The sequence below is a fragment of the Pelophylax lessonae genome (assembly GCF_965119305.1).
Source record: "Pelophylax lessonae genome assembly, chromosome: 2".
In the NCBI taxonomy this organism is placed as follows: domain Eukaryota; kingdom Metazoa; phylum Chordata; class Amphibia; order Anura; family Ranidae; genus Pelophylax; species Pelophylax lessonae.
Window position 1 is genome coordinate 320504264 of NC_138769.1, and position 72089 is coordinate 320576352.

General features: G+C 44.9%; 1 protein-coding gene across 1 annotated transcript; it reads right to left on the reverse strand.

The window, feature by feature from the left end:
* Positions 1 to 3996: 3996 nt before the first annotated feature.
* TENT5B (terminal nucleotidyltransferase 5B) lies at positions 3997 to 30083 on the reverse strand. Its single transcript, XM_082247805.1, has 2 exons — positions 29872 to 30083; positions 3997 to 5417 (listed from the first exon to the last, which is right to left on the reverse strand). Exons 1-2 carry the CDS (start codon positions 30061 to 30063, stop codon positions 4389 to 4391), a joined length of 1221 nt encoding a protein of 406 aa, XP_082103931.1. The 5' UTR covers positions 30064 to 30083; the 3' UTR covers positions 3997 to 4388.
* Positions 30084 to 72089: the final 42006 nt, after the last annotated feature.

Consider the following 72089-nt stretch of genomic DNA (forward strand, 5'->3'; position numbering starts at 1 on the left):
CCGCCTGTCAGTTTTTTAGGCGGATCTGATCGGATCCTCCATGCAGCTCTATGGGGCAGCGGGTGTCAGCGGAGACACCTCCGTTGACACCCGCTGCTATCCGTATTCGATCCTGTCTGAAATCTGGACGGATGGAAACCCTATTTTTCCATCCGTTCAGTAATCGGATCGGATCTGATGAGAGCGGACAGGCGGTCCGCTCTCATCCGATTCCCCATAGAGAGCAGCGGGGGCTGAGACACCTCCCTCTCCGCAAGCGGAGACGGAGCTGTCATCCACCGGCTCAGCGGGGATCGTGGATCGATCCCCGCTGAGCAACACGGATCCGCCTACAGAGGCAGACCATGTGAAAGAGGCCTAAGGCTGGCCATACATGATACAATTTTCTGTACCATTTTCATTAGATTTACCTTCAACTATGTAGCACAAATACCTGCCTAATAGGGAACAAGGATATAAGTGAAAGGGTAGTTTTGACCTCATATTATATGGTTTTTGGCAAAATCTAACAGAAAATTGTACAAGAAAATTCAACATGTATGGCAAGCTTATGCCTTTTTCTGACACTTGTTGCTTACAAGTTAGAAGTCAGTATTTGTTGCTAGAAAATTACTTAGAATCCAAATAATCATTGCATCTTTTATGTTACACTGTATCCGTGCAGAACACACACACACACACACACACACACACACTTTATTCAGCATTGTGCAGCTCTACCCAACAAGACAGACAGGACAGAGGTTGCCAACTAGAAGTTTTAGTCAGGCTTCTGAAGGGACCTAAATGACCCCTAGGTAAGAGTCAAAGTGGTACAGATATTTAAAATCTACTGGGGTCCCTTGACTGCATAGGTTATTTTCTGGAAATAAAAGCCAACTTAGCCTTTAACAATGTAAGTATTTAAAAAGTGTCCATAGTCTAGCCACAGTTCTACTAAAAACTGGAATAGTAACTCATGGAGAAGAATATACCAATACTGGAGCAAACAAACTAGAGCAGGAGTGTATGGCAGTCAAGGAGTGTAACCTTTTCAAAGCTTAAAGTGGTTGTAAACCCTTCCATATTCCCAGTGATGTTAAGGACAAAGCTCAGTTACTCTGCAGAGCTCAGTGAGGAGAGCTCTGAGGGGGGAGGGAAGGGACACAGGAAGAGAACTGAGGCTGTCAAACACAGGCTGTGTGTTTGAGCTCTGTCACATTCTCCTGGTGTCAGAAAAACTTGTCAGAAGTGTTATGCTGCTAGCAGAGGAACAAAGCAGCAGACATGGCAGTGCTCTTAACTGACAAGTACACAACTATAGAGGGATAACCTTTGTTCATATTTAAAGGGTTACTAAACCCAGGACCCTTCATTCACTATATGGCAATGCAATCTTAGTAAATATAAACTGCTAAATACCTTTGCTCAGCAGTTAAGAGTAGTGTAACATCAGTTTCTGGTTAAAGATTGGAGTTTATCTTCCCAGGGATTGTCCCATTAAGGCTGCAGGTCCCCAAAGGTTTTTGATCTGAATGTACAATTGACCAAGGCCAATATGGCACATACAGGTGCCTTCTAATCAATATAAGAAATTGGAATTTCTTTAATATCTGGGGTTTTTAAAACTATATAGAAAGGACATTTTGGTACCTGCTACAGTAAATCTACTGGAATGCATAGCAGAGTTTCACAGGTACAGGTGCAAGGTACCCACGTTAAATGGGCTGCCTGCAGAAGCTCGGTGGTATTAAAGTAAAATGGCTCTGGCTGCTGCATGGCAGTGAGCACCCATGCAAGCCCTTGGGCCAGAGTTGTCACAAGCCTGAAACTTCTAGCCATATTTCAAGTGAAGGCCCCTTGCACAAGGTGTAGTACCAATCTTTACAATGTCCCATAGACAACAATGCATTTCATTTCAAATGAGAAAAAAACCCTCAGCATTTTACTTCCATGTGCAACAGGCCTAAGAGTTGACAATTATCTCAATTTTTTTCCTTAAAGTTGGAGGGAAAAAAAAAAAAAATAATACTTCACATTTTTTAAAAAGGATGGATCCTGGAACCAAACAGGACTGCTTAGTGGCCTAGAAGAATGATTCTATGGCTGGCTAGCAGTAGTGTTTTAGAGTGTCAACGAACTGGCAACGGACAGCTAGAGTGTGCCCGATTAGGGATAGCATTTTCCAACTTTCTTTAAACCCTCTACAGAGATTTCTGAAAGGGAGTTTAGCATCCCAAGGCCAACAGCAATGGGGAAATTCAACGCTACTGCATTATTGTATTCTGACAGGAGTCCTTCACTGTTAGAATTCACTGATTGGTACTGAAGCCTATTAGCTGCATGCACTGATCCAGCAAGAATTTACAAGCTGGTTTATGAGAAGTTGATTGATTTCTCTTGAACAGGAACTACCTCATACATTGAGCAAAATTCTGCCGTTTCTGCTGAACCAGAAAAGTTTGATCCATGAATGACCTAGCTAAAGAAAGCAAACAGACTACATGTGTACCATGTTCTCTTGCTGGGAAGTTGGCATGCGTCTCGATACCAGGTCTGCACCATCTATGGTCACCTTATCACATGTAGTCCTTCTCCCACCATAGCAAATACCCTTCCATTTTTATAGAAGGAAAGTTTGCCTAATAGAACTCTAGGCAGCAAAAATAAAAACGCAATCCTAACTAAAAAGTGTAGATAAACTACAACAATGTAAACCCTCTTGGATGGACATCCAGAAACATCCACTATTAAAACTACTAAAGTGTATTAACCAAGACTAACAATGTACCACACAGAGGGAAACCGCAAGACTGAATGATAAAGTACATTTTTCTGAAAAGAAATAATCTGCATAGTACCTCAACAGCCCTGGACTTGTGCAAAATCAGGTTTACAATAGCACAGTAACTTTTTACAGGAAAAAAAAAAAAAAAAAAAAAAAAAAAAAAAGACAACATTCACAATGTTAAACGTGTTTGTGAACCCACACTGCTATAATCCTGTTTCCCAATGATAGCTGCTCCTGTTTTTTTTTTTTTTTAATATATAAAGCTGGCTTTACCAGATTTCAGAACACCGCTCGGCTGTCACGTGACCCACTGCCTCCTCTCCCCACCTGACAGCTGCAGCAGGCAGAGATTTCCCCTGCTGACGTCAGTCAGGAGGAGCAGAGAGACAGCGGGTTACCGGCTGAGTGGGGCTCAAAATTGGGTAAAGCCAGCATTTTTTTTTTTTTGGAAAACAGTGACAGGAACAGCTGGCATTGGGAAACAGGATTATACAAGATAAGGTTTACACTTTATACTGTTTTGCCGTAATCTTTTATATGAATAGATGATTCGTTCCACAACCATGCAAGTTTCCATTATTTATGAGGAAATTCGATGTGCTATCAGAGCCCTTTGGCCTTCAAGCATGCTTCTGGAACAAATTATGCTCGCAAACCAAGATATTACTGTATATCTGATAAATAAAATCAGTTGCGAGACCGGTGTTATAACAGTTCAACTTAATTACCTTTGTTTCCTATTCATTGTAAGCCAATAAGTTTCAGTATGTGAACCTTAAAAATAGGTGTTCTAAAAGCTTAAGCTATAGATCTGTGCATCAGGTTTCAACTATTACATTTGAGAAAAAAGAAAAACGCCTCCAATATTTCTAGATTAATACATTTAGGGAGGGAAGGTAAGAAATCTTGGCTTACAAGGGGCGGGTGAAACCACACAACACACTTGTGTGGCCATTATAGAAGACTTTTAGAGAGGATTTGAATGGACATGATCTACATTTAATGAAACAAAGCAGTGACGGAAACTGGAGTGGCCCCTTAGCACCAAACAGAATATTGAAGTCTTTTTTTAAAATGAAATAGAGACTATCCAATACGAGACTGGAATGCCAAGTGTATAAAGAGAGATGGCACTTAACACTACAAACTGACAAGTGTGGGTCACCAACAGCTACTTTACCCTACAAGTCAGTGATGTAATGACTGAGCTGGTAGATGTTCAAAAGTGTTAAGCAATATGAACACTGAAAGTAGGCAGAAAGGATCTCTGGAAGCTAGGAGTTAAACCAATCAGGCACTTGAGTTCTAACTCCTATTCTTTGGTCCAAACACCCAGTATTTACATTTCTAAAGCCTGCAGCAGTACATAGAAGTTGTAGGGGGGGGGGGGGGGGGGGGGGGAGGAAAAAAAAAAAAAAATTGAATACTAATGGTAGTCCTTCAAGCAAGTCCTGTTTGATGGAAAGCGTATATGCCAAAAATGAACGCTTTTATGATCTCCAGCTAACAGGAGGAAAAAAGCCATCACTTTAATTAGAACACAAAATGTAGGTTTCCCTGTTAAGTGTAGGAGACCAGCAGGCAAAGCATATACCCCAGTCACTGCTCAGTCTGCATGTCAGTTACAGCATGGGAGCCAAGTCTGGTATGAGGAGTGACTGCAGGACACAAGAGGCTGTAGAGGAGTGAAATAGTAGCTGTTGTAGTTCCCATCACTCATGAATGGTGCTGGCTGGTAGTAGCAGGTGAAATTTGGGATAGCTGGGACAGTGTTCTGCTCAGATAGTACCTGAAGTGCTAAAGAGGAAATTAGTGTCAATGTCTGGCGCCTCTCATGTCCCATTAAACATACTGTGCTTTCATTCACCACATGGTGAAGGGTCATCAGGCAATCATAACGCTTGTCTTCCATGCCCACAAAGTGGTCCTGCAGATAACACTTTAGCTTTCTTAACTGTTCTCTTATATCTGGGAAATCTATGAAATATCGAGAGCACATGTACCGCTGCATTGTTTTCATGTCCACTTCTGATTTTGGTTTAAATCCACGAACCAGCAAGTTGCAGTATTTAAGAAGTCCGCCTCCCCTGATTTCTTCTGGGTTACGTGTAGCAATGATCTTGTTACGCAAGTGGTCCATGGCTTCCTCAAAGTTTCCATACATGCTCTCGCCAGTCACAGTGGGGTGGAAGCTTTGAGTCATCAGTGTGTCTGAACACTGGTTAAAAAGAAGCATTGAATCTAGTATGATCTGGAACGAGTCAACACTAAACTCAAACTGACGTCTTAGAGTGTCCACAAACTTTAATTCCATGTTTTTCCCATTGTTATTCGACAAGGATATAAGACTCCATCGATCACTTTCAGTACAAACCTTAACCAGCTTCTGTACATAAGCTTCCTTTAAAGTCATTGGTGTGATCTTTTCCTTGTTAACGCCAGGTGGCAGGAAGTCCAAGAGGCAATCGAGCACTGCATGCTTAACCACCTGAAATGCATCAGGCCCTTTCAAGTCAACCATAAATATAAGGTCCAAATCCTTATATCCAAGGCCACTGTCTTCGTGTAGCACATGACTTGCAGCAGAACCATTTAGTCGCACATTGTGAACGACAATACCCTTTTGCTGTAGGCGACTTCGCACCACCTGCAAGAAAAAAAAAAAACACAAGTTATGAATATTAGCAAGATGCAGTTTCCCATAAATTGAACAAGCTATATGACCATTTCCCCACCCCTCCACTGTAGCAGACTCAAAGTTGAGTTGATACCACTGTTTCCAAAGCAAATATGTTTACATTGGAGTAGGATTTTAACTCTTAGCCTCGGTTTCCACTAGTGCGGCTATGAAGTCGTGCTACTTCTAGCACGACTTCGTAGCAAAAGTAAACCGCGGCTTCAGTTAGACTTGTCCCTCATATATAGAGGGAAGTCGCGCTCAAAAGTAGTACATGATTTACTTTTGAGGTCGCGGCAACTGAAGCCGAGGCAGTGGAAATGTGCCCCATTGAAAACAATGGGTTTTGACTTGCTGTGCGACTTGACATGTGTCAAGTCGCACTAGTGGAAACCGAGCCTTAAGATTCAAAGCATCATGTGTAGCCTGTGGTGTCCTCTGCATAATGTTTGGAGTGCATTTCTAAATTACCATCAGCCAGTTTGGATTATGCTTCGTACAATTGTTAGCAATAGTTCCACAGAATTTTACTGTACAAGTACAGAATTATAGTAGTAAATCTAGCATTTGAAATCTTGACAAATGGTAAGCTGGCTTTGCATAGTGGATTATAATACTAAATTTTAGGGGTTACAACCCCTTTGATGCCAATACTACATTAAAGTCAGGTTTGTCCTCTAATACATTCTATGCATCAATATAAAAAGCCTGTGTGCAGCAGCCCCCCTCCTACTTACCTGAGCCCTCTATCCAAGCGCCTCAGTCATCTGGGACAAAGCAGTGGTGCTATTGGCTGCTGTCAAACTCAGTTAGCCAATCAGCAACAGCAAAGTGGAGCGGGGCTGAATGGCAGCTCTATGTCTGCATAGAGCTGCGGCTTGGATGGGGTGCCCTCATAGAAAGCTACTTGCTGTGGGGTCACTCAGGAGGGAGGGGCAGGAGTTCCAACCAGAGGGACCTGAGAAGAGGATCTGGGCTTCTGTGTAAAACACTGCACAGAGGTGGCAAGTATAAGTGTCGGTTCACACTATTCCGACCCGACGTCACCCCGACTTTGGGCGACTAATGAAGTCGCCCGTGCAGCGCGGCTTGCAACGACTTCACATATGGAAGTCAATGCAAGTCGTTCCGACTTTGCAGAAAAAAGATGCAGGAACCTTTTTCTAAGTCAGAGCGACTTGAGTCGCTCCTATTAGAATGGTTCCATTGCACAGCATGGACCGGTCGCCTGACACGTCAGAACAGTGTAAACCGGCACTAACAGCTTTGTTATTGTAACAAAAAAAAAAAAAAAAAGTCAAACACTATTATAGGACCGACAGATATATGACAGGCTTGAAGTAAATTTAGCAGCTACTTCATACTGTGGAGAAATGCACCCAAGTTGAAGGTTTGCATATGCAAGGACCAGTATCACTAGTTTTTCTCTTCTACAACAGAAGTTGGCAGGATTCCAGACATGTTGACAGTAAAAAGGGCTGGTGTATAAAACATGCAGGACGACACCACATTCCTAGCCATCAGCACAAATCCTTTACTGTGATAGGTCTACAACACAGGGCCATCCTTTGTGACTCACCAACTGCATTCCTTCCATCATACGTGGCTGTTTGCAAGAAGCTCTGGCAGGGGACCACAAAAGCAGATTTGGGCTGCTCAGTAAAAAACATTGAGTAGAGCAGGCAAGTATACCCCTAAGCAAATCAAGGTTTCACAATCACTTCACATTAAAGGGTTTGAACCCTAAGCCCATTGCCTTGCTTTTGGGGAGGATCAGCCAGTTTTTTTTACAGTTTCCAGAGGGGCAGGTTAGACAGCACAAGCACGGTCTTCACATATGGCAGTGTGAAATGCCTGCAAGTCGGGAACGATGTGGGAACCCACAGTGGATTCACAGGGCTCCCGCAGCGCACCAATGTAAACAGAGCCTAAGTCGGCTGAAAATAATGGGCTGTTTTACGCAATGCATTTGAGCACCCCCATATATTTGGTCTGATGTGGAGCATTCGGGTCCATGCAAAGTGTAGTGACTATTCTCTCCCCCCCCCCCCCCCCCCAGGTCAAATTGAACACCACTGTGCCTTAATCTGTTTGCATTTTTACACAGCACACTGGATGGCGTCACATCCCACACTACAGTGAAATTTGAAGGTATAATTTAAAGTGAGAAAAATCCCCAAAATAATGAGCCAGGCATTACACAAAAGGGGGTTTCACATTTAGGCACTATAAACTAAAATAAGTTACTTCAGTATATTGGAGGCTCTAGCATTTCTGCATGTATTCAGTGCACAGGCAAACACTTTCCAGACTCACAGGATTCTATCACAGCCATAACCCACCTACTACTCCTGATTACATTGGTGTTATCAGGGGGCCTAGTCTAGGAAGGGAAGAGTCAACTGGTGATGCTACACCTCTAATACAATGGCTGTCTCAGTTGTGACATTAGAGAACAGTAGAAGTCCACTGAGTGCTAAATAAAATTCACAACTGGATGGTCCTGCACTTGACAGATAAGGCATACCAACTGGATGTGTAATAAAGTCTCACTAGCAAACACTTCAGGATGTACATCCCAAGTATCAGGGAGAGAGAAAATAAAAACCCGAACACATGCAAGATCTGCACATTCAGCAGTTCTCCACGCTCAAACACGTTCTCTGGAGACAATTCTCCCCTCAGCGTCTGTCAGGCTTCCAAGCTTTGATCAGACAGGTGTGTGTATTTTAATGCAGACACTCCCATGTTATTTAACTTTCTATGCTGCTAAACTGCATCATACGATCAGAATAAAATTTGCAGGTAGAAAATCCAAAAAGCTTAACCATTTTGCAGCTAAATATTACAAATACTTTGTGCATACATAGCACAGCAAGAGCCGGTTCACACTGGGGCGACTCAAAGTCGCCCCGTGCAGCGCGACCTCATCACGGCCTGCAAACGACTTCTCTAATATAAATCAATGCAAGCTGCTCCGAAGTCGCCCCCAAGTAGTGCAGGAACCTTTTTCTAAGTTGGAGCGACTTGAGTCGCTCTAATAAGAACAGTTCCATTGCACAAAATGGAGCGCGACTTGTCAGGCGAAGTCATGGCAGTATGAACCGGGACAAAAAAGAAACAGAGTTATGTTATACTTACCTGCTCTGAAGTTGTTTTGCAGAGCAGCCCAGATACTCTTCTTGGACCCCTCCCTCCTGTTGATTGCCCCCACAGCAAGCAGCTTGCTATGGGGCACCCAAACCAAGTTGCAGCTCCTGGTGTCCATTCAGACATGAAGCCATGGCCTGGTCCTCTCTCCTCATTGGCTGACTGAAAGACAGCAGCTGGAGACAATGAGGATCTAGATGGATCTCAGGTAAGTATTAGAAGGGGCTGCTGCACACAGGATTATCTTCTGCATTACGGGTGGGGTGGAGAACCTGCCTTTACAACCACTTCCAAGTATACAGGGACAGAGTCTAGTTAATGACCTGTATAATAAATCCACAGACCCCAATTTTTACACTTTAGGAATTTCAATATCCAAAAGTCAACTGACCCCGAGAAGCCAGGATAGTAAGTGATCTGGCAATATGTCAGAACTGCCTTGATTAGATGGAAGACAGACATGCAGAGGGGTTATTCTTCAGAGAGTACAGAATTAGCATCTTCCAAAAAGAAGAAGACCTGAACAGAGAGGAGAAATCCCTTTGCATCTCAGGTACATCGTATTGTCTGAAAACATAAAACGTAGGGAAATTTGGGTTTAGTGTTCCCCCCCCCCTCCATATATGAAGAAGCTTTCCCAATTTGTCATTGGTTTAGCAAAAAGTAAACCCAGTGGTGATCAATACCACCAGAAGAAAAAACTACCCAAATTAAAAAATTAAATTTTGTATGACCATTTAATAGTGAAGTGCAATAGCACTGAAAGCTGTAAAATGGCTGGGGCAGGAAGGGGGGGGGGCAAAAGTGAGGGCGCAAGGAGAGATAAGAGCAAGTCATCCGTAAGCTCACTGGGGTGATAAACAGATTGCAAAAAGTCTGTTTTACATGTTAAAGCAAATACTGAAACCATTAAAGCCAGCTAAACAGTAAATATTCTACTAGCCAACTAGCATTTGTACAGAAATCCACATCTAGGGACCCAGGATGCAGCACTGAGCCAAATTGGGGCTCTACAGCTTAGCACAGCAACCTCAATACCCATCAGCTGTTAACTAGCATGTAGATCTCCCAAACCTCTTCACAGGAAGCAATATAAACAAGACAGGTGTCCCTCTCCAGTAGGGACACCTAAAAAAGGTTAAAAACCCCAGTAAGGGCTCTTTCACACGGGCGGTCCGATCAGATCCACCTGTCAGTTTTTTAGGCGGATCTGATCGGATCCTCCATGCAGCTCTATGGGGCAGCGGGTGTCAGCGGAGTTCACCTCCGCTGACACCCGCTGCCATCCGCATCCGATCCTGTGCTGAAATCTGGACGGATGGAAACCCTATTTTTCCATCCGTTCAGTAATCGGAGTGGAGCGGATCTGATGAGAGCGGACAAGCGGTCCGCTCTCCTCCGATCCCCCATAGAGGGCAGCGGGTGCTGAGACACCTCCCTCTCCGCTCTGCAAGCGGAGACGGAGCTGTCATCCGCCTGCGGAGGCGGACCGTGTGAAAGAAGCCTAAGGCTAATGCCTAAAGAAGTTCTTAAGTACTAGTGACAGTAAGCATACCAGTGTAGCTTTGAAGTTTTAGGAAGCTAATCTGCCAAAATAGGTGTATAAACCTTGTGGCAGTGTGAGAAGCCAAAACAGTGGACTGATAAGCAGCATAATAAAGTATATTGTTTGGGTGGAAAACTGCACCACACCCCTTACTTGTAGACCTGTCAGGAGCAGCTGTATAATACTCTCAGGACTGTAATTATCTATGTGGCATAGTAAGAACCTGTTAATAGCTTTACACTTTAGAGGCCAATAAGCTCATTGACACCTTAGTTTAAAGTCTCAAAGCTTTTTTTATTTGCCATCTAGACCAGCTCTATGCTGCTGCCCATTTCCAATAACCTGCTGTGTTTAAGGCCACAGAAATAAAGGATTTTCACATCAGAATGCACACAAGATTTAAGACATTGCATTTTGTAAGCATTATATTATTGAATGAACTTTATTAAAAACTCCAAGATGTGAACAAAAAAAAAAAAAAAAAAACAAAAAAAGAGATTGAGTACCAGGGCTTTTTGCAAAATCTACTTTCCACTTGAAAGTTAACTTAGAAAATACCCCAAATTCCCTCTGGCTGATCAATGTACAAGGATTTTTAAATACAAGGGCCCTTTCACACCAATGGGTTTTTACCTTGCAAGAAAAAAGGTTTCCCTTAAATCCTATGGGACTGCACACCAATGTTACAGGTGCGGTCATGTCCATTTTTCACCGGTGCAAGAAACCCAAAAAAAAAAAAAAAAAAAAAAAAAAAAGCATATGAAACAGCAAAATAGTAAAAACTTGTTTTTACTGCGATTTAGCTAAAGCAGTGTAAAAAAGGTCCCAATGCACAAATTCCTACCTGAGAAAGCCATTTGACCATGCCCTGTGCAGACTGATGCTGAATGGGAGGGTCTGGTTCGTTATCAAGAACAGTAAGTGCACCAGTTAGTGTCTGCATACTTGAATTAACCCTTGGAGAGCCTTACCAAAAAAGAAATTGGTCTGTCTGTAAAGTGCCACTTGCAGTATGGTACAGGGTAGGTATAGTATTCCTAGACACTGGTTATAGGCTCTTCCTTCAGGTGATTGAACACTGGCAAGCTTATGATACACCAAACTGTAGACTTCCACAGATCTGGTGGAATGGGCATGTAAAAGCACAGGAGAAGATTTATCCTCAGTGCAAGTTCTAGCAATCAAGATTTATCCATCCTGCAATTGTGGACTTGGAAGCAGGTTGTACTTTGAGGTTCTGAGGACTGGACAAACAGAGCAGTGAGCAAAGCCATAGGTTTGAGGCAGACCAATGGCTTTGGCCAGGCATATGCACTGCTCTAAATCTCTTCATGGCCTTACGATAGGACTAGATCTGAGATGGAAGATGATACCACCTTGGGAAGAAAGGATGGTCTTGGGTGAAGACAAACTCTTTGTGGGGAGGGAAAGATCGCTGCATTTCCCTGCATCGCTTTTCTATCTTAGTGTCCAATCTATCTGCTGTGGGTGTCAATGTTAGATAAACCAGTGGTTGTACCAGGATGAGTGTCAGCTTTCTTGTAATAGCAACCACAGCGGCCAACTAGCCACTTGGTTGCTATTACAAGCAGCAGGACAACTGCTTTCAAGTGCAAAGTAGGGATTTGGGGGAAGGCAGCAAACAGCAATTGTCTGGGACATCGCTGTGAACATTTGATCCTGGCCAGTAATTCTAGCACTAGACCTCTGTAGATAAAATGGTTGCCAAAAGGGAGAGGGAGATCCATTCTGCCCCTGTACAAATTATTAAGACATCTGGAATATGCAGTTCAGTTTTGGGCACCAGTTCTTTAAAAGGATATTGGGGAACTGGAGAAAGTGCAGAGAAGGGCAACCAAACTGAAAAGAGGCATGGAGGAGCTCAGCTATGAGAAACGATTATGAACTGAATTTACACTCTTAAGGAGATTAACTTCCCTAGCGGTATTCCCAAGCCACACTCGGGGTCCTGCTAGGAAGATCACTGGATCCTGGTAGAGGGGTTACTTACCTTGTCCCCGGGATCCAGCGATGTATCCCGGCGGTGTGTGGCAGCGGATCTTCCTCCCGATGCTCTGTGTGCCCCGGCTTTGTCTCCGGCGACGTGATGTTTGCAGAGGGGTGGAACTGGCGGCAAATTCAAAAGTAAAACACATTTGATACAATGAAAAATAAATTCACATTAGTTTGCCCCCCCCCAGTGCCCTTTCCTGCAATACATACATATATACTTTAACTATATTATAATTTATGATTCTGTGTTTCAAACTTCATCATACCCGAGATGTTATAAAGAAGAACGCACAGAAAAAAAAAAAAAAAAACACCATATGCAAATAGTTGGTTTGGGCTGCTCATTCTTAATACATGAAAAATAATGGTACCGCTTTCAGCACCTAAAATCCAAAAGAGTCATACCGCCAAGGAGGTTAAGGGGGACATGATCAACATGTATAAATACATACAGGGTCCATATAGTGAACTTGGTGGAGTTATTCACTTTAAGGTCAACACAGATGACAAGGGGGCACTCCAAGTCTAGAGGAAAACAGATTTAATCTCCAAATACGGAAAGGTTTCTTCACAATAAGAGCTGTGAAAAATGTGGAATAGACTCCCTCCAGAGGCGGTTCTGGCTAGCTCACTAAAATTTCTTTAAAAAAGTCTGGATTCTTTCCTGGGTGTACTTAATATAAGTGGGTACTAATTTTTGGTAAAGTTGATCCAGGGAATATCCGATTGCCTCTAGATAAAGGTTTTTTTTTTTTTTTTTTTTTATCTCCTGCTATAGCAAATTGGATCATGCTTTGCTGGGGTTTTCTCACCTTCCTCTGGATCAACTTTGGGTATAGGATTGTATAGTTGACTTGTGTCTTTTTTCAACCAGACTAGACTATGTAAAACAGATTGCATGCAGTTCAATTCAGGTGCAGAGAAGGGGGAGGGAAGACACCACACACAAGTCGAGATCCCAAGAAGCACAGGGTGATTGCAGTAAGGCGGCATTGCAAGAGGATAGTACTGCTGTACATGCTCCGTTGTGTGTATTGCTAGGGGTGGGAGGGTGCATGTGATCAGCACACTGAGCACTGTCCAGACAGAGGGTCAGGGGTCATGCAGCCTCAGTAAAATGTAAACTCTTACAAGCTTTAGACACTGATGGAAGTCCCTAGACTTCTATACAGCAGATAGTAAATATACAGTGGGTACGAAAGTATTCAGACCCCCCTTAAATTTTTCACTCTTTGTTATATTGCAGCCATTTGCTAAAATCATTTAAGTTCATTCTTCCTCATGAATGTACACATAGCACCCCATACTGACAGAAAAACACAGAATTGTTGACATTGTTGCAGATTTATTAAAAAAGAAAAACTGAAATATCACATGGTCCTAAGTATTCAGACCCTTTGCTCAGTATTTAGTAGAAGCCCCCTTTTGATCTAATACAGCCAGGAGCCTTTTTGGGAAAGATGCAACAAGTCTTTCACACCTGGATTTGGGGATCCTCTCCAGTTCTGTCAGGTTGGATGGTAAACGTTGGTGGACAGCCATTTTTAGGTCTCTCCAGAGATGCTCAATTGGGTTTAAGTCAGGGCTCTGGCTGGGCCATTCAAGAACAGTCACGGAGTTGTTGTGAAGCCACTCCCATTATTTTAGCTGTGTGCTTAGGGTCATTGTCTTGTTGGAAGGTAAACCTTCGGCCCAGAGCACTCTGGAGAAGGTTTTTGTCCAGGATATCCCTGTACTTGGCCGCATTCATCTTTCCCTCGATTGCAACCAGTCGTCCTGTCCCTGCAGCTGAAAAACACCCCCACAGCATGATGCTGCCACCACCATGCTTCACTGTTGGGACTGTATTGGACAGGTGATGAGCAGTGCCTGGTTTTCTCCACACATACCGCTTAGAATTAAGGCCAAAAAGTTCTTTTTTGGTCTCATCAGACCAGAGAATCTTATTTCTCACCATCTTGGAGTCCTTCAGGTGTTTTTTAGCAAACTCCATGCGGGCTTTCATGTGTCTTACACTGAGGAGAGGCTTCCGTCGGGCCACTCTGCCATAAAGCCCCGACTGGTGGAGGGCTGCAGTGATGGTTGACTCTACAACTTTCTCCCATCTCCTGACTGCATCTCTGGAGCTCAGCCACAGTGATCTTTGGGTTCTTCTTTACCTCTCTCACCAAGGCTCTTCTCCCCCGATAGCTGTTTGGCCGGACGGCCAGCTCTAGGAAGGGTTCTGGTCGTCCCAAACGTCTTCCATTTGAGGATTATGGAGGCCACTGTGCTCTTAGGAACCTTAAGTGCAGCAGAAATCTTTTTGTAACCTTGGCCAGATCTGTGCCTTGCCACAATTCTGTCTGAGCTCTTCAGGCAGTTCCTTTGACCTCATGATTCTCATTTGCTCTGACATGCATTGTGATCTGGAAGGTCTTATATAGACAGGTGTGTGGCTTTCCTAATCAAGTCCAATCAGTATAATCAAACACAGCTGGACTCAAATGAAGGTGTAGAACCATCTCAAGGATGATCAGAAGAAATGGAAAGCACCTGAGTTAAATATATGAGTGTCACAGCAAAGGGTCTGAATACTTAGGACCATGTGATATTTCAGTTTTTCTTTTTTTAAAAATCTGCAACAATGTCAACAATTCTGTGTTTTTCTGTCAGTATGGGGTGCTGTGTGTACATTCATGAGGAAGAAGAATGAACTTAAATGATTTTAGCAAATGGCTGCAATATAACAAAGAGTGAAAAATTTAAGGGGGTCTGAATACTTTCCGTACCCACTGTAAGCTGCTAAATAACCTAAAATTGTTTTTCCATATTCTGCGGGAGACCAGCTTTAGTGAATGCAGGGTCCTGGATTTAGAAACACATTAAGGCCAAGTTCTGGTCAAGATCTGATTGTAGAAAGGCCAAAGTTTGTGACATTGAGTAATCTCTGGGATTGAAGCATTTGTGCTCACACCAGGCAAAAAGGATTTCCAAGTGCAATAGTCAATCTTCCTGGAAGTGGCTTTTGCCTTAGGCTCCATTTACATATAGGCATTTCAGATCGCAGGCAGAATTGCTGCGATCCTGCCTGCAATCCCAAACCATTGCAAGTCGCAGGACGCCTGTGCGATTCCCGTGACTTGCAAAGGCACCCCAAACGCAGTGCGATTTTGCCACGATTCGTCGTGTGACTATTGCGCAGCATGTGGGGTTCTTGGTGGTAAAGCCAGAGCATTGCGCAACCACATTCCAATAGAAGGCAAGTCCGAAGTTGCCCAACCATCTGCCTTGAGCTCCAGGATGTTGATGGGAAGCATAGTTTCCAGAAGGTAAACATGCTCCCTGACCATGGGGGATTTCACACTTCAGTGGATCTGTTAACACTGCATTGTGTTAAGTGTCCCTGTTAAGGCTTGAAATCCACCAAAATCAAGGAGTCCATTCTTGCCAGGACAGAAGCATGGGTAGGTTAAGAGAAGGAGAAAAATTGTTGCAGGACAACAGGATGCTTTGTTGGAGATCTCATGAATTAAATTGGACAAATAGTATAGCACTTTGAGGCTACCATGAAGCCTAGAATGCCATGGGGAACCTCACTGTAGGAGGCCTGATCAATTCAGAAGTGTGAGCTCTACGTATACAAAAGGTCTGAAGCATCCAAATGGTTGTGTATGTTTGCTGAAAGCTGGTGCTAGGACATTACACTGCGGGCACAGGAGGATAGGTCAAAGGGTGGTGTGACAGGCTGAAAGGGATTGTCTGCCACCAAAGTAGCACAGAAAGCACTGAGGTAGAATAGTGGAACATGCAGATAAACATCTTGGATGTATAGGGATGTCATGTATTCCCCGCATCTCAGGAGGAGGTCATTACTGATCTTATGGATACAAGTACATTTTTTCAGCATTTAAAAAGTTTGTTGGGGATTAAGTCAGGGCCAATCATTCATTAGGCTTTGGTTATGAACCAGTTTAAAAAGAATCCTTTGAACATGTCTTGTAAAAGCACTGGCACAACTATTCCTTGGGACAAGAAACTTCAGGGCATATTGCAAAATCTTTCACTGTCCTTGGGCAGTTTGATTGGATGAAAGAGTGAGGGGGTGGAATTTTGAACCCCTTTTTAAAGCCAACTGAACCCACAAATCTGGCCCAGAGACAAACTGTAACCAACATCTAATTTTTAGGAGCGAGTGCACCCCTTTATAGGGAAGAGGGCTTTGGGGGGGAAGAACTTTACATTACCAAGCACATTACAAGAAACTCTTCACTAAAAACTCTTTGCAGCCTTCCACAATACTGCCTCTGTCCTCGTCATGGCCTCCTGTGCCTGCCTCTTCTAGGGCAGGCTTATCAGGATCTGACTGGCAGAGAACCAAGAGAAGTATTGTGTTTGAGAAGTATTGTGTTTGAGCCCTGGACAAAGATGGCCATATTAAAGCAATGGGTCCAAATAATTAATAGATGCAGAAAACTCTGCATATATGTCAAATATGCTGCTTATTGTGTGCCTGAAAGAGCTAGCATCAGATGCAGATTTTACAGTGCTGGCTCCTACTCTTCTGAGTGACAATAAGCCCCTTGCACCAATGTTGTGCAGGCCTTCAGTGCAAGTGTTCACTTGCGGTTTTGCAATGGCTCCCTTCCCCCTGGTCTGTTACATGTGAGGGTATTCCCTTGTCAAGTACTCACGAAGTAGGGTTCACAATTATAGGGTAAGCATGTCCAGAGGAAGAATGCAGCAACCTGTGTTTAGACCATCTTGTCGCAAATCCTTGTGGTGCAAAGGTGGGATAAGAGCCCTTTAAGGGCTCTGATGCCACACCTGGTAATCCACCCCAGATTAAATGAAGTGGTTGAGTTAGTGCCAATTCGGAAAATGTTTACACTAGTGAATACAATTTAAATATCACCATTTAACCACAATTGTCAGATACAGGGTGACCATGTTCACTGTACACAAGTTCAGGCTTCACTTGTCAGTAAGCATGCCACCCCACCCAAAGGAGTCTTCAGTGACTGGATTCCATAGAGATGGACCTGTATATCACTGGCAGCTGACTACACTTGTTCCACTAAAAACCAAGATAACTACCCATGCAGGAATTTGGTTCTTGAACATTGCAGGTGTACCCAAAAGTGGTGTCTGGGTACAGTTCAAGGGTCACAGAGGTTGTGCCAATTCAGATGCACTGCTTCCACTTGTGGCATCAGAAGGAAGTGAAGCATTGAATCGGGGGGAGAGAAGGGGGCAAGCACCCTCCCTGAGCCCCACTGCACTCATTTTTCATGGGTGATCAGTTTCACTTTCCACACAGCCTGATGCCAAGATCCTTGAAAAACTGCACTGTTATACTTTCCCCTAGGACACCAAGATGGATCAGTGATTCTGATTGGGTCAGTGCAATCACTTACTGGCGCTGCCATTCAGAACAGTTCAGATTTGTCTCAGCATCCCTAGGCAAGGAGGAGGGTTTTCAAAAAACCCAGGATTGTTGCATCAGGCTGAAGAGCAGGTGCAAGAAAAGGTTTGAATATCAAAAAAAGGTTAGTAATTAAATTCAAAGTAAACAGTGATACATTTCAAGCATTTCTTTAATTTGGATTATGGTTTACAGCAAGTGAAAACCCAAAAAGCAGTATCTCAGAAAATTAGAATGTGAAAAAGTTCACTATTGTAGACTCATGGTGTTGCCCTAGTCAGCAAATTAATTCAAAAACAAAGGTTTCCTGAGCCCTTAAAATGTTCTCAGTCTGGTTCAGTAGGTTACACAGTCATAGGGAAGACTGAAGACTTGACAATTGTCCAGAAGACAAGTCACCGACACCCTGCACAAGGAGGGTAAGCCACAAAAGGTCATTGCCCAAGAAGCTAGCCGTTTACAGAGTCCTGTGTCCAAGCATATTAAATGGAAAGTTGAGCGGAAGGAAAGAGTGGTAGAAAGGTGCACAAGCAACAGGGATAGCCGCAGCCTTGAGAGGATTGTGAAGCAAAGGCCATTTGAGAATTTGGGGGAGATTCACAAGGAGTGGACTGCAGCTAATCTCAGTCAGCCACCACACAGACATATCCAAGACATGGGCTACTGCATTCCTTGTGTCAAGCCACTCCTGAACCAAAACACTTTTAGAAGTGTCTTACCTGGACTGAGGGGGAAAAAAACAACTGTTGCTCAGTGGTCCAAAGACCCATTTTGGATGAAAAGTACATTTTTCATTTGGAAAATCAAAAGGTCCTAGATGTGGAAGAAGAGTGGAGAGGCACAGAATCCTAGTTACATTGGGTGCAGTTTGAAGTTTCCAGTCAGTGATGATTTGGGGAGCCATGTCATCTGCTGTGTTTTATCAAGTTCAAAGTCAGCCCAGCCCTTTACTAGGAAATTCTAGTTTAGCCATCCTTCCCTCTGCTGAAAAGCTTTATGTAGCGGATTTCATTTTTTTCAGCAGGACTTTGCACCTGCCCACACAGCCAAAAGTACCAATACCTGGTTTTGTGATCATAGTATCACTGATTGTCCAGTAAACCCTCAGAATCTGGGGTATTGTCGAGAGGAAGGAGACACTAGACCCAACAATGCAGACAAGTTTAAGGGCACTATTAAAGCAACCTGGGCTTCCATAGCACCTCTGCAGTGCCACAGGCTGATTTGCACGAATTACTGCATCAATGTGGCGTGGCTTGAAGGCAAAGGAGCCCCGACCAAATATTGAGTACATGGATATATTCCAGTAAGCCAACATATGCCTGTATTTATTGGTCGTATGCAATTCTAATTTTCTTGAGGTACTAAATTTTGGGGTTTCACTAGCTGTATGCTTGAAATATATCAGTGCATTTTTATATAATGAGTTTCCCTTTTTGAATTGAATTCCTGAAATAAAATGAACTGATTCTAATTTGTTGAGATGCACCTGTATGGTGAAACCCCCACAAAAGGAGTGTAACAGGGATAGCAGGTGGTGTGTGTAAGTTTACTTTCTTCTTAGATGAAATTGTTGCAGAGGATGCCTAAAGTTTGACCATGAGCCAATCACACAAAGGGAGAAATGACATTTTGGGAGGAGTTTTGAACACTTCCAAGTTGCCACATTGCATAGAACTGAGTTTTAGAGATAAAAGCCCTGCATATTTTAACATTGAAGCCATATTGCTATCTTACAGTTAAAAAGATGCTACGTTTTTTATGAAATGGGTATTTCCCCCCCCCCCATTGCGTTGGCATCTTTACTTAATGTGGTAACATCAAATAAAGATGCCAAGTTGAAATCAGTTCAGTATGAAGGCCCCCAGGACATGGTAATGTAGCGTTGTACAGGTCTCCATGTTCCATGATGATCCTGCCCCCAGCTCTCCTCTGCTACTCTTCTTCCCATGTGCCACCAACATGACCAGAGAGGAAGGGAGTAGAAGTATGATGCTGGTATGATGTCAGTGCACCCAAATCTGCTAGTTCATCCAACACTCCTCACCAAGACTGACCATGCTGCTGTCCAAAGGTGCCCTGTGCTCCTTCATCCAGAGTGGGGGCATAAATACAGGTGGTGTGTTGCTGACCAGATCACCAGGTAAAAACCTATAAAAACAAATGCCTCACAAAGGATTGGTTAACTGCAGTATTACATGTTTGGTTCCAATACGGTTTAAGTTCAGCTAGACTCGTCTTCAGATAAATTGCATATCCCCCACAGTACTTTATGACTTAAAAACTTTTGTATGACAATGTACTAATACACACTAAATATTAGCACATTATGACAGACTTGTACAAGGAAGCCCTCTAGAGCAGCGCTGTCACAGCTCTCCATCGCTTCCATCTTCTTGTCTTCCTTCTGGGTTTGCAGGCTCTGGCTATGAAAGGCCAGGGCCTTGACGTCACTTCCATGCATGCAGACAGGAGCCCTGGGCATGGAGCTCTGAAGGTATGCCGTCCCTTCAGAGAGCATGCACCAATGATGTCACCAGCTGCATCCCATGTAAAAGTTTAGGAGATTCATTGTACCTACAGGTAATCAGCACAAATTAAAAAGTGGACTTACCTCCAAGTTAATGAAAACCTTTGACAGACATGTGACTTATGTTACATGTGTCAAAAGTCTAGATTTTATTGAAGAAACTCATTCCTACATGAATGTAGCCATCTGCCTAAGTATGATGACCAAAACTTGCAGTGCAAGAATTTGGTCGCCACTTGCTGATAGCTGTGTGGGTGTTGAGATCGACATTAGTCACCAGGTTGTACTTTATATTCCTATACAATTATATTACTACTCATCTCTGGAATCCTAGCTTCGCATGCCATCCCTGCAGTCAACTTTCAGGAATTCAATTAAAAACTTTTGGGTTTTTGTTGCAGCAAATGTTGGTTATTGTGAATAGCTGGCAGGACATATGTACTGTAAAAATTCACATTTGAGTTCTGCAACCAGAAGAGTCGACATCCTAGTTGTCACTGAGAAAAAAAAAAAAAAAAAAAAAAAGTGTAGCAGCTTCTCCTTCAACTCCTGGGGACAAATTTATTCTCATATTTCCCCCTTCTCAAAGATAACCATACACAACCACATCTCGAAGTCTAGCTCTGAAGCCCTCCTAATCCAGACATTTCAGTTCCTCCCATTGCCTCCTGCAAAAATACCCTTTCAAGAGTGTTAGCTACAACCAATCCTTACCCCCATACACCAACATGACGGTCATTTTTTTTCATCTAAGACAAATTGATGGCCAGACTATGTATGAAGTTTCATAACACCAGGGTGCTGGGGTTGTTACCCAGCAGAAAATGAGTAGCTCCCGTGTACACACCCGGAAGGCAAGACTTTGGAAAGAAACTGCATGCCAGCATTAGTTGTAAACTTTAGACTATTCAAAACGTTGAAGGCCTCATGCACACTGACTGGGAGTTAGCCCAGATGTGACAAATCCCCAGCATTTTCTAGCACAAGAGGCACAGGTGTTGCATCCAGCTCTGCCACCAGCCAATCAAAATCTATGAAAGGCTGAAATATGGTTTTGATGCAGTGCCAAGCCAGTACTAACCTTTAGGGTCATATGCGCCAAGTTAAAATTGCGCAAGAACATGATGACCCTAAAAATAAACAACTTGTTACGATGTCCAGACACTGCTCATTAAAGCCTGTCAAATTCTGCATTAACAGCACTTTTGCTTGCTGCACCCCATTCTTAAGATTAATTTATGGGCATTCCTTTGAGAGAAGCCATAGTAAACACCGAGCAGCACCCAGAAAAAAAAAAAAAAAAAAAAAAAAAAATCAGCACTGGCTGCATTACAAGCTGCCACAGTGATTTTTGCAACCCCAACAGGCCTCCAGGTGAGTATGAAAAATGTGATGTAAAACAAAAATCCTGGAGTATAGCTTTAAAAATGCTACTTTCCAGTCTTCACCTATATAAGCATAAAAAAAAAAAAAAAAAAAAAAAAAAAAAAGTGTAATGTCAATGGAAACAAGTTCTTCAGAACCTTCTAGAAGTGCAAATATCAGTAATAAGCGTTTGTATGATGTCAAGCTGGGACTACTTACATTTAGTAAATTTGGCATGAAGCCAAAGCCATTTATCTTGGTTCAGCATAGCACAATCTAATCTTTACTAGTCCTCTGAATAACCCACAAAGTTAATGCAGTTTGTAGTCAGTTTTTATGCATTCTTGGGGTTAACTGATTGGATTGATCAGTTGGAAGGCTAAATAGGCTATGTAGAAATAAGTCTGCAACTCAGCAGTCTAATCTGCAAAATTACACATAGGGATTGAGCTTTAATTTGTTACAATCTAGACAATGTTGAGTAACCTTACACTATGCACAAGTCAAACATTAATACCTTTATCCTGCACTCAGGTTGAAGTGCAGAAAGTAAATGCTAAGAGCTTAATTTAAATTTTGCAGTTAAGATAGTGTCCCCAAATGATCTTACTGCCTAAGGCAGCAAGAAGAATTACAAACGAATTGTTTTATCTGACCAGCTCTGCACATTAACTCAACTAATGAGCTCTGCAGCGTCATGTTTTTAGAAGGGAGTTGTTGGATTTGTGCAAAAAAAAAAAAAAAAAAACACATTTTCAGGTTGGCCTGTATAGTGGGAAGCAGAGCATTAACTATTCAGTCATTACAGATAGTGCACCATAATGGCTCAATGCACTACTGTGTGAAGACAGATAAACCAAGTAACCCTTCCAAGTTTCTTGGGGGGGCGCACGCTACAGTTGTGTGAAGACGAGTAAACCAAGTAACCCCCCCCAAGTTTCTTGGGGGGGGGGTTGGGTCACGCTACAGTTGTGTGAAGATACATGTCTGGTTACCCAGCTTTTACCTTGCATATTTGTGTCTGAAAAAGCTTTACTGAATGTCTCTGCAGTACCCAGCTGCAATACAGTTCTAAAAACCGCTTGATGGTGGGAACAGTGAATATTAGGGTGTGCCAATATACAAGTTTCAACACTTCCCTGCACTGTCACAGAGCCAGACATCACTTTCAATGCATCCCTATAGGCTGGTAAGGCTGTCTTCATAATGTCAAGTTGAAGTGGGCCCATCGCCAACATGGCAGGCTGCTATGTGCCTACTGAGCACCTGAGAATCTGGGGGTGTGTGAAATGGGTATATGTAGACACATCTAGATGCCTGCATTTAAACTGCTGCAGCCAAAAGATTTAGCTGAGATCCTTTAACTCTAGAACACTTAGGCTACTTTCACATGTGGGCATAGCGGATCACGGGCAGAATCACCACGATTCTGCCCGTGATGCGGAACCATTGCAAATCGCAGGACGCCTGTGCGATGCCCGTGATTTGCAATGGCACCCTAAAGCTGTGCGATGTTGCCGCGATTTCCGCCTGCCGAATCGTAGTAACATAGCGCAAACAGAATCGTGGGACGCACGACGCCCAAAAAGGTACAGGAGCTTCTTTTGTGCGTCATGCGTCCCACGTTTGCGCAATGCTACCGCGATTAGGCAGGCGGAAATCACGGCAACATCGCACAGCGTTTGGGGTGCCATTGCAAATCACAGGCATCGCCCAGGCGTCCCGCGAATTGCAATGATTCCAGATAGAGGGCAGAATCGGTGATTCTGCCCGTGATCCGCTACGCCCACATGTGAACGTAGCCTTAGCAAATACTAAAGTGGTGTTGACAGATCCTTTAAAAAAATAGCAAAATTTACCTGACATTAAAGCCCAAAAAAAAAAAAAAAAACACCAACACTTTTGAAACTCACAAAATCCACTGTTATCCCAATACCCAGCTCAGCCTCTTCTGGTAGTTTGCCCAAAGATTCCCCAAGTTATGTCCTATCCTTTTAAATACACACCAAGAAGACTTCATGACCCTGTAGGGAACACTCCTGACTCATTGCTGCCGTCGCCCCCCCAAAGCCAATTGGCAGCATCTATCACTAGAACATGGGCACTGCAGTATGGACTCCTAGGCTTAGAGGCCAGAAAACTAGAGGTGCTCTTGACGGTTGGGTTTTTTCCTGCCTAGGTTAGCTTTACCAATAGGCTTTGCAGACTGAGTTTATAGAGGACTTAAATTTAGTTAAAGCCTTAACTTAGTACACATGATGAGATCAGACGAACCATTGTCCTTTTGCATGCATAGTCTCCATATCGAAACAGAATAGGTTACTAAAGAACAAAAATTCTTGTAAAACAGAATTTAGAAGGGATGCAATGTATTTGTATTGCATTTTCTGACAAACTGTACAAATAAATTAGGTTCATCCCTTTGTACACAGCTTTCATGCACAATTCTCCAATCAGATCGTACAATTGCTTCAAAAGCAATATTTTTGCACAATATTCTGATTGAGTGTGTATGCAGCTTTACTGTAATTATAGGCCACACAGAAAATCAGTGACCAGTCACTGTCAAAAGTTTAGCCTTCCATCACTACTACTTCTCAGTGTGAAACCTAGTGCTCAGCATAAGCAAGTACACCCTGACTGGTGTCAGAAAACCTTCACTTTCAGAATCAACATTTTCTATGGGACACTACTACAATACTCCCATTAATTAAGGCCATTGAGGGAAACCAAGATTTGTGGTTAAAGTGGTTGTAAACACATTTTAGACTTTTACCTATAGGTAAGCCTACATTAAGGCTTACCTATTAGGTGCTATAAATATCTTCTAAACTTTTTAGGAGACATTTACAGTGCATGCAGCCGATGTCATCAGCCCATGCGCTCTGAAGAAACAGCCGTCCGTGCCGTTTCTTCATAGCCCTGTGCCGTCTCTGGCGGCTCCAGCGTGCATGCACGGGAGTGACGCTACGTGGCTCTGGCCAGTAATACTGCCGGAGTCCGCAGACCCAGAAGAAGACGGGTGAACATGGATATATAGTGGTTTCTGTTGTGGGATATATTCCATTTTTGCATCAACTAATTTGATTAAAACTGAAGATTTTATAAGTCTTGTTATTTTATTTGCTTTACTTTATGTAACGAGCTAAAAAAAAAAAAAAAAAAATATTCAACTCCCTTGTGAAAATGTTGGGGATTATTCTTGTGGTCACTTGATATTGAAAACTTACTTTAAAAAGGGTGTATACTGATGTAAAGCCAATAAATCCTTAAACTTTGTCATAAGTCATTTTAAATCTGTATCAGGGTTGACTTCTAGCAAGCTGCAAAGATTCTTGTGAACTCCCTTTTTCTATGCCAACATTGCTCGATCCCCATCTCCAAACTGTTCTGCTGCATTTTAGTGCCCTTACTTGTGCCTCTGGTGGATACAATATGTGGCCATACCAACACATGCAGGCATAGTCCACTGTGGTTACCATTAGGAACCCAGTCAGTGGCCCCGCCCAAAAAAAAAAAAGTTACTCCTACCGGTAACATCTTTTCCAGTAGCCTTTTAGGACAGCCACCAGAGACCCTGGCTCCTCCCTTCTCAGGAAACACCACCCCATACATACAGGTTTAAGCCCCCCTGTTAGCCAACACCCTTCAGTTCTCCAAAAGTACCACCGGCCAGCTGGAAAGACAGACATACCAACCTCCATCTTCTGATCGTCTTATGTCCAGACCTTCTTCGGGTGGATAACAGTGCTGTCCTGAAAGAATACTGGAAAATGCATAACCGGTAAGAGTAACCATTTTATCCCCTATAGTGACTCAGGACAGCCACCTTTGAGAGGATAAGCGAGTACTAACCCCTAGGGTGGGACCACCACTTTGAAGGACTTGTGCCCAAAAGCTTCATCTTTAGCAGACAACAGGTCCAGCCGTAGCTTGGTAAAAGTTGCAAAAATCTGGACCAGGTTGCAGCCTGACAGATCTGCTCCAGGGTAGCACCTGCTCTTTCTGCCCAAGTTGCCATAGCTCTAGTGGAATGTGCCCTGATAGCTACTGGGACCTTCTTCCCACTTGAAGCATAGGCCTGGCTAATAGCCAATTGAAGCCATCTGGCTAAAGGCTTTAAAACCTCTACTAGATCTCTGTATGGTCAGAAAAGAATCGGAAATCGCGGGATATCGCAAACCCTCTGGGACCCATAAGGTTGCAGCTTTTGCCGACGGCCTGATCTCTCACCAACCCCCACATGTCACTCCCAGCCTTGATCCAGGCCATTTGTCGCTACAGAGACCTTTTCTTTCTTATCAACTTCACCAAATCCTATGTCCTGCCCATTGCCGTCCTGGTAGTTGGAGGGCTTGCGTCTCGTTGGATCTTTTAGCTGGGCCACGGGCTCTATCAGGTACCTTGGTGTCAACATCACACCTGACCCTGTAAGCTCTCTATGAGGCCAATTTTACTCCTCTCCTTGTTCAAATTAAAGCCGAATTGGCACTCTCACCCTCACTTGCTTTGGCAGATGTAGTGCCCTGAAAATGACCACTCTACCCCGAATCCTCTACCTGCTGCAAGCCCTTCCAGGGTGACTCCCTGCTGGCTTCTGCCGTCTATTGGACGCTCCGTTTTACGGGAATTTGTTTGGTCCCACCGTCGGCCCCGCCTCAAACTCCAGCTCCTATATCTTCCTAAGACTTGTGGTGGGCTTGCCAAACATTAAGGCTCATTTTAGGGCGGCTCACCTAACCAGATTGATTGGCATTGCCACAAGAAACTAGCCACATCTCGCCTGTGGGCCAAAGTCTGAAGACCACTGCCATAAAGGCTGGTTCGTATAGGACTTAGAATGGAGGTAGGAGCAGTTTAAAGTGGTTGTATAGTTAGGCAGGCTTTTTTTTACCTTTCTGCATTTGGTGGGACACCTGTCCTGTGTAGCATGTACAGTACTTGTATGAAAAACACCCTGTTCCCTTTGTGTAAAATCCCAGGTGTTCCTGCCAGTTAATGCGAAGGCCCAGGTCAATTTTTAGCTTTCAGCGCTGTCAGACTTTGAACAATTGCATGGTCATACAACACTACCCAAAAAATTTTGGATCATTTGTTTTCACACAAAGTGATCTTAGTGGTATTTTCTAAAGCAAATGTTTTCCTTCATGGATGAGGCGGCACAGATGGACAGCACTGACTGGCATCACTGCATTGATAACCGGTACAGGTCTCCTGTGAGGAGATGCTGCTGATTGGCTCTCACATTGAGGCGAGGAGAACCAATTACCAGCACTTTGGTTTTTTACATGAGATCAGCTGTGATTAGACAGATCACATGAGTAACGAGCCGCATCTGCTCCTTACCAAGATCACGGGTTGCGCCGTGTGCCCGAGATCGCCACACTGCATGCACCCACAAGAGCAGTGAGACTGGGGTAATGCCAGAAGGGGGGGGGGGGGGGGGATCTTCCCTCGATGTACCTCTATGCAACACAAAACAAAAAATTTGGAAATGCAATCTCAATACAGTAAAACCTTGGATTGAGTAACTTCGTTTGAGAGAGAGTTTTTGCAAGACAAAACAATTTTTAAAATAAATTTTGATTTGATTAACAAACGATGTCTTGATATACACACAGCATCATATCACAATAAGTATAAAAGAAAGGGAGTCTAAGTGTAGCAATATGGTTACATTTAATGAAGGTACAATATTTAGCAACTCACATAGATGTGCCAGTTTTAATCAACTAAGTATGCAGGCATCGGGCGTAAAGCTGCCCACATAGACTGACCCCCGACCTGCCATCGATGTCATTCATTCCACGAGTGCTTCAAGCCTCACTTTCAGATTGCTCTACTGCAGGGTAGTCTTCCTGGTCACAACTAAGACAGAGCCTGCGGTGCAGAAAATGGTCTCTGGACAGCTTACCCCAGATGCCTGCAATATTAGATGTGCCTCTTAACCACTTTACCACTAGAGGATTTTGCTGTTTTACGTCTGGGCCACTTTTAGCGATTCAACACTGTGCGACTTTAACTGACAATTGCGTGGTCGTGCGACGCCATACCCAAACGAAATTTACATCCTTTTTCCCCCACAAACAGAGCTTTCTTTTGGTGGTATTTGATCACCTGTGCGATTTTTACTTTTTGCGCTATAAACAAAAAAAGAGCCTGAATTTTGGAACAATATTTTTCACATTTTTTTTATATGAAATTCCCCCCCCCCCCAAAAAAAAGTGTAAAAATCAAATTTTTACATTTATGGCCAATTTGTTTTCTGCTACCCATGTTTGGTAAGAAAAAAAAAAAAACAAAAATCACAATAAGCGTATTTTGATTGGTTTGCGCAAAAGTTATTGCGTTAACTAAGGGAAAGATTTGTCATTTTTGGTGTTTTTTTTTTTAATGAGTAATGGCGGCGATCCGCGATTTTTTTTTGCGGGACTGCAACATTGCGGCGGACAGATCGGACCCTTGACTGACATTTTTGGGGGTACCAGTGAGATATATATATATATATGCAGTTACTGTAAAAATGACACTGGCAGGGAAGGAGTTAATTTTATTGGAGGGGGAGGGGTTAATGTATGCCTGGGGCTTACTAACGTGTGTGGGGAGGTGACTGTGTGACACAGGGTCAGATCGCAGGTTCAGCTATGCTGAACCCTGCAATCTGACCCTGCCTGTCACTTAGGAGACCGTTTACACAAGCGGGCGGATCTCCACACTTGATTCCCCGACAATCGGGGAAGAACACAGCGTGAGCGAGCCTCCGGCGGCGCACGCGCCGCCGAGAAAGGGTAGTGTCTGGCGACATAGGTTTACGTCGCCAGACAATAACCAACCACTTTGCCGCAGTAGAGCTTGAGTGAGCAGACAGCAAGTGGTTACATAAACCATGCGAGTTACTAAATGTTGAACCTTCATGAAATTTAACCATGTTGGTACACTTAGAGGCGCCCCTCTTCCCTTTTATACACTGTAGCTTCTGCTGGATTTTGCTTCTAATCCCATTGTGGAAGCTGCCATTTGTTGGACATTTTATGGTTACACAACCTACCTATCGCTCAAAAAAGAGCGGCACTCACAGGTCTTGAAAAGTTCTCACGCATCTTGAAAGGGTCAAACCAGGGATATAAAAAATGGGCCCAGGTGAACAGCAGAGACTGCAGTGCATATAACCAAGTGTCCCTCACGGGTCTTGAAAGGTTAACACAATGACTGTCTTAATCAACATTTTGACAAGCTGGTCTTCGAGGAAGACTAGCTTGTGCCTTGTCAAAACGTTGATTAAGACCGTCATTGTGAGTTAACCTTTCAAGACCCGTGAGTGACACTTGTGGCGCTTTTCCACTGCATGGAACCGAACGGTTCGGCTCGCTTCTGTGCTTTTCCACTGCTGGTACCGCATGGTACGGTGTAGGAACGTTACGGTGGCGCTTTTCCACTGCTGGTACGGTGTAGGAATGGTTTGGTGGCGCTTTTCCACTGCATGGAACCGAAGGGTACAGCTCTCAAAAACAGTACCACCTCGATTGTGGTTCCAAGAGGTACCATACCGGTACCATATCCCACAATCCTTTGCATGCAGTCACTACTATCCACTGATTGGTCAGAGAACCGTTGTTATCCCACCCACTTAACTTTAGTACTACTTTAGTGTAAAACCAAACCATACCAACACCATACCATGCAGTACCAGCAGTGGAAAAGCAAACCGGGCCAAGCGCGTACTCGCAGTGGAAAAGTGCCTTAACAGTACCACCTCGATTGTGGTTCCACATCCCACAATCCTTTGCATGCAGTCACTACTAGCCACTGATGGTCAGAGAATCATTATTATCCCACCCACCTAACTTTAGTGGAAAGCAAACCATTCCAACACCATACCATGCGGTACCAGGAGTGGAAAAGCAAACTGGGCCAAATAGAGCTGAGCCGGTACTTGCAGTGGAAAAGTGCCATTGGTTTATATGCACTGCAGTCTCTGCTGTTCACCTGGGCCCATTTTTTATTCCCGACTTTTGTGCAGTGGCAACCATGGGATATTATACTAAAGTAAGTGTGTGTTTTTAGGCAAATAAAAATTAAATAAAAAGTCCCCAGACAGCCTGCTGTGGTGAGCACATGGCCACACTGCACATTGATTAGGCAATGTTCTTCTGAGGCAGAATTTCTCATTGGTCCACCCTCACATGAGGCCAGAAAAGCTGTAAGAAGTAGTTCTGGCACCTGCCCATATGCTCCTAAGTCACCATGGGACAGTCCATAGGATTCTAAGTCACCATAGTACAGGCCATAGGCTCAGAAGACATGCCGGTAGCAGAGACGACCTTTACACAAGCACGTGTGTGTGACAGGCCGGCCGGCATCCGCCCCACCCCCTCCCTCTCTCTCCGGTCACATTGGAGCTCAGCACGCTGCTTACCTGCACCAAGTGACGAGGCCGGCAGGACAGGGTGGGGAAGTTCCCTCTTCCATGGATGGGCACAGTCTCCCCGAGGATGGCATCCAGGCGGCGGACCTGCGGCCATGAAAGGACGCTGAATCTCGGAGACGGGAGCGGGGTGTCGGCCGCCGGCTGGCTGGACATGGCGGGTGCACGGCGCTGTCCTGACATTCACTGGCTGGCCCGGTAGATGAGGTGCTGAGGAAGGTTCTAGGCAGTTGGAGGGCCCCGGCAACAGGTCCTGCGGTCTTCACTACACGCTGCAGCTCAAAGAACGTGCTCGTCAGGGAGGCGGCGCTTTAAAAACTAAAAACGTTTTCTTTTTTAAAAAAAAAATCGGTGTAAAAGACTTAAAATAAGAAGGGAAAGTAAACCTTTAGGCCGCTCGGGTGCTGCTGTCAGGGTCTTGGCTGAAAGCGTGGGGCGGGTCACACAGCACTAGCCGGCACGCTGCTAATCGATGTTACTCCTGACAGCCGTAACACCCACTGAGCTGATCCCCGTCTTCAAGCCTCTCTTCTTATATGCCGACTTTTTATCCCCACTCATTGGCTGAGCTGGCCGTCACTCTTATCCTCCTCCCGGTATCCTTCTGTGATTCGTTCGGGGATCCTCGGTGGCCGCCTACTCGTGGTGTCGTCACACATAGCAGCAAGGCGCTACTATTGGACAGCTGCCAGCGGTTCTTTAAGCTTATTGGTTAAGTACAAAATTCCTCCCGGAGTAAGGAATCCCAGCGCTGATTGGCCTGTAGGAATGCCAGTTGGTTTAAAGGGACCAGAGGACCGGTTATGGTTAGAATAGAGCGGCGTGATGGTGAGATTAACGCTTTTTGGTGCACGCAGCAGGATTTTACAGAGCAAGGCTTTGTTGTGGCTGTGTGCGGGGCGGCCTATGCCGTGTTTTATTAGGCGTTTCCTCTGGCGTCATTTATTCAATAATGAGGGGTATTCTAGAAATTTCTGAAGCAGAATGTCTCGTGGCTGGCAGCATGGCACAGTTAAAGCTACAGTGTATATTTAACCGCTTCTAGACCAAAAGGTTTTACCCCCTTAATGACCAGGCTATTTTTTTGTGATTCGGCACTGCATTACCTTAACTGACAATTGCGTGGTTGTGCTACACTGTATCCTAATAAAATTGATGTCCTTTTTCCCCACAAATGGTGCTTTCTTTTGGTGGTATTTGATCACCTGTGCAATTATTATTTTTTGCGCTATAAACAAAAAAAGAAAGCGGAAATTCTGAAAAAAATATATATTTTTCACTTTCTGCTATATAACGTTCCCAATAAAAAAATTTTAAAAAATCAAATTGTTTCATCATTTTAGGCCAACACGTATCGTGTCTACAAACTAGGGGAAAGATTTATGTCATTTTTTTTTTTTTTACTAGTAATAGCGGCGATCAGCGATTTTTAGCGGGACTGCAACATTGCCGTGGACAGATCGGACCCCTAACTGACATTTCTTACACTTTTGGGGGGACCAGTGACATTACTACAGTAATCAGTGCTATACATATGCACTGTAAGAGCCCATTCACACTAGCGCGACTTGTGAGGCAACTTGTGTTGCCCCAGGTAGCTTGACATAACAAAAGCAATGTTAATCAATCAGTGCCGTCTTAATTGGCACTACTGAAGTTGCTCCGACTTCAGAAAAGGGTCCTGTACTACTTTGAGGCGACCTGTGATCCGACCTCTCCCATATACTTCAATGGGAGCCGCCTCCTTATCTTAATTGACACGACTTGTTATCAGACTTTCCAGGAAGAAGAGAGAGATTAGCCAGGCATTCCCCACATTGCAGCCATGCCTATAATGGAATATATATACCATTACATATATATATATATATATATATATATATATATATATATATATATATATATATATATATATATATATATATATAATGGTATATATATTCCATTATCTCTGCTTGGGCTGTGTGAGTGGCACTGGTGGACAAAGATAAGTGGCACTGGTGGACACTGATTCATGGCACTGATATGTGGCACTGGTGGACACTGATTCGTGGCACTGGTGGACACTGATTAGTGGCACTGATAGGTAGCACTGATACGTGGCACTGATAGGTGGCACTGGTGGACACTGATATGTGGCACTGGTGGACATTGATTGGTGGCACTGATTTGTGGCACTGATGGACACTGATTTGTGGCACTGATATGTGGCACTGGTGGACACTGATTCGTGGCACTGGTAGACACTGATTCGTGGCACTGGTGGACACTGATTCGTGGCACTGGTGGACACTGATTCGTGGCAATGGTGGACACTGATTCGTGGCACTGATATGTGGCACTGGTGGACACTGATACGTGGCACTGATACGTGGCACTGGTGGGCACTGATACGTGGCACTGGTTGACACTGATTCGTGGCACTGGTGGACACTGATTCGTGACACTGATATGTGGCACTGGTGGGCAGTGGCACTGGTGGACACATACGTGGCACTGGTGGGCAATGAGGAAATGAGTAAAAAAAAAAAGAAGGGGAATTAGGTCACAGCTCATCATATTCTGATTGGCCAAATACACAGTCCTCTGTCATATAAGTCCTGCAAAATAATTCACAAGTCGCGGTAAAATCGCTGTAAAGTCGCGGTAACATCGCAGTAAAAAGTCGCTCCAACATGGGGCGACTTTATGGTCGTGGCAGTGTGAACCGGCTCTCACTGTACTAATGACACTGGCAGGGAAGGGGTTAACCCAAGGGTGAAAAAAGGGTTAAGTGTGAGCCTAGGGGTGCTTTCTAACTGTGTGGGGGGTGGGCTTGCTGCATGAACACAGAGACATGTGTTCCTTAATAGGAGGAACACAGGATCCCTGTGTTCATAACTGACAGAACAGCGGTCTGCCATGTTTACAACGGCAGACCGCCATTCTGTCTCCAGCGGGAGCGATCGCGGGTGCCCTGTGGCAATCGCGGCCCCTGGACCTGCTAATCAGCTTCTCTCCCCCCCCCCCTCCGCTAGCGGTCCCATGAAGCGATGTACAGATACGTTGTTTCATGGGACAGAGCCGAACTGCCGCAGTAAAACTACCTCTATAAAACCAGCAAAAAAATGTTATTGTGTACAGTCAGGTCCATAAATATTGTGACGTCGACACAATTCTAATATTTATGGCTCTATACACCACCACAATGGATTTGAAATGAAACAAACAAGATGTACTTTAACTGCAGACTTTCAGCTTTAATTTGAGGGTATTTACTTCCAAATCAGGTGAAAGGTGTAGGAATTAAAACAGTTTGTATATGTGCCTCCCACTTTTTAAGGGACCAAAAGTAATGGGACAATTGGCTGCTCAGCTGTTTCATGGCCAGGTGTGTGTTATTCCCTCATTATCCCATTTACAAAGAGCAGATAAAAAGGTCCAGAGTTCATTTCAAGTGTGCTATTTGCATTTGGAATCTGTTGCTGTCAACTCTCAATATAAGATCCAAAGAGCTGTCACTATCAGTGAAGCATGCCATCATTAGGCTGAAAAAACAAAACAAACCCATCAGAGAGATAGCAAAAACATTAGATGTGGCCAAATCAACTGTTTGGAACATCCTTAACCTCCCTGGCGGTATGATTCTTTTGGATTTTAGGTGCTGAAAGCGGTACCATTATTTTAGGTGCTGAAAGCATGTAATTCTTGTGAATGAGCAGCCCAAACCAACTGTATACATTTATTATACATATTATATATATATATATATATATATATATATATATATATATATATATATATATATGTATGTATACATATATTATATATATATATATATTATATATATATATATATAATGTATACAGTTGGTTTGGGCTGCTCATTCACAAGAATTACGTGTATATATATATATATATACGTATATATATATATATATATATATATATATATATATATATATATATATATATATACGTATATATATATATATATATATATATACATATATATATATATATGTATATATATATATATATATATATATATATATATATATATATATAATATGTGTGTGTGTGTGTATATATATATATGTATATGTGTATATATATATACGTATATATATATATATATACTGTATATATATGTATATATATATATATATACATATATTTACATAAAAAGTACAGTAAAACTGCAGGAAAGGGCACTGGGGGGCAATGTAATGTGATTTTATTTTATTTTGAACGGTATCAGTGTGTTTGGTGCATTTTACATTCAAATTTGCCGCCGGTTCCACCCCCCGGCGGACGTCACGTCCCCGGCGACGGAAGCCGGGGCTCGCAGACGATCGGGAGAGAGCTCCGCCGCCGCACACCGCTCGCAGTCTTCGCTGGATCCCGGAGAAAAGGTAAGTAAAACCTCCTCCAGCATCCAGCGATCTTCCTAGCGCTACCCCGAGTGTGACTCGGGGTTACCGCTTTTGGCACTAAAATCTTACCCCGAGTCACACTCGGGAATACCGCTAGGAAGGTTAAAAAGAAAGAACGCACCAGTGAGCTCAGCAACACCAGAAGACCACGGAAAACAACTGTGGTGGATGACCGAAGAATTCTTTCCCTGGTGAAGAAAATACCCTTCACAACAGTTGGCCAGATCAAGAACACTCTCCAGGAGGTAGGTGTATGTGTGTCAAAGTCAACAAATGTAAGAGAAGACTTCACCAGAGTGAATACAGAGGGTTAACCACAAGATGTAAACCATTGGTGAGCCTCAAAAACAGGAAGGCCAGATTAGAGTTTGCCAAACAACATCTAAAAAAGCCTTCACAGTTCTGGAACAACATCCTATGGACAGATGAGACCAAGATCAACTTGTACCAGAGTGATGGGAAGAGAAGAGTATGAAGAAGGAAAGGAACTGCTCATGATCCAAAGCATACCACCTCATCAGTGAAGCATGGTGGTGGTAGTGTCATGGCGTGGGCATGTATGGCTGCCAATGGAACTGGTTCTCTTGTATTTATTGATGATGTGACTGCTGGCAAAAGCAGCAGGATGAATTCTGAAGTGTTTCAGGCAATATTATCTGCTCATATTCAGCCAAATGCTTCAGAACTCATTGGACGGTGCTTCACAGTGCAGATGGACAATGACCCGAAGCATACTGCGAAAGCAACCAAAGAGTTTTTTAAGGGAAAGAAGTGGAATGTTATGCAATGACCAAGTCAATCACCTGACCTGAATCTGATTGAGCATGGATTTCACTTGCTAAAGACAAAACTGAAGGGAAAATGCCCCAAGAACAAGCAGGAACTGAAGACAGTTGCAGTAGAGGCCTGGCAGAGCATCACCAGGGATGAAACCCAGCGTCTGGTGATGTCTATGCTTTCCAGACTTCAGGCTGTAATTGACTGCAAAGGATTTGCAACCAAGTATTAAAAAGTGAAAGTTTGATTTATGATTGTTAATCTGTCCCATTACTTTTGGTCCCTTAAAAAGTGAGAGGCACATATACAAACTGTTGTAATTCCTACACCGTTCACCTGATTTGGATGTAAATACCCTCAAATTAAAGCTGAAAGTCTGCAGTTAAAGCACATCGTGTTTGTTTCATTTCAAATCCATTGTGGTGGTGTATAGAGGCAAAAATATTAGAATTGTGTCGATGTCCCAATATTTATGGACCGGACTGGGCGTAAAAAAGTATACTTACCTGTGTCCATGTGGCTTTTTCTTCATTTTCCTGCTCTCCCTTTTAAAATTTTTACATCACAATTCTGTCATGACATCACGCTTTTATACTATCATTACTATACAGGATTTATATAGCGCCAACAGTTTGCGCAGTGCTTTACAAAATGATGGCAGACAGTACTGTTACAATACAATTTGGTACAAGAGGAATCATATGACATTACATGCATCTGTTGGGGATAAAAAACCTTCCCCCGCAACCCGGGGGCAATTTTTTCTTTTATAGACAACAAATGAGAGTGTCATTTAAAGCGGTAGTAAACTCTTGCATTAAGGGCCCGTTTGCACGAGAATGCAGTGCAGGAAAGCTGCATTTCCGTACGGCATTCCAATCGTACTGCCCTTGCGAACTGCAGCGGCTGTCAGTGCAAAGTTAACGGCACCCCAAACGCACCCCACACTGGATCGCATGGTACAAAAGTACCATGCGATCCGGTTGCAGTGTGTTTCAAAAACTTGTGCATGCACCACTTTTGATGCGGTGCAATTTCAGCCCATTCAAAATGAATAGGGCTGAAATCACAGTGCACAGAACTGCATGTGAATCGCAGGGAACTGCACAGCATTCCTGTGCGATTCACATGCAGTAACTAGTTAGAATCTCCCCCAAAAAAAAAAAAAATCAGCCCCCCCCCCCTGGCAATTTAAAAAGGGTGTAAAGGCTGAATGAAGGTCTTGTAAAAAAAAAACCTTTTGAGCTTTTGAGTGCTCCCCCACAGTCCCCCTAATACTCACCTGAGCCCAGGGTTGCCACCTTTCTGGGATTCACCCGGACAGTCTGGGTTATGAATCATGTGTCTGGTTTTTAAGCGGACTGAAACCCGGACACATTATTCAGACCAGACTGTGGCTCCCCAGGTAACCAAGACAGTCACACACAAATCTGTGCTGGAGCTGCGGGCGGCTGTCTGGGGGCAGGTTAGGTATAACTCGTTGGCAGGGCAATGATGTCAGCAAGAGCAATTTAGCCACACTCACTTTTCACTGGGGCACGCTATGCCTACTGCATTACTACTCTCCTTGGGGCACCCAAACAGATCCCAGGCCACTAAAGTGTTCAGGTTTGGCTTGAAGAAACCCTACCTGAGCCCCATCTCAATCCAGCAATGTGCACAAGAGCCTTGGGTGTCCCAGGACTCCCTCTCCTCATTGGCAGAGACAGCCATTGGCTCCCACTGCTGTCAATTACAGTCAGTGAGCCAATGAGGGGAGAGCTGGGTCGAGACGCGGCTCTTTGGGGTTGGTTTACTAAAACTGGAGCATTTAGAATATGGTGCAGCTGTGAATGGTAGCCGATCAGCTTCTAACCTCAGCTTATTCAATTCAAGGGATTGTAAAGTCTTTTTTTCCTGTTAAAATAGCAAACATATTATACTTACCTCCTCTGTGCAGTAGTTTTGCACAGGGCAGCCCGGATTGCCCTCTTCTCTGGTCCCTGGCTTGAGCTCTTGGCCCCTCTCTCCTGTTGAGTGCCCCCACAGCAAGCAGCTTGCTACGGGGGCACCCGAGCCAAGCTGCAGCTCCGTGTATCTATTCAGATACAGAGCTACCATTCATCCCCACCCCTCTCTCTTCTCATTGGCTAACTGAGTTGATTGACAGCAGCAGAAACCAATGACACCACTGTTGTGTTTCAGCCAATCAAAAGAGAGTGTTCAGGATGGCTGAGACACTCGTGGACATTGCTGGATAGAGAGGGGGCTCAGGTAATTATTAGGGGGGCTGCTGCACACAGAAGGCTTTTTATCTTAATGCATTAAGATAAAAAAAACCTTCTGAATTTACAACCACAATAAAACCTGAAAGCTGATTGGTTTCTATGCAGAATTGAGCCTGATTTTGCACTCTCTAGTTTTAGTAAATAAACTATGTGTTTTTTGCAGCAGGGCTTGGGAATGAGCATGCACCAGTGCCCCCACTGCAAGCAGATTGCTAAGAGCACAGAGCAGGTAAGTATGACATGTTTGTTATTTTTTTTAAAAGGTGAACCTTTAATACCACTTTAAACCATAATGTGATAGTATGCATCGCATACTACCACATTATGATAGACTTAGTTAAAATAAACCCCTCCAGCAGTGTGCTGTCATCATTACCAAGGCTTCCATCTTCACCTGGTCTTCTTTCTGGTTTCGAGGGCTCCGGCCATTTGAATGGCCGAGCTGCAATAGCGTCACTACCTCACGCAGGAGTAACATTCGTGGCACAGTGATCTGAATGGATGGCACACTCAGTGTGCTGTTGATGCAGTGCACATGCGCCGGTGACGTCATCGGGTGCTTCAAGCGTTAATGTCTCTTAAACATCTCAAGTTTAGGAGACATTCACTGTACCTACAGGTAAGCTTTATTACAGGCTTACTAGTAGGTACAAGACAAAAACAAGACTTTACTAACGCTTATTGTGCATTCACAAGTAGAGAAGCATAGCTGCATGCATTTCAGAAGAGATGTGTCAGTACAAGTTTAATTATTAGAGGACAGGCAGGCTGTTCTCCCAGCACAGCAAGAAAACTGACAACATTGGTGAAAATGTACTTTTATGCCTAGCGTGGTCAGTTTGATATAGGAAAGCAGGGGAACTGGCAGAAACACCAGAGATTTCACACAAAGGAAGCAATACAAAGGAACAGGATACTTTTTAACACAAGCACATGGTACAACAGGCACACATCAGGAGTATGAAATGTTGGGGTAACATATTCTTTAAGTCTAGGGGTAGAGTAAAAAGGAGTAATGCCACAATCCGTGCTACAGCAAGCTCCCTTAATCTGTGTGACCAGTCCCTGCAGAGCCTCCCCTCACAGCCGCAGTCACACTTGTCCCCTCCACAATTATTTCTAAACTAATAGTCCTGTTAGGGCCACAAAAGCAAAAAAACTAGATATATAGTCCCATGGGATTGTCACCCCTATCATTCATTTGTTTTGGGTTTAAAATGAAAGCGTTTGTTACCCCAACTCTTCATATTCCTGATATGTTGTACAATGTACTTGTATGAGAACGTCTCCTGTTCTCTTTGTATTGCTTCCTTTGGGTGAAATCCCTGGTGTTCCTGCCAGTCCCCCTGCTTTCCTATTAAAACATGACCACACTAAGCAGGAGAGCACACTGTGGTCAGTTCTCTGGCTATGCTGGGAACTTAGTGTGCTCTCCTCCAATGATCAGACTTGTCCTGACACGCCCCCCTGCACAGCCTTTCACTGGGAAGCTCAGTGTGCTGCTGCTTCTCCTCCCCCAGCTCTTATGCAGCTGAGACTAGAGAGAATGTGATCACTTATAAAAAAAGGGAAAAAGGTATTTATAATGATTTTTTTCTCTATATATACCATTTACAATCACTTTAATTCTATTCTTAACAGGGGGCTATGGAGAGTGTTTAGTAGTTGATGTCTCTTTGGGGGTGAGTTTCTTTTTTCTTTCTGTTTTGTCTTTCAAATGACAAGTTGCCTGCTGTTGCTAGGAGGATTTACCACATTTGATTGGCGGATCTTCAGTCAGCTGAGCACTGGATTGGTGACAGATCTTTTGGAAAACATCTGGCCAATGAGTGTAACCTTTCACTTGTATATCATCTCCTTTCACTGCCAGCAGTTACCTGAGGTCTGTCATCTGGAATCACCTGTGGATTATCTTCAGCCTTCCTTGCGATATTTTCCCTCGTTGCAGTCCATCTTTATGGGAAAATGTTGCCCACTTTGTGGGTGGACAGAGGTTGGTAAACTGGTATCTGGTTGGTATAAAATATTTCTGTTTGAGTCATAGTGACTAAACATGTTGGTCTGTTAATGGTTAACAGCGGTTCTGTTTGATAGTAAAGGTTAAAGTTTATTTCATATTTAAAAATTGATTTAAACCCAATAAAAGAGCCATGGCCTGAACTTTCCCACGATCCTTGTCGTGTATTTACTTCATTGTTTAAATATAGGTGCATCTCATAAATTTAGAATATCATCAAAAAGTTTATTTGTTTCAGTAATTCAATTCAAAAAGCGAAACTCATATATTATATACATATGTGTAACACACAGAGTGATATATGTCAAGCATTTCTTTCTTTTAATTTGAATGATTATGGCTTACAGCTAGTGAAAACCCAAAATTCAGTATCTCAGAAAATTAGAATATTACATAGGACTTTTTAAATACAGAAATGTTGGCTTGCAGAAAAGTATGTCCACGTACAGTATAGCACTATACCAATACATGGTCGAGGCTCCTTTTGCATGAATTACTGCATCAATACAGCGTGGCATGGAGGCGATCAGCCTGTGGCACTATTGAGGTGGTTTGGAAGCCCAGGTTGCTTTGATAGCAGCCTTCAGCTTATCTGCATTGTTGAGTCTGGTGTCTCATCTTCCTCTTGACAATACCCCACAGATTCTCTACGCGGTTTAGGTCAGGCGAGTTTTCTGGCCAATCAAGAAGAGTGATACCATGATCATTAAACCAGGTATTGGTGATTTTGGCAGTGTGGGCAGGTGCCATGTTATGCTGGAAAATGAAATCATCATCTCCATAAAGCTGATAAGCAGAGGGAAGCATGAAGTGCTCTAGAATTTCCTGGTAGAGAGCTGCGCTGACTTTGGACTTGATAGAAAACAGTGGACCAACACCAGCAGATGACATGGCTCCTCAAATCATCACTGACTGTGGAAAATTTTGCATTTCCTTTGGAAATGAAGGTCCCAGAGTCCTGAGGAAGAGTGGAAAGGCACAAAATCAAAGTTGCATGAGGTCCAGTGTGAAGTTTCCACAGACAGTGATGATTTGAGGAGCCATGTCATTTGGTGTTGGTCCACTGTGTTTTAACAAGTCCAAAGTCAGCGCAGCTCTCTACCAGGAAATTCTAGAGCACTTCATGCCTCCCTCTGCTTACCAGCTTTATGGAGATGCTGATTTCATTTTCCAGCAGGAATTAGCATCTGCCCACACTGCCAAAAGTACCAATACCTGGCTGTATGATCATGGTATGCAGATGAGCTGAAGGCCACTATCAAAGCAACCTTGGCTTCCATAACACCTCAGCAGTGCCACAGGCTGATCGCCTCCATGCCATGCCGCATTGTTGAATTCATTCATGCAAAAGGAGCTCTGACAAAGTATTGAGTGCATACTATATTGTACATGGACATACTTTTCAGTAAGCCAACATTTCTGTATTAAAAATCCTTTTTTTTTAATTGGTCGTATGAAATATTCTAATTTTCTGAAATATTGAATTTTGGGTTTTCCCTAGCTGTAAGCCATAATCATCAAAATTAAAAGAAAGAAATGCTTGAAATATATCACTTCGTGTGTAAAGCATCTATATTAAATATATGAGATTCACTTTTTGAATTTAATTACTGAAATAAATAAACTTTTTGATAATATTCTAGTTTTATGAGATGCACCCGTATGTTGGTATGGTATAATACATGTTAACCACTTGCTGACCGCCGCACGACTATGTACTGCGGCAGTCAGCCTCTCCTAGGCAAAGTGACATATGGGTAAGTGACTCGCCCACGAGCCTGTAGGGAGCGAGCTCCCGCCCCCGCTCGTTCCTTGCCTTCCCCGCGCGTGTGACCGGCGGCTCCGATTGTCCGCCGGCCACTCGCGATCTCGCTCGGGAGAGGGAGAAAGACAGATGGCTGATGTAAACACAGCGGTCTGTGTCATTCTCCCTTAGATCATCACTGAGGCTATGTGATTCTGCTATGTAGGATCATATGTCTCTGTGATGATCTAACAAGCCACGCCCCCTGACAGTTAGAATCACGCCCCTAGGGACACACTTAACCCCTTGATCACCAATAAAGTTAACCCCTTCCCTGCCAATGTAATTTTTACAGTAACAGTGCATATCTATAGCACTAATTACTGTAGTAATGTCACTGGTACCCCCAAAGGTGTCAAAAATGTCAGTCAAGGGTCGGATCTGTCTGCCGCAATGTCGCAGTCCCGCAAAAAAAATCGCAGATCGCCGATAAAAAGAACAATAAAAATGACAAATCTTTTCCGTAGTTAGTAAACGCAATAACTTTTGCACAAACCAATCAAAATACGCTTATTGCGATTTTTTTTTTTACCAAAAATATGTAGCAGAATTTTTTCAAAATTGTCGCTATTTTTTTGTTTATAACGCAAAAAGTAAAAATCGCAAAGGTGATCAAATACCACCAAAAGAAAGCTGTTTGTGGGAAAAAAAGGACATCAATTTCATATGGGTACAGCGTCGCACAACCGTGCAATTGTCCTTTACAGTCACGCAGTGCCCAATTGCAAATTAGGGCCTGGTCTTTGAGCAGCCAAATCCTCCGGGGCTTAAGGGGATATTGGGTGTACAATTCCATGCATTTTATGTGATCTCACTGAGGGACCACCTAGAGCCTGTAGTGTCAGGGAGAAGTGGAGAGCACCAGAGCATAGAGCCTGTAGTGTCAGGGAGAAGAGGAGAGCACCAGAGCAAGGGAGAAAGTAAGGCCGACCATACACGGAGTGAATTTCTTTCCTGTAACGACGGGTTGCAGGAAAGAAATTAGCTTGATTCCCTCTTCGTCACAGACAGCGTTGATGCGGAAATCCCTCCTGCCTGGCCATTGTCTTCTCCTGGCGGATCATTTCCTCGCTAGCAGAGGACAGTGATGATCGCTAGCGCTATAGCAGTTGCTAGCGATAATCGCAAGAGAATCTGGAAGGCTAGTTATACCAAAGTTGATCAGTCAATCAACTTGGTACATTCAGCCCTCCCATTAACAGTTCAAATTTCCGATCAATCAAATCAAAGTTCCTGCCATCCATTCACTGCCCCATGCAGCTGAGGCTGCAGAGAAAGGCATGTGTGTTTGAGCTTTGGGGTACATACCCTAATGCAATAGGCTGCGCACATCTATGCACACAGCTCTATGCATGGGACTCAATTTTTTTAATGGGGACATAACTGGGGGCAGTCTCAGCTTTTATGAGGCTTCAGCAGGAAACTGGGGACTCTGGTTATGCCAATATAGAGAAAACACAGCTTATCTACTCATGACTCTAGGTTTTTTTTTTTTAGGTAATTCTGTACTGCACCAGTCAAAAAGTTTTCCTTTTTTCCAGTTTTCTGGTCCAGAAAATGTTACCAGATGACATGCATATGCATATGGCCTAAAAGCATAGCCATTTGAGCAGGCACACACATTTACACAAGATATATATATATTTTTTTAAACAAATTTCACCAGCTCAAAAGGTTGCATTAGAGTGGAATTCCTGGTAATTGTCTTACTATGCTTGAACCTGCTCCCACTCCCTTCTAAATCCTCTTCTAACTAGCCCATGAAAGGAAGACACCTATACTTACCTATTCTCATTGCACTCCACTCCGGTCATGTCATCCCCCTAGTGGCCAGCTTCAGGGGAGAAAAAAGAGTGCCAACACCTATTGAAATGCCTGGGCAGTGACGTCACCCATACAGTATCTCAAAAAAGTGAGTACACCCCTCACATTTTTGTAAATATTTTATTATATCTTTTCATGTGACAACACTGAAGAAATTACACTTTGCTACAATGTAAAGTAGTGAGTGTACAGCTTGTATAACAGTGTAAATTTGCTATCCCCTCAAAATAACTCAACACACAGTCATTAATGTCTAAGCCACTGGCAACAAAAGTGAGTACACCCCTAAGTAGAAAATGACTAAATTTGGCCCAAAGTGTCAATATTTTGTGTGGCCACCATTATTTTCCAGCAGTGCCCTAACCCTCTTGGGCATGAAGTTCACCAGAGCTTCACAGGTTGCCACTGGAGTTCTCTTCCACTCCTCCATGACGACATCACAGAGCTGGTGGATGTTAGAGACCTTGCGCTCCTCCACCTTCCATTTGAGGATGCCCCACAGATGCTCAATAGGGTTTAGGTCTGGAAACATGCTTGGCCAGTCCATCACCTTTACCCTCAGCTTCTTTAGCAAGGCAGTCTTGGAGGTGTGTTTGGGGTCGTTATCATGTTCTAATACTGCCCTGTGGCCAAGTCTCCAAAGGGAGGGGATCATGCTCTGCTTCAGTATGTCATAGTACATGTTGGCATTCATGGTTTCCTCAATGAACTGTAGCTTCCCAGTTCCGGCAGCACTCATGAAGCCCCCCGACCACGACACTCCCACCACCATGTTTGACTGTAGGCAAGACACACTTGTCTTTGTACTCCTCACCTGGTTGCCACCACAAAAGCTTGACACCATCTGAACCAAATCAGTTTATCTTGGTCTCATCAGACCACAGGACATGGTTCCAGTAATCCATGTCCTTAGTCTGCTTGTCTTCAGCAAACTGTTTGCGGGCTTTCTTGTGCATCATCTTTAGAAGAGGCTTCCTTCTGGGATGACAGCCATGCAGACCAATTTAATGCAGTGTGCGGCGTATGGTCTGAGCACTGAACGGCTGACCCCCCACCACTTCAACCTCTGTTGCAACGCTGGCAGAACTCATACGTCTATTTCCCAAAGAGAACCTCTGGATTTGACACTGAGCACGAGCACTCAACTTCTTTGGTCTACCATGAAGAGGCCTGTTCTGAGTGGAACCTGTCCTGTGTGGTCTTGGCCACAGTACTGCAGCTCAGTTTCAGGGTCTTGGCAATCTTCTTATAGCCTAGGCCATCTTTATGTAGAGCAAAAATTTTTTTTTTCAGATCCTTCTAAGAGTTCTTTGCCATGAGGTGCCATGTTGAACTTTCAGTGACCAGTATGAGAGAGTGAGAGCGATAACACCAAATGTAACACACCTGAGACCTTGTAACACTAACGAGTCACATGAGAGCAGGGAACGAAAATGGCTAATTGGGCCCAATTTTGACATTTTCACTTAGGGGTGTACTAACTTTTGTTAGCAGCGGTTTACACATTAATGGCTGTGTGTTGAGTTATTTTGAGGGGACAGCAAATTTACACTGTTATACAAGCTGTACTCTCACTACTTTACATTGTAGCAAAATGTAATTTCTTCAGTGTTATCATGTGAAAAGGTATAATAAAATATTTACAAAAATGTGAGGGGTGTACTCACTTTTGTGAGATACTGTAGGCTTCCTATTGGGCATCTGTTGTCTGGTGTCCCTCCTCATCCCTGAAGCCACTGCTGGAAGCCAATCACATGACCGGACTGTAGTGGCCTTAGATTAGGTAAGTATAAGCATCTTCCTTGTATAGCGTAGTTAGAATAGGGTTTAGAAGGGGTAGGAGCAACTTTGGCAAAGTTAGGCAATAGCCTGGAATTCTACAAACCTGATTCCAAAAAAGTTGGGACACTGTAAAAATTGTGAATAAAAACAGAATGCAATGATGTGGAAATTTCAAATTTCAATATTTTATTCAGAATACAACATAGATGACATATCAAATGTTTAAACTGAGAAAATGTATAATTTTAAGGGAAAAATATGTTGATTTTAAATTTCATGGCATCAACACATCTCAAAAAAGTTGGGACAAGGCCATGTTTACCACTGTGTGGCATCCCCTCTTCTTTTTATAACAGTCTGCAAATGTCTGGGGACTGAGAAAACAAGTTGCTTAAGTTTAGGAATAGAAATGTTGTCCCATTCTTGTCTCATACAGGCTTCTAGTTGCTCAACTGTCTTAGGTCTGCTTTGTCGCATCTTCCTCTTTATGATGCGCCAAATGTTTTCTATGGGTAAAAGATCTGGACTGCAGGCTGGCCATTTCAGTACCCGGATCCTTTTTCTACGCAGCCATGATGTTGTAATTGATGCAGTATGTGGTCTGGCATTGTCATGTTGGAAAATGCAAGGTCTTCCCTGAAAGAGACATCGTCTGGATGGGAGCATATGTTGTTCTAGAACTTGGATAGACCTTTCAGCATTGATGGTGCCTTTCCAGATGTGTAAGCTGCCCATGCCACACGCACTCATGCAACCCCAGAGATGCAGGCTTCTAAACTGAGCGCTGATAACAACTTGGTTTGCCCTTGTCCTCTTTAGTCCGGATGACATGGCGTCCCAGTTTTCCAAAAAGAACTTCAAATTTTGATTCGTCTGACCACAGAACAGTTTTCCACTTTGCCACAGTCCATTTTAAATGAGCCTTGGACCAGAGAAAACACCTGGGCTTCTGGATTGTGTTTAGATATGGCTTCTTTTTTGGCCTATAGAGTTTTAGCCGGCAACGGCAAATGGCACGGTGGATTGTGTTCACCGACAATGTTTTCTGGAAATATTCCTGATGTTGTGATTTCCATTACAGTAGCATTTCTGAATGTGATACAGTGCCGTCTAAGGGTCTGAAGATCACGGGCATCCAGTATGGTTTTCCGGCCTTGACCCTTACGCACAGAGATTGTTCCAGATTCTCTGAATCTTTGGATGATATTATGCACTGTAGATGATGATGATAACTTCAAACTCTTTGCAGTTTTTTTCTGAGAAAGTCCTTTCTGATATTGCTCCACTATTTTTCACCGCAGCATTGTGGGAATTGGTGATTCTCTGCCCATCTTGATTTCTGAGAGACACTGCCACTCTGAGAGGCTCTTTTTATACCCAGTCATGTTGCCAATTGACCTAATAAGTTGCAAATTGGTCCTCCAGCTGTTCCTTATATGTACATTTAACTTTTTCGGCCTCTTATTGCTACCTGTCACAACTTTTTTGGAATGTGTAGCTCTCATGAAATCCACAATGAGCCAATATTTGGCATGACATTTCAAAATGTCTCACTTTTAACATTTGATATGTTATCTATATTATATTGTGAATAAAATATAAGTTTATGAGATTTGTAAATTAGTCTATTCCTTTTTTACTTACAATTTGTACAGTGTCCCAACTTTTTTGGAATTGGGTTTGTACTTTAAACACATAAAACAAACATCCTAAATTCTAAAACACAAAGCTAATCTATTCCATAAGCAAATTCCTAAAACGAAACCAACCATGTAGCAAAATACTTTATCCTGCACTAGAAGCATCAATGTTCAGTGCTGGAAGTACTATGCCAAAGGAAAACAACACCAAAATGCCAGTGCCAAGAACTAATGAGCCAGAACAAGTATACATGTTTATGCCATAGTTGTTTTAAGGATTATTTGTCAGTCAGATCTTCTGATTACTATCTCATTACAAAAGGATCATCATTGCAACACATATTCTGACAAATATAGAGTTTAACTACTTTAATACCAGGCACTTCACCCCCTTTCTGCCCAGACCAATTTTCAGCTTTCAGTGCTGTCGCAATTTGAATGACAACTGCGCAGTCATACAACACTGTACCCAAATTAATGTTTTATTATTTTCTTCACACAAATAGAGCTTTCTTTTGGTGGTATTTAATCACCGCTTGTTTTTTTTTATCCTAATGCATTCTTTGCATTAGGATAAAAAACCTTCTGTGTGCAGCAGCCCCCCTAATACTTACCTGAGCCCAATGTTGCAGGAGTGTCTCAGCTGCCCGGGACTCCCCACCTCATTGGCTTAGACAGCAGCATGGTGCGATTGGCTCCCGCTGCTGTAAACCAAACCAGTTAGCCAATCAGGAGAGAGAGGGGTGGGGCCAGGTCGCTTGCTGTGGGGGCACTCAACAAGAGGGAAGGACCAGGAGAACAGAAGAGGGACCACAGAAGAGGAGGATCCGGGCCACTCTGTGCAAAACCACTTCACAGAGCAGGTGAGTATGACATGTTTGTTAATTTGAAAAAAAAAACGAGACGTTACAATCACTGCTGAATGCGGTCTGTGATTACTGCTGTGTAGGTCAATCTCCTTGCTCTTTGTAACCTTCCCCTGATATGCAACACTACAGGATTGATAACAGTAGGCTTTTTTGAACACAATATCTATTCTTCATGCCTGTAGACCACATTTGTTAACCACTTACCCACTGGGCACTTAAACCCCCTTCCTAACCAGACCAATTTTCAGCTTTCAATGCTCTCACATTTTGAATGACAATTACTCAGTTATGCAACACTGTCCCCATATGAAATTTTCATCCTTTTTTTACACAAACAGAGCTTTCTTTTGGTGGTATTTAATCATAATTGGGTTTTTTATTTTTTGCACTATAAATGAAAAAAGACCTAAAATTTTGTAAAAAAAAATGCATTTTTCTTCGTTTTGGTTTTAAATTTTGCAAATTTAGTCATTTTTCTTCATAAATTTTGACTAAAATGTATACTGCTACATATCTTTAGTAAAAATAACCCAAATAAAAATATACATTTTTTGGTCTTTGTGAAGGTTATAGAGTCTGCAAGCTAAGGTGCCAATCATTGAAAATTGATCACACCTAAAGTACTGACGGCCCATCTCATTTCTTGAGACCCTAACAATTCAGGACAGTACAAATACCCCCCAAATGACCCCTTTTTGGAAAGTAGACATTCCAAGGTATTTAGTAAAAGGCATGGTGAGTTTTTTGAAGTTGTAATTTTTTCCCACAATTCTTTGCAAAATGAAGATTTTTTTTTTTATTTTTCACAAAATGGTCAAATTACAAAGTTATGTCTTACACACTGTACAGGCATACTTGCAACTACACCCCAAAATACATTCTGCTACTCCTCCTGAGTATGGCGATACCACATGTGTGACACTTTTCCACAGCCTGACCACATACAGAGGCCTAACATCCAAGGAGCACCGTTAGGCGTTCTAGAAGCAAAAATTGCACATATAATTTTCTGATGACCTATCACACTTTTGAAAGTCCTGGAGCACCAGGACAATTGAATTACCTACAAAATGACCCTATTTTGGAAAGAAAACACCCCAACACATGATCTAGGAGGCATAATGAGTCTTTTGAACATGTCATTTTTTTCCACAAGTTTTTGGAAAATGTGGAAAGAAAACCAAAACGCATTTTTTTTTTTTACACAAAGATGTCCATTTATTAGACATTTCTAACACATAGCATGTACGTAGAAAAAATGACACCCCAAAATAGATTGTGCCACTCCTCCTGAGTATGGCGATACCACATATGTGACACTTTTCCACAGCCTGGCCACATACAGAGGCCCAACATGCAGGGAGCACCGTCATTTCCTAACTTCCCATTACAATTTTGTGAGACGCTGTAGGGCACTGATAAGCATTGTAGTGGCACTGATGTGGCATGGATGTGGCCCGGATGAGCACTGACGTGGCATGGATGTGGCACTGATGAGCACTGATGTGGAATGGATGTGGCACTGATCAGCACTGAAGTGGCATGGATGTGGCACTGATGAGCACTGACGTGGCATGGATGTGGCACGGATGAGCACTGACGTGGCATGGATGTGGCACAGATGAGCACTGATGTGGCACGGATGAGCACTGACGTGGCATGGATGAGCACTGATGTGGCACGGATGAGCACTGAAGTGGCATGGGTGTGGCACGGATGAGCACTGCCGTGGCATGGATGAGCACTGCCGTGGCATGGATGTGGCACGGATGAGCATTGACGTGGCATTGATGTGGCACGGATGAGCACTGATGTGGCATGGATGAGCACTGATGTGGCATGGATGAGCACTGACATGGCATGGATGTGGCATGGATGAGCACTGACGTGACACGGATGAGCACTGACGTGGCATGGATGTGGCACGGATGAGCACTGACGTGGCATGGATGTGGCACGGATGAGCACTGACGTGGCTTTGATGTGGCACGGATGTGCACTGATGTGGCATGGATGAGCACTGACATGGCATGGATGAGCACTGACGTGGCACGGATGACCACTGACGTGGCACGGATGACCACTGACGTGGCACGGATGTGGCACAAATGAGCACTGACGTGGCATGGATAAGCACAGATGTTGGATGGATGAGCATGGATGTGGCATGGATGAGCACTGAGGTGGCATGAAATGAGCGGGCACAGATGTGGGATGGATGAGCACTGAGACAGCATGGGCAGGCACAGATGTCGCATAGATGAGGCACGGATGAGGCATGGATGAGCACGGATGAGGCATGGATGAGCACCGATGAGGCATGGATGAGCACCGATGAGGCATGGATGAGCACCGATGTGGCACGGATGTGGCATGGATGAGCACTGAGGTGGCATGGGTGGGCATGGATGTGGCATTGATGAGCACTGAGGTGGCATGGGTGGGCACGGATGAGGCAGGATAATGCATGGATGAGGCACGGATGATGCATGGATGGGGCACGGCTGAGGCACTGATGTGGCACGAATGAGGCACTGATGGGTCACTTATTGGGCACAGTTGAGGCAGAGGAGGCGTGCAGCTGCAGTTTCTCTCCTCTCCTCGCACGCTGTACCGATTGCTGTGTACAGCGTTCGAGGAGAGGAGAGAAATGAACCGGACATGCGCCTGTTTGTTGTGACGTGATCGCTCTGTCATTGGACGGAGCGATCACGTGGTAAAGGACCGCTCTCATTGGCCCTTTACCACGATCCGTGATGCGTCGGGTCCCCGGGACCCGGCGAGCACGGACACTCCCGTGTGCGCGCCCTAGGGGGCGCGCGGGAGCGCGATTCTGGGAGGACATTCAGGAACGGCCTCTTAGAACTAGACGACGGCACTGAGGCCGTATTTTTACAGTCTATGGTCAGGAAGCGGTTAAACAGAAAGCCTGCAGGCCTGCCAGACCATTTCATGTGGTCCTCGCACCTTTCCTGCATGAATGGTCTCTTTTGTAGGTATAGCTATGTAAAACATTAAAAATAAGTGTCAATACTGTTTGCCTATTTTTACAGAACATCAGATAAGGAGGAAAAAAGTTGTAGACGCCTTGGAGGCGGCCATGTTGTTGGTTAGTAGTGGGCAGACTAACAATGTCCACTTATTATAGCGTGTAGTGTGTAGGCTACCAGTGGTCTGTAAAAACAGCAACTCATCGAAATCTCCAGTTATTGCTGCTGCACAGTCAACATAAGTGACGTGGTTGGAGATTTTGGCAAGTTGCAGTTTTCACCAGAACACAGGCATTCTAGGAATGCAACTGTTTTTTTGAAACAGTTAAAATATCGGGTTTAGTTCCACTTTATGATTTAGGCCCCTTTCACACTTGTGCGACTTGTCATGCGTTTTGGGACTACAAAATCACATGACAAGTCGTTCTCCATTATTTCCAATGAGCCCCATTCATATCTGTGCGACTTGAAGTCGCACCGACTTCAAAGTAGTCCCTGAACTACTTTTGGCATGATTTTAATGCGTTTTGAGGAAAAGACATTATAAGCCCACTCAAACTCGCATCAAAATCGCTGCAACAAAGTCGCGTCAAAATCACAGTAAAAATCGTGCGACTTGGAAGTCGCACAAGTGTGAAAGGGGCCTTACTGCTGTTTGGGGGCTCTGGGCTTCAGCAAAATGCCAGCCTTTAGCAAGAAGCAAGTTGTTATAGGTAATGTTTCACTTTAGGTTTTTAGTAAAACCAGTAATAATCGAATGTAGAGGCAATTAGTTAATATGATAAAGAGTGGATATATTGATATAGTCTTACAGATACAACCTGCTCTTTGAGTGTAACCATGATGCTTATGGAGCCAGCAATGAAATTGAATTTAATACCCCTGCAGTGTAGACCTATGGACAATTATGACTATTTGGACACCTGCTTTTCTTTTATGGGTGGGAGTCCAATTTATAATTCATGTCCATTTAATGCATGTCTTTATTATCTATATAAACTTATCTCAACTCTGAATTAAGTAAGTTAAATGATATGAGAGGCGCATAAGCAAACCTCTTACTCAGCCAACACCAACTTGGTGGGGAGAGATTTGTGGTAATAACAAACACAAAAATGGTTGAGTTTTCTATGGAACTGAAGCAAAGTCCAGGATGTTAAGTTTTAACCACTTAAGCCCCGGAAGATTTTACCCCCTTCCTGACCAGGGCCTATTTTGCGATTCGGCACTGCGTGAGTTTAACGGACAATTACGCGGTCGTGCGACGCTGTACCTAAACGAATTTGACGTCCTTTTTTTCCCACAAACAGAGCTTTCTTTTGGTGGTATTTGATCACCTGTGCGATTTTTTGATCATGCGCTATAAACAAAAAAAGAGCGTCAATTTTGCAAAAATAACAATATTTTTCACATTTTTTTATATGAAATTCCCCAAAAAAAAAAAGTAAAAATCAAAATTTTTTAACATTTTCGGCCAATTTGTTTTATGCTACATATGTTTGGTAAAAAAAATCGCAAAAAGCGTATTTTGATTGGTTTGCGCAAAAGTTATCGCGTTTACTAACAAAGGGAAAGATTTTTGTCATTTTTGTTGTTTTTTTTTTTAACGAGTAATGGCGGCGATCTGCAATTTTTTTTGCGGGACTGCGACATTGCGGCGGACAGATCGGACCCTTGACTGACATTTGTGACACTTTTGGGGTTACCAGTGACATTACTGCAGTAATCAGTGCTATACATATGCACTGTTACTGTAAAAATGACACTGGCAGTGAAGGAGTTAACTGTATTGGAGAGGGAGGGGTTAAGTGTGTCCTAGAGGCGTGTTTCTAACTGTGATTGGCTGTGGCTACTAGTGTAAGAAAAGAGATCAACGGTCCTACATAGTAGAACCGTCTGATCTCCATTCTTACACAGGGAAGAATGACAGGCGGCTTTGTTTACATCAGCCGCCTGCCTTTCTTCCGGTGTAACGGACGATCGCGAGTGCCCGGCGGACATGGGGACCGCCGGGCACACGCGCGGGGGGGGGGTCTGTGAGCGAGCAGGAGCGCGCCTCCGGCAGCATGCACTCGCTCGCTAGAGCCTCACAGGCTAGCGACGTAGTACTACGTCGCTTTGCCTGTGAGGGGCTGACCGCCGCAGTAAATAGCCGTGCGGCGGTCGGCAAGCGGTTAAATTATTTGTAATTGTTTATGCAAAGTTGTTCATTTGTAGCACAAAAGTCCTAGGCACAGTTTTATAACTATTCTTTAAACCATGAAGGTAATTGGCCCCTAACTCCTCTATACAGAGGGTGTCACAGGAAAATGATAATAGGTAAAATGTTTTTATGTGTATTTATTTTGTAGACATAAGCACTTTAATTGTTTTTAAAATCTACAGTGAGGGAAAAAAGTATTTGATCCCCTGTTGATTTTGAATTTTGAACGTTTTCTCACTGACAAAGAAATGATCAGTCTATAATTTTAATGGTAGGTTTATTTTAACAGTGAGAAACAGTATAAAATCAAAAAAATCCAGAAAAATGCATTCCCAAAAAGTTATAAATTGATTTGATAAAATAAGTATTTGACCCCTTCGCAAAACATGACTTAGTACTTGGTGGCAAAACCCTTATTGGCAATCACAGAGGTCCGACGTTTCTTGTAGTTGGCCACCAGGTTTGTACACATCTCAGGAAGGATTTTGTCCCACTCCTCTTTGCAGATCCTCTCCAAGTCATTACGGTTTTAAGGGCTGACGTTTGGTAACTCGAACCTTTAGCTCCCTCCACATAATTTCTATGGGATTAAGGTCTGGAGACTGACTAGGCCATTCCAGGACCTTATTGTGCTTCTGCCAGAGCCACTCCTTTGTTACCTTGGCTGTGTGTTTTGTGTCATTGTCATGCTGGAATACCCATCCATGACTCATTTTCAATGCCCTGGCTGAGGGATGGAGGTTCTCACCCAAGATTTGACAGTACATGGCCCTGTCCATCGTCCCTTTGATGCAGTGAAGTTGCCCTGTCCCCTTGGCAGAAAAACACCCCCAAAGCATATTTCCATCTCCATGTTTGACAGTGGGGATGGTGTTCTTGAGGTCATAGGCAGCAATCCTCCTCCAAACACGGCAAGTTGAGTTTATGCCAAAGAGCTTGATTTTGGTCTCATCTGAGCACAACACTTTCACCCAGTTCTCCTCTGAATCATTCAGATATTCATTTGAAAACTTTAGAAGGGCCTGTACATGTGCTTTCTTGAGCAGGGGGACCTTGCGGGCACTGCAGGATTTCAGTTCTTTACGGCATAGTGTGTTACCAAATGTTTTCTTGGTGACTATGGTCCCAGCTGCTTTGAGGTCATTGGCAAGATTCTCCCATGTATTTCTAGGCTGATTCCTCACCTTTCCTTATGATCATTGAAACTCCACAAGGGGAAATGTTGCATGGAGCCCCAGACCGAGGGAGATTGACAGTTATTTTGCGTTTCTTCCAATTGCGAATAATCGGACCAACTGTTGTCACCCTCTTAACAAGTTGCTTGGCGATGGTCTTGTAGCCCATTCCAGCCTTGTGTAGGTCTACAAGTTTTTCCCTGACATTCTTGGACAGCTCTTTGGTCTTGGCCATGGTGGAGAAATTGGAATCTGATTGATTGCTTCTGTGGACAGGTGTCCCTTATACAGGTAACAAGCTGGGATTAGGAGCACTCCCTTCTCCTAATCTCAGCTCTTTACCTGTATAGAAGACACTTGGGAGCCATAAATCTTGCTGATTGATAGGGGATCAAATTCTTATTTCACTCATTAAAATGAAAATCAATTTATAACTTTTTTTAAATGCGTTTCTCTGGATATCTTTGTTGTTATCCTTCTCTCACTGTTAAAATAAACCTACCATTAAAATTGTAGACTGATTATTTCTTTGTCAGTGGGCAAGCATACAAAATTAGCAGGGAATCAAATATTTTTTCCCTCACTGTAAGCATATTTGTGGTTCCTCCTCCAAATTGCAAGGTTTAAATGCAGGCCCAGATTGGCCAATCGGGAGAACTGGGAGAATTCCCGGTGGGCCGGTCGGGTTGAGGGCCGGTGTCTTGATCTGCAAATACAGTATCTGCGAATTTCCTACCTGTTCCTGCGTTCCAGCAGCCGAGGAGCGGCCCGATGACGTCATCCGGCGGGATCGGATTGGCTGCTGGTTTCTGCATCGGTGTGATTGGTCCAGCCCAGGAGCCGCTGATTCTCATTGGCCGATTCTCATTGGCCGGCGGAAGGCGCTCTTTTTTAAAGCCTTGAACGAATGTGAAGCCTGGAATCATCTGGCACTCTGCGCCACCCCTATGGTAAGTTTTATGGAGTTTTTTCATTTGGATGAATTTGTCTGGGTCTCCTTTCTATCCAGGGATGGGGCAGCTGCATATAGATGAATTGATCTGCTGCAGGAGGAATATGGAAAGATCAATTCCTTTATATTTAGCTGCCCCATCCCCTCCTATCCAACTTCTTTTGCTGACCCCCCCCCCCCCCCCCAGTGCTCTTAAAGTGGAGTTCCACCCATTTAAATGAGTTCAGATGTATGTAATCCCCATAAAAAATACTTTTAGCAATGGAAACTATTTTATTTTTTTTTCTGCAAGGAAATACCTTATTATCTTCTTTATTAATTCTCACTTCTGGGTCCGGCCGCCTATAGGCGATTACGTCATTCGGCGATTCGCAAGGGCTGCTGGGATGTATCCCAGCAGCCCTTGCGAATCGCCTAGTGACGAAATCTCGCATTATTAGGCTCCTTTCACACAGTGTGTCCGTCAAACAGACTCCGCTTTTCTCAGCTGGGGATCGATCCGCCGATCCCCCGCTTAGCAGGAGACTGACAGCTGTTCTCCGCACTGTGTGCGGAGACACAGCTGTCACAGCCCCATAGATCTCTATGGGGGAATCAGATGGGAACGGACCGTCGGTCCGTTCTCATCCGATCCGATCCGCTGGTCGGATGGAAAATAGGGTTTCCATCCGTCCAGATTTGACGGATCCGATCAGGTGTCAGCGGACATGTCTCCGCTGACATCTGATGCCCCATAGAGATGCATGGGGGGATCGTTCAGATCCGCCAAAAAAACAGACAGGCGGATCTGAACGGTCCGCCTGTGTGAAAGGGGCCTTACACCGGCACCAGCTGTATTGCATTGAGTCCATGCTCCGCCCCCTCCGGTGCCCTTCAGCTCCTCCAGTGCTCTCTGCTTCCCCTGTGCTCTCCAGCCCCTCTAGTGCTCTTCTATCTTGTATCATGTCTGCAGTCTCTAACCATCTCTTGTATCATGTCCTCAGTCTCTGACCATCTCCTGTATCATGTCCGCAGTCTCCCATCATCTCTTGTATCATGTCCTCAGTCTCTGACCATCTCCTGTATCACGTCCTCAGTCTCTGACCATCTCTTGTATCACGCCCTCAGTCTCTGACCATCTCTTGTATCACGTCCTCAGTCTCTGACCATCTCTTGTATCACGTCCTCAGTCTCTGACCATCTCTTGTATCTGGTCCTCAGTCTCTGACCATCTCTTGTATCACGCCCTCAGTCTCTGACCATCTCTTGTATCACGCCCTCAGTCTCTGACCATCTCTTGTATCACGCCCTCAGTCTCTGACCATCTCTTGTATCACGCCCTCAGTCTCTGACCCTCTCTTGTATCACGCCCTCAGTCTCTTACTCAAACTTAAAACGCATTGTTAATAATATTAGCTATCTGTTTATGCCAAAGGTAGGACTGTGCAGGGGAGACAGAGAGTGCAAAAGGGGAACTGTTATTAGAGAAACGGGGGGCAGACTGCAAGGGGCACTGAGATGGAGGGCTGTGAAATGCGTGCAATAAATATTCTTGAAACCATTACAAATTTTTGTGGGTGTTTTTTAAATTTTAAAGGCGGGGGGTGCCAGATATAGGATCCGCCCGGGTGCCAAAGGCTCTAGGTACGCTACTGCTCCTGTCTTATCTTTTTGCATGTATTGTCTTTGTTCCAGCCTAGGAAGAGCTCGCCGGTTCTTTCTCAGGACTCAGGGTCAGGAGGCACTGAAGACTTCTGAAAGGTAGGGGACGCCTGGTGGTGCTCTCTTTTTTATTCCTGGGAGTTTTTATTCCTGGGAGTTTTAATATTTCCTCCTTTATTGCAGGGGGAGAGGTCCTTCTCACAGAGGCCGCAAATAAAAATGGATAACAGAAAGCGTAAAGGCGGCACTGAAAAGGCCCGAATAAAAAAGAAGAAAGCTTTAGAAACTGACGCGGCCAAATGTTCCAAACTGAGCACATTTTTCCAAAAAAAAAAAACAAATGAAGACGATGACGAGATGGCCGGCAAGCTAACGTTAATTAGTTAGGAGCAGTGCAAGGTGCTAGCAACCGTGCAACTGCAAAACAATGTTGTCTGCAAACCACCGTTCATGTAACAAACTTTTTCTTGTAGATCTTCAGCAAGAGCCGCCTCTAGTCCAGTTTGCTGCTAACAGTGAAGAGCAAGGCCAAGTAACGTTACCAAGCTCCAGTCATGAGCCCAACACACCAGAATGGGCAGGTAGGATTGTCATTCAGAAGAACTAATAGTAATTTTTTCTTAGTAATTAAGAGCAAATATGTTAAAGACTACAATATGCTTTTATTGTGATTAAATATACAGGTGCACTCGAGTCTAGGGATACAGAAGGAAGTGTAAAAGGGAGAGTAGAGTCGACTTTAGGAACTGATAGCAGAGGAACTGATAGCAGATGCAACAACTAAGCAGCAGAATCCAGAACCACAAGCTAGGAACAAGGCAGATGAAGATGATTCTGTTGATAATTTTGATTACTTTGCCTGACCTCAGTATCAGGATATACTGTACATACATTTTTTTCTTATCATCCTCAACAAATCCCAAATGTTCCTATACCAAAGGTTTTCAATAGCAAAGATGGAACAAACCGCAAGTGGCTAACTTACTGTGGAAAAAAAAAACAATCTCTGTACTGTTCAGTTTGTTTGGCATTTGCACCTTTGGTAAGTGATGGCCCTTTCATAAAGGGAGGCATGAAAGACTGGAAACACATTCACCAAAGGATAGTGGAACATGAAAAAAGTAAGACACACAGAGATAGTGCAGATGCTTACTTTCTGAAAATACAAAAGGCAGATGTAAAAGCTGAGCAAGTGAAAAAGAAACGCCAGGTGATGGAGCGTATAGTGGATGTTGTTAAAGTCATAGGCAAATGTGGCCTTAGCTACAGGGGAGATCAAGAGGCAGGTTATAGCTTAGAAAACACTGCTGTTAATCATGGTAACGTCCTGGAGTTGATTCTACTCTTCAGTAGATATGACATTTGCCTCCAACAGCATGTTAACACTTGCATTGAAAACAGCAAAAAGCAGCATGAAACTGGTGCAAAAGGCAGAGGCGCTCTAGTTACTCTGCTGTCAAAAGAGACCATAAATAAAGTTGTGGATGTCATTAGCCAACTGATAAAGGTCACTATAGCAGATGAAGTGAGACAAGCTGGCATGTTTTCCGTTCAGATTGACACTACCCAAGATATCACCTCCAAAGACCAGTGTTCAATCATACTTCGATCAGTGACAGATGTCATTCACGAAAGACTGATTGCTATGGTTGACTGTGAGTCATCTACTGGCCGGAATTTTGTAGAGCTTCTGAAAAAAGTGCTACTAAACCTTAATATTGACATATTCCTTCCCTGATATGATCATTGTTTGGTCGGAAATCGTTGGCCGTACCTCGTGGCGTTTTGCGAGGTCGGCTGCGAGGATAAATAAGGCCCGTATTAAAGTGAACAAGGCCGTTGGCCGTTTTGTTTGCCGTAATGGGGGTTTGGTGGTTAGACACCGGGAGCTGGAGGTTGACACATGGCGTTACCTGCGGAGCGACGGAGTGCACCTGAATGCTGTGGGCACCGATTTGTGGGCCCTCGGCATCCAGGACGGTGTTCAACGGGCGCTGCGAGTGTGGCGGCGCTCACAGGTGTAAGGTGTCACACCTGTGTGCTGTGGCGGTTGGGGGTCTTTGGAGGCGTTAACAGATTTTGGTCAGTGCATAGGGTGACCCATCCAAGGTATGGAGCCCTCTAGTGGATCCCGGTTAGTAGGGGATTAACCGGGAAGTGGTAAAGAAGTGGTATCAGGGGTGAAGTGTGTTTGTTCCCGTGCTTCCCGTGCCACCCCCTCATGAGGCCCTACGCCTATTTTTTTTTTTTTTTTTTTGCTCCGGGCCTGTCTTGATTGGGGTATAACCGATGCCCACTCTTGATCTTACGTGTACTCACCCCTTTCTCTTAATTCTAAACAAAATACTGCTGACAACCGACTTGGAGAAAATGTGGCCTGGTAGGCCATTTTATTAACAAAAACACAATACCAAAATAAACATTTTAAACATGAACCATAAATACTCCAGTATCATATCAAGAAAAAGGGGTTGTTGGTCTTGGGAGGCACCAAAAATTCCAATTCAAAAACGGTATCAGTATCCAAAAATCCAACGGTCCCCAGCCGCAAAACACCAGCACGGGAACAAACACACTTCACCCCTGATACCACTTCTTTACCACTTCCCGGTTAATCCCCTACTAACCGGGATCCACTAGAGGGCTCCATACCTTGGATGGGTCACCCTATGCACTGACCAAAATCTGTTAACGCCTCCAAAGACCCCCAACCGCCACAGCACACAGGTGTGACACCTTACACCTGTGAGCGCCGCCACACTCGCAGCGCCCGTTGAACACCGTCCTGGATGCCGAGGGCCCACAAATCGGTGCCCACAGCATTCAGGTGCACTCCGTCGCTCCGCAGGTAACGCCATGTGTCAACCTCCAGCTCCCGGTGTCTAACCACCAAACCCCCATTACGGCAAACAAAACGGCCAACGGCCTTGTTCACTTTAATACGGGCCTTATTTATCCTCGCAGCCGACCTCGCAAAACGCCACGAGGTACGGCCAACGATTTCCGACCAAACAATGATCATATCAGGGAAGGAGGTGCGCAGCCGCAGAAAATCAAATTTGATATCGCGGATCAGGTGGCGCATGGACCGGACACCCAAATCGTTACCCCCAGCGTGCAGCACCAAGACGCCCGGCGCCCTGTCCAGCCGAGCAAAACGGTGCACTTCCGGCAGGACCTTGCACCAGATCAATCCCGGAACGCCTATCCACCGAACAATGGCCTCCCCCCTGGAAAATTCCAATTGACGCCCGTTTGGACGAACCTCCGCCCGCCTAGCCCCCCAGAACACATAAGAATGCCCCAGGATCCATATAAGGCAGGCAGGTCCCTCTGTAAGGAAAACAGCAAGAAACATGACAACAAAGCAACACACATTACACAAGGGCAACCACTCACAACAAATGAGGACGAACGTACAGCCTAAAACGGTTAGACTCCCACCTACCAATACGTTTCAGAACAGAGTCATCCACTCCCCACCTGGCGGCCTCAGTAGCCGCCCCGATGCGGAAGGAGTGCGACGAATATTCGCCAGGACTGTAACCCAAAGCAGACAAACACCCCCGGAGCACCGCCCGGAACTGAAACTTGGACAAGGACGTCCCGTCCAAGTGCACCAGGAAGGAACCCCCAAACGGGGGGCGTGCCCTCAGAAACTCCCGCACCACCAAAACGGGGCAAAGGGGAGACCCCTCCACCCGATACAGGCGAACATACTTACCCTTGCCCAACTGGTCGGCCTTGGACCTCCGCAGAAGAATCGCCACTGAAGAGCCAGAGCAACTCACCTCACCCGCCAAAAGGCCACCTGGAACTCTCCGGTTGCAACTTACCAATTCGCCAATACGGAACGCCCCGAAAAAGGCCAAAACGAAAGCCGTTTTGAACAACAAGGCCTCATACTCGGAAGAGCATGCGCAGCCCACTTGCCGCACCAACTCGCCTAGTATGCCAAACGAAATTGGGCGCCGGCCATCCGGCCGACGCGAACCCCTCCTATAACCTTTCAAGGCCTGGCGAATCACAAAATCCTTTGTAAAGTCGGGGAGTCCCCCAACTTTGAACATAAAAGCCAAGCCCGCCAGCTTGCAGCCGATAGCCGAGGGCGACACCCCTCGTTCAAAATTCAGACACAAGAAATACATTACCAGGGACGGATAGACCATACTCACCGCACCTGCTCCAACCCGCTCCAGCAGGTCCGCCCACTCCCGCCATACCTTCGAATAGGCCATCCATGTAGCAGCACTCAGCGACCTCCTGAGCAGGCTCGAGGCGACCCCAATGCAATGCGCCACAGTCCCAGCGGACAAGGCTCCCCCCGCTGCTCCGCCTCCGGCGCCAGCTCCCGGAATCGGTCCAGCTGAAACAGAGACAAAGCATCAGCCACTGAGTTGTCCACACCGGGCAGGTGAACAGCATATAAGTAAATATTCAACTGTAAGCAACGTAAAACCAAGTGACGTAACAATCCGATCACCGGCGGAGACGAACCGGAGAGCCGATTGATAACCTGCACCACACCCATATTGTCACAGTGCAGCCGCACCTTCTTGTCCCTGAAATCCGCCCCCCACAGCTCCACCGCGACCACCGGAAAAACCACCGGAAAAAGTTCCAGCAGAACCAAATTCCGCAAGAATCCCGCCTCATGCCATACCGCCGGCCAACGCTCCGCACACCATCGACCCCCGAGGAAGGCGCCAAAACCCGTTGAGCCAGCCGCATCCGTGTACAACTCCAGATCGCAGCTGCTGACCGGGCCCCCTTGCCAGAGCGACCGACCGTTAAAGGACGACAGAAACACACGCCAGACCCGCAAATCTTCCACGTGAGCCGCCGTCAACGTAACAAAATGATGCGGCGACCGGATACCAGCCGTAGCAGCCGACAAACGCCGGCTGAAAACCCGACCCATGGGCAGGATACGGCACGCAAAGGCAAGCTTGCCCAACAAGGACTGCAAACGCCGAAGCTGCACTTTACGCTTGCCGACCAGCCAGCCTATTTCCGCCTGAATGTCCAGCAGCTTGTCCTCCGGCAAGCGACATTCCATAGCCACCGAGTCAATAATGATTCCCAAAAAACTAATCACAGTCTTCGGGCCTTCAGTCTTGTCTGCCGCCAACGGAATGCCAAAGCGCTCCGCGACATGCTGAACAGTGGCCAGCAGAGTGCCGCACAAAGTGGACGAAGGAGGGCCCACACACAGGAAATCATCCAAGTAGTGTATGACCGAATTCACCCCGGCCACCTCCCGCACGACCCATTCCACAAAGGAGCTGAACTGCTCAAAGAACGCGCACGAGATGGAACAACCCATGGGCAAACACAGATCCACATAGAACGAGCCCAGCCACCGGCAGCCCAACAGCCGAAAACTCTGCGGATGGACGGGAAGCAACCGAAAAGCCGCCTCAATGTCCGTCTTCGCCAGCAGCGCACCCCGCCCGTATTGACGCACCCAAAATATGGCCGCGTCAAAGAAAGTATAGGACACCGCACAGGCCTCAGGGTCAATGCCGTCATTGACCGACCCCCCTTTGGCAAAGGACAAGTGGTGAATCAGCCGAAACTTACCCGATTCCTTCTTGGGCACCAAACCCAAAGGGGACACCACCAGGTCGACCAAAGGCGGCTGGGCGAAAGGCCCAGCCATGCGACCCAATGCCACCTCCTTGGCCAACTTGTCCGACACCACCCCCGGATTCAGTCGCGTCGACCGCAAGTTGTCCGCCACAGGGGGAACAGCGGTCATAACACACGGAATGATAAACCCCACCGAAAACCCAGATTCCAGCAAACGAGCCGCCACCCGATCCGGATACCTACCTAGAAAAGGACGCATCCTTTCCACCATCACCGGCGTCATCCCTCTTCTGCTGAGCGTCTCCTGAACGCGACTTACCTTGTTTAAAACAACGGGAGAGGGGGTGCGCGCCACCGCAGCCGGAGCACTCATGCTTGAAACGGCACGCGGACCCAAACTTGCACGCCCCTTCGTTAAACTGCCAGCAGAAACCCCTACGTTTCGCGGCCGGCTGTCCCGGGGAGTTCTGACCTCCGGCCGTCCCTGGAAAAGGGGATGGCGAGGCCCTCGCCGACGTCATGAGGCGCATCCACAAGCTAATGTCCTTATGATCCCAGCGCAACGCAGGGCGAACCGCCTTGCGTTGGCGGAATTGCTCGTCATACCGGAGCCAAGCAACCCCGCCATACACCCTGTACGCCTCCCCAATCGCATCCAGGTAACAAAACAAGGCGGAGCAATGCTCCGGACGCTTTTCCCCCACCACGCTCGCAAAGATGGCGAAGGCCTGCAGCCAATTACCAAAAGTGCGCGGAATCAACCTATAGCGCCGACGCTCCTCGTCCTCCTTCTTCGACTCCTCCGGCTTCACCCGATCCAGATTGAACTTCTCCAAAGGAAGCAACGTGAAGATTTCAACATATTCATCCTTCCAAATCTTCTCCCTGACCTCGGGCTTAAGGTGCGCCCCCAAGGGGCCCTCAAAGCACACATACACCTCACACTTGGCCGCATCCGCGAGCCGAACAGCATCCGTATCCTTACCTGCAGTCTTGGGGTCCGCGGACTTGTCCCCCGCCGTCTGCGCCGGCGGCGCCACCACCGACACCGGAACGGCCGTCCCAGGAGCGGCAGACACCGACCCCGGCCCAGCCGCGACCCCACAATCCACTGCCGGGCAGGGGGGCGGCACCGGGCCCCACGCCGCAGTCGGCGCACCGCCTCCAGATCCCTCGAAGCGTTGCACCAAAGAGCGCAACCCCGCCAACAGATCCCCAAGACCAGCCCCCACGCCAGAGGCAGCGGGCCCTTGGTCCCCCCCGGGCGCTGCAGCAGGAGCCCCCGACACCCGAGGCACCCCCCCAGCCCCCCCGACCCCATGTCCCGCCAGAGGAGGGGCAGCAGGAGCCCCTAACTCACAAGGCACCCCCTTCGCCCCCCCGAACCCCCCCCGGCTAGGCCCCGCCCCTGACCCCCCAGACAGAGCCTGCAACACAGACAAAACAGAAGTCACATTGAAAGACTCACCAAGCCGAGCGGGGCCAGGCCCCGCCGCCGCCGATCCGGCATCCCCCGCTGGCAAAGGATCAGGAACCGTTCCTTCTTCAGAGCCCGACAGCTCCCCCTCGGACAGCTCATCCATCGCAGCAGGCTCCACCACGGAAACGACACTGGAAGGCATCACGGGGTCAGGCCGACTGCCCTCCCCCCCCTGCCGCCGACAGGCCGCCGCTCCTCCGTCTCCCCGCCTGGGCCTCTTCTGACTAGGCCCCGCACCGCCATCCACCGCCGCGCCATCCGAATGATCCACCGCACCGGGCGTGCGCCGATCGGAGCCACCGGCCGCTCCCTCCGATAGGCCGGCGCTCGCTGGAAGCCGCCTCCCTCGCTGAGCCGTCCCGGCCGCACGATCCACACCGGCCGGGGCGGCCGAAGATCCGGGATCCATCAGACGAGCAGGCGGGGTCGGTAAGGACGTGCGAGCGGGACCCCGCCCGGCCGAGCTCCGCCGCTGCAGGGGATTCCTCCCAGAGGCCCCGCCGGTCCCCGCAGGAGAACGCCGGACCGGCGAGCCTGGAGGGTCCACGGGTGGGCTCCCAAAATGGCGCACAGCTCGGGGGGACACAGGAGGGCTGTAACGCTCCGGCGGCCGAACCCGCCGAGCGCGGGAACGCCCGTCCCCCACCGCAGCAGGCTCCCCCTCGAACAGAGAGGAGACCTGCGCCCGCAACCAGTCCGGCCCCCTCGAGGCGGCAGCCTCCCTGAGCCGGCCAAACAATGCATCAAAGTCCTCCATAGTGAAACAGCAGTGCTGCAAAGCAGGGGGATTCTTCTTCCTTCCAACGGTCCCCATGCGGCTCTGCTGTAGATTCCGAGCCCCCTCCCAGTATTACCAGTCCATTGACCCCACCCCACCTTACTGCTAGCCAATGGCCCCCTTTTTCCACCGGCCACAGCCCCACCATTAACCCCTCCATTTCCGTGTCCCCTGTCCACCCCCTCATGAGGCCCTACGCCTATTTTTTTTTTTTTTTTTTGCTCCGGGCCTGTCTTTAATTCCAAACAGATTCTTCCAATAAAGAAAGTGGTTGGTGAGGATTAGGGAGTGACGAAAGGTGGGTGTAGCCTCTTCCCAAACGATAATCCAAAATAAGTGACTTCAAAAACTTATATGCATGTGATGACACCCAGTGATAGGAGGGGACTCTTACCACATTGAAGAGAGATGTAAACATATACTGTGTAAATCCAAGAGTCCAAACGGTCAGCTAAATGGTGCGAAATCTCGAATGGAGTGGAACAGCCATCAACTTCCAATTAATAGGGGATCTATAGGCTTCCAAGCATGGGGATATCGCCACAGAGATCGTGCCCAAAAAAGAAGAGGGGACTATAGTGCATTACCTCCAAGTTTTATTGAAGAAAGAAATAGAGTAACACTTACAAAGTCCAGATGGGTAAACAGCATATACAGGTTTAGTCGCGGACGTCTGCAGTACGATCCGAGACTGTTAGCAACACGGCTAGCTCCCCCCAACGCGTTTCCACTGAAGAGTCGGCTTCTGGGACTGGAGTATATTTTCTTCTCTACGAGGTAAGTAAAAAAAAAAAAAAAAAATGCGATTATCCATTTGTTTTTCAGGTGACCTGGAGCGAGAAGATGGAGGTAAGTATCATTTTAGGGTGGAATTCCACTTTAAGTGTGCAGCTGATGAGTTTGTGAAGTGGGCAAATGGAAAGTTGCAAGAGGAGGAAGAGTGTGAGCTTGTAGTGCAGGCTGCTTTTTCTGAGAGAAGGATCAGAAAAAAGAAAAGAATGCCAGGAGAGCTTGCAGAAGATGAGCAGTTGGCATCAGCTGACACTGACTTTGAGGTAAAAGTACACAATGTCATTGTAGACACAGTAACAGCCAGTATCCAAAGAAGATTTTCTGCTAATGCAAAACTTTCCTCAGATTTTGCCTGTTTAGACCCTAGAAATTTTGCTCATGTAAGGGATAATGGACTCCCCAGCTCGGCTCTGGAAGAAATAAGCAAATGTCTGCTTACGTTTGATGACAGGGCTACAGTTGGCACATTATGTGGTGAACTGCACAGCCTTGCATCTCAGTGGGACAGACTAAAGATGTCCCCTCTGGAGGGTTACATTGTCAGGACAGCTGGTGAAATCCCACAAGGAGGTGATGAGGATCCTTCCATGGAACAGCAGCAGGATGTCGAATTAGAGAGCAAAACTTGTTCCTCCTGTAAAAATTGTGTCATTTGTGTTCACCTCATTCTCTCTCAGTACAATCTTCTAACTGATGCCTACCATGTGATTGGACTCGCCTACAAGTTGCTATTAACATTGTCCATCACACAAGTAGCCTGTGAGAGAAGCTGCTCAACAGTGAAATTCATAAAAAACAGGCTCAGGAGCACTTAAACCCAAAAGAACCTTGAGGCATTCATGCTCATGTGCACTGAGAAAGAAATTCTCATGTCTTTGGACAATGACACTGTGATAGATAAAGTTTCAGAGACCAGTGCTCTGCTCAGGCGTTTATTAATATTTTAGGGTTGTCCGTGTTTCCTAAACTTTTGCAGAGGAAAAAGAGCTGAAACAATCATTAGAAACAAAGTTATACTGTGAAAAAAAGTCAGATAACAGTGCAATACTTGTTTTATTTTTTAGCTAATGTTCTCATTTGTGAAATTTTTTTGAAGTTGTAAAGCAACTGTTTCCTTGAAAAAGAGATACTATCATTAAGTGGGGTACACACTAGTAGAAAATCTGCCAAAAATTCCCGCCCGATGTGAAATCGTCCGATTTTCGCCTAGTGTGTACACAACTTTCAGCAGCCGATGCCAACATTTTCAACGAAAAAAAACGGAGGTACAAACACCAAAATTTTTTTCGTCCATCCCCAGACGACCGATTTTCGTTTAATGTGTATGCAGTACGTCCGTGAAAAATCAGATATGAAAGACCGCGCATGATCTGAAGTTGCTGACAACCCTGGAAGTCTAGGAACAAATGTGCCAAAAAAAAGAAATTCGGACGAGAAATTTTGTGAACATTTATGCACTGTCAACTAAAAACTGTAATGAACGCTGAGAAGACAGAGAAAAATCGGAGGATATTTCGTCCGATTTTCGTCAAGTGTGTACGGCCCTTAGAAAGTACAATACATTTTATTTTAATATTTTATTATTTATTTTGTTTAATATTTGTTTTTGTTAGATGTTTTACTTCATTTCAATGTTTGGATATTTATGAATACTAATTCTTAAAGAAAATAGATTCTGATACTGTCCTGTTATTTACTGTTCTAATAAATCTTCACTGTGAAGCAAAACTTAGGCTACTGTATTTGCACTAAATTGGAAATAGTTTTTTGAAAAATACAATAAATTACAAGGCTGTAGAGAACAGTGCGCCATTGCAAACTTATATTCTGAGGTTTTAACCACTTAAGCCCCGGAGGATTTGGCTGCTAAAGGACCAGGGGTTTTTTTGCGATTTTTTACTGCGTGACTTTAACGGACAATTGCGCGGTCGTGCGACGCTGTACCTAAACGAATTTGACGTCCTTTTTTTCCCACAAACAGAGCTTTCTTTTGGTGGTATTTGATCACCTGTGCGATTTTTTGATCACGCGCTATAAACAAAAAAAGAGCGTAAATTTTGCAAAAATAACAATATTTTTCACATTTTTTTATATGAAATTCCCCCAAAAAAAATGTAAAAATCAAAATTTTTTAACATTTTTCGGCCAATTTGTTTTATGCTACCTATGTTTGGTAAAAAAAATCGCAAAAAGCGTATTTTGATTGGTTTGCGCAAAAGTTATCGCGTTTACTAACAAAGGGAAAGATTTTTGTCATTTTTGGTGTGTTTTTTTTTAACGCGTAATGGCGGCGATCTGCGATTTTTTTTTCGGTACTGCGACATTGCGGCGGACAGATCAGACCCTTGACTGACATTTTTGACACTTTTGGGGGTACCAGTGACATTACTGCAGTAATCAGTGCTATACATATGCACTGTTACTGCAAAAATGACACTGGCAGGGAAGGGGTTAACTTTATTGGACAGGGAGGGGTTAAGTGTGTCCTAGGGGCATGATTCTAACTGTGCAGGGACATTCCTATTGGTGTAAAAGCAAAGATCAACCGTTCTACATAGTAGAACGGACAGATCTTCACTTTTACACAGGGAGAATTGACAGGCAGCTTGTTTACACAAGCCGCTCTGTCTTTCTCCCTTCACAGGAGCGATCGCAGTGTGACTGGCGGACATCAAGTCCGCCGGTCACACGCACTGACTTGTCTGTGAACGAGCCGCGGCGGGCGCGCGCCCGCCCGCAATAGGCTCGCAAGTCAGTGACAGGCAAGTGACGTACCGATACGTCACTCTGCCTGGCCGGGGCTGACCGCCGCAGTATATAGTCGTGCGGCGGTCGGCAACCGGTTACTAGAGTGGGCTGGTCTAAGACATGAAACTCCAGGGCTGAAAATGAGTCCCACTCCGGCCCTGGTTAAATGCTTGTTTAGTCTAGGTAGGGGGTAAAATTGAGGGGGAGATTAGACAGAAAAGCTTCCTTTTTTTCCTTGCTCCTGCAGCTTCCTCCCTGTCTGACTACCGATCCAATGAAGTTTTACCCCTCACATTCGGAGAATGGAGGTAAGCGCTGGTAGTCTTTGTAGCAATTAAGGTATGTATTTCTGCCTATTTCATACCCTCTTGATTAAACATGCACTTAACCCTTTCAACCCAGAGGGCCGGGGAGTCACAAAATGTTAGTATTAATGGCAGATCAGAGTTTAGCTTTAAAATGCATGTAAACTTCTCATATTTGTTCCTTTGGGGTAGGGTAAATTGACAGCATTTTGTTATATGTTTTTGATATTATACATACAAAAAAAAAAAAAAAACATTGATCCTACCAGAAGTCAAGTGAGCGTGTAACAATCTGTGCACTCTTCCTCATCTGCAATGAAGTCTCAAACAGTGTTATCAGCCCTGTTAAAGTAGTTGTAAACCCTTATGTATACCGACTGAAGTGACTAGCTTTGGGTAACGCACAGAGATTAAACAAATCCTCCAATACACAGTAAGTTATACCTGTTTATCTGCAGCCCTTTCTCCTCTACAGCCGTTCCATTTACAGAATTTACGCAGAATTTTCCTTAGATGTGGTGGCTGCAGTCATTTTTTTTTTTGTTTCTCGGGCTTTTTTTTGTTACATGGTGATCCTGCCAGTAAAACACTCCCTGTCCTACGGTGATAAGGCTCAACAACTTTACTATATTAATGGAGGAGCAGTGGTGTCATCCTAGGCTGCCTGCTCCTGATTTTTGGACTAAAGAGTTTTTCCACCTTATCTATAACGTTGGGAGGAGGTGGGAGGAGGTGTTCTGTAGTCTACAGAAGGGAATCTAAAGAATTTACACAGCATTTCTCTGCTCCAAAAGCCAGGGGGTGGGTATCAAACGTCACACATTGCACAACGTAGAGCAGGAAGCTAAGTGTAAATTGGGGCCCTAATGGAGAGAAAGTACACACCCACCCTACACAGTCTTATAGCGAGGCTGTCAATCACCTGCTGTATGCTGGGGATGGGGAAGGGGGACATCTCCTGGGATTGCAGAAATGTCAGAACTGACTCATGCAGAGAGCAGAGGTGAGGGATAGCAGGCAAACTTTACACTAGGTGCTTTGGATTGAGGCACGTACACACGATAGAAGGATATGCCTTGTTCAGATTTTTCATTTCAGGGGATTACAACCACTTTAGATTTAAATTCTGTAGAATACAGAACACCTCCTCTCAATGTTATAGACAGGGGGAGCGAGTTCTGTAGTCCAAAAATCAGGAGCAGGCAGCATAGGATGACACCACTGCTCTTCCATTGATATAGTACTATTGTTGAGCCTTGTCAACCCAGGACAGGAGGTGTTTTAGTTATTGGGTTTAAATACACTTTATTATACAGAATGCAATGGTTACATGTTTGAATTTCACAATAGTCAGCGTTTAGTATTGTTCAACAACATAGTCCTTTAAGTATAAAACAAGACGTAAAAGTAATCATACATTGTATTACTATCTACACTCAGCTCTGGTGTCTGATTCTGTGATCCACCAATTAAAAGTCAGTCCCCAGAACATTATGGAATGTGCAGCCTTTGCTTTATTTCGTATGCCTGTCACAAAATTCATGCAACATACATGTTGAATCCTGAGAAATATTTCATGTGAATCTGTTGTTGATGGTTTAAATTAGAGATCTGTGTGTCAGGTTTCTGTTAAGGAGGCTTAAAGAGACACTGTTACCTTGTCCTTGCAGGACAAAGTGACAGTTTTTGTATAGCAGACATCCCCTGACCCCTGATGCCTACCTCACCTGCCCTCACTCACATCTCTTTCCGTAATCACAGCTGGCATCACATTTGTCAGTGTTGATGACCCCGGTAGTAGTAATATCACTAGCCCAGGCATTTAACATAGGTCGAGCCTAGGAATTAGTTGCTAAGCCAATGCACCGTTTCAAGGGAGCAGGTCAAAGGTTCTTTTATACCCAAAAATGCTGTGGTATTTGCTTTATTGTCCACTGAGGGACACAGGACTGAAGTCATTCTTATACACTAACCATATTTTTTGCTTGCCTTTTTTGTTTTTTCTTCAATCAAGTTACACAGTAGACATGTGTTTGGATACATTTTTGGTTATTCGGAGATTTGGAAGTATGTAATAGTAACAAATTTAATTAAAATTCCTTAAGTTTCCTTTTGTATATTCGTTTTCTAACGAAGTCCAAATTTTCGGAACAACTCAAATTCGGATGGCTCGAAAAGGTATCGACCAATTTGAATTCTTGTGAAGAACAGCTGTGTAAGATTCTGGTACCTTTGGTACCCTTATTGCCCATTTTCCTTTTCATATTGCGTCCCACCTTTTTAGTTAGATGGAATGCATATACCTTTAAGCCGTATGACATCATCACTGAGCGCCGCTCTGAGCGGCTATTTCAATCGCCGGCTTTCTCTCTCAGGTAGTTCGTTCAAGCCGCCAGTATACAGCTATGCCTGACGCTACCTGGACTTGTATCTCGCTACCTGTTCTTGTGCTTCACTTTCTGATCTTGTATCTCGCTACCTGATCTAACCGCATGCTTACAAGCCTTGTCTTATGCTGCCGGAGCCTCCAGCTATTCTCTTTACCTGGAACAGACCGGAACCTCGATACTGATCCCGTATCTCGCTACCGGATCACTCCCTCACTACCGGACCCCTCTACTTACTAACCTTACTAGTGATAAGTACCCCACAGGGGATTCCTCCATAACAACCTTACACTATCTACTTCTGCACATTAAGGACTGTTACTATCTATGCATTACTAATTCTATCATCTGCACTGTTACATAGATTGCTAGCTCTTGAGTCTACTACCATCTATCCTTGCACTGGGTTAGTCTCTCCTGTATATCATCTGCTGTCCTTACCACCTATTACCATACATGATTACTAACCTATCTGCATCCTACCTATTACCGTCTATTACTCTCCTGAACATTACTATCAAGTGCTTATCATTGCTATCACTGCTCACCCCTGTCCCTTCAGCACATCACCTCTATACTGTCATATACATCCTATCACTCCAGGAACATCTTATTGAGTGTGTGTATATCTGTATGCTGAAGCAGGCGGGTCCACAGTGATGAGTCTGGAGAGTTGGATCTGGTAATTCAACACATCTCTACATGACTACTGAGTGGAGATTCTGCAGCTGCAAATCCAGCTTACTATAAAAACGCAGGAGCGTTACAAGCTGGTTGTTAAGGAGCAGGCCAGGAAGCCGTCCGCTGCTTCCCTAACCACCCATGACTCATTAGCTGTCAGCCAACTTCTCCATTGACAGATGAATGGAAACAAAAGAATGCCGGCAATGAAAAATGCAGAAAAAAACAGCGTGGGGTTCCCCCCTTAATCCATAAAAGGCCCTTGTGGTCTGGTATGGATTTTAGGGGAACCCCACGTCAAGATTTTTTAAATAAACAGCGTAGGGTCTCCCCCAAAATCCATAGCAGACCATTGTCCAAGCATGCAGCCGGCAGGCCAGGAAAGGGGGAGGGGGGAGAGCGAGCGCTCTCCACTCTTGAACAATACCAGGCCACATGCTTTGAACATGGGGCCCTGACCTGGTGTTTGTGGGGGTGCGGGGGGTAAGTTATCAGAATCTGGAAGCCCCCTTTAACATCATCGGATGACCTTGCCCATGTCAAACAGTGTGAGCCTTTGTTGGGTGCAGTTTTGTTTCTGGGGTCAGCGGCAGCAGCGGGCATTGTGATTGACATTAGATCTACTTTGGGGCACATTTATTTATTTATTTTTTCTTTAATGAAGGACTGTTGAACTGTTGTTCTGTTTTTTATTTACTTTTTACACTTTTCTGCTGAATGAGTAGGGGTCTATGTACCCCATACTCATTCACATAGGGGGGCCAGGATCTGAAGCCCTCTTGTTAAAGGGGGCTTCCAAAGTACTTTGGGGGGCAGAGCCCCCCTGCCCCAAAGCACCCCCTGTGTTGAAGGCATGTGGCCTGGTATGGTTCAGGAGGGAGGTGCTCGCTCCCCTCCCCCTTTCCTGGCTGCCGAGCTGCATGCTTGAATAAGGGTCTGGTGTGGATTTCGGTGGGGGACCCCACGCAACTTTTTTTTCTCAAGTGGGGTTCTTCCTAAAGTCCATACCAGATCCACAGGGCCTGGTATGGATTGGGGGGGGGGGGTACGCAGTTTTTTTCTGCATTATTTATTGCTGGTGTTCTGTCAGA

Bases quoted from the DNA above. Each gene is read 5' to 3' on its own strand.
- TENT5B (XM_082247805.1), bottom strand. From the start codon at position 30,063: ATGTCAGGACAGCGCCGTGCACCCGCCATGTCCAGCCAGCCGGCGGCC. The intron at 5,418-29,871 runs GTAAGCAGCGTG...TTTTTCTTGCAG, and splicing joins GGCCTCGTCACTTGGTGCAG to GTGGTGCGAAGTCGCCTACA.